This window comes from Antedon mediterranea, chromosome 3 (genome assembly GCF_964355755.1).
Source record: "Antedon mediterranea chromosome 3, ecAntMedi1.1, whole genome shotgun sequence".
NCBI classification, from domain to species: Eukaryota; Metazoa; Echinodermata; class Crinoidea; order Comatulida; family Antedonidae; genus Antedon; species Antedon mediterranea.
In genome coordinates this window covers 22905639-22977727 of record NC_092672.1, presented here as the reverse complement: position 1 = coordinate 22977727, position 72089 = coordinate 22905639, and the positions used below count along the sequence as shown (strand labels likewise).

Below are 72089 nucleotides of genomic sequence, written 5' to 3'. Positions count from 1 at the left end.
TGCATCCTGTTTAAATTCAATTACAGACATAATTACAATCCTACGCCCTGCTCTTCTTGTGATTTTCCAAATATAGGCCTAGTAGTTTCTCGACAAAAGAAATAACACTAACAATTAGGCCTACAGGCCGATACATACAACATTTTAAGAATTTAAAAAGTAAATTTTCCGAAACAAATTAGAGAAGCTCCTTAAATGTAAATTATGTCTACACCATCCAAGCTTAATCAAGTTCGCAAGTAATTAATTTGCATATGTTAACATTGTTCCTAGTGTGCATCTTGTAGTAAAATATGACAACTTGAATCAGGTTCACGTTCAGGTTCTAATTTTAGTTCATTTTAAGACAATATCATACACTAGTTTGTAAAGTGAACCACCTCATTAAAATTATGGTCAAGAGATCGGTAATTTGTAGTTATAAGCTTACAAGAACTGTACAGTTGTTTTGATTTAACCGTGATCTCCATTGTATTTTAAATTACAGTTGAGTTTTATCCCTTTGTTTTGTTTCAAGCTGTACCGTTTATCTATTTATTTATTTATTTATTTGTCTGTATTGTACAGGCCACATACAGCGAACATGGGACATCAAAGAACTGTCCTCCTAGTAGTTCTATTAATATCTGTAATTTGTAAAAGGGGGAAGGCAGAATACTTGTTAAAGTCAACTGATACTGTGGAATCAACACAAATAATGACACGCTTCTTAAGACTTACTAGCCTATACATAGATTCTTTATTCGTTTGTCATTCCGAAGTTTAAAATAAACCATACTAGCATATACTGATCTTGCATTTGTTTCGCTTTTGATTCTCGCACTGAGTGGTGATATAGCATATAACCTCGGCCCACTAAGGATCCATTCGGTTCTTGTACTAAGTGTGTCAGATCAAATCAACGCGGTATTCAATGCGACGATTGCAACTATTGATTCCATCTGAATTTCGCCAACTTTTTAGAGGATGAGTTTTACGCTCTCGTGAAATCAGTTGACATCTGATAGCCTACTACACCCATGTTCCTTGCCTCTGTTCAGTGACTTCTTTTTTAATGATGATAGAGAATCGGTTGACAGTGAATATGCCTCCGACTCTGATAACAAACGTGTGGCATAGAGCGACCATGTAAACCACCATTTGAATTGCTAGAAGCAGTAAGACAGTCAACAAGTTTAGAGACTTGAAAGTAATCCAGTCGTCTAAAAACACGACTCTGACACGTGGTTCAATGATTCTATATCTGACACTGAAATACCTCAAATTGGTTATTTCTTATAAAGGCAAGACCGTTTACTCGGTCCAAAAGTAGTGCTGGTTAAGTCGTCTTTCTTATTAATCAGAAGACATGATCTTGAACCCAACGACGATATATTGATAATGAACTAAGACCAACTTCTTACCAAAAAAAAGCATTTGTTCTGATGGTAATAAAGACGACTTCACTATAAACTTACTTCAACTCTTAATGCTTTTAGACCCACGTACAACCGAATTCATTTAATCGGCGAGTTTAACATCCCCGTGCTAAAGGTTTTCTTGAGGGGACTTTCTCTTAGACTTTACAAGATAAATTTTTAACTCAGGTTAATGATTTACCATCACGTAATGGTCATGGTAACGACAAGGTCAAGTATTTTTTCTTTTACCTGATAGTGTAATCCTGTATAGGCCTAAAGATGTTAATGATATACCATCACGCAATGGTCATGTAAACATACTTGAACTCTTCGTTACGAGTATTATATCGAATATCTTGTATTTCTGAATCTACCCAGTTTTATCACACTGACCATAAGCTCTTGCATATCAGCCAATTTGACAGGCCTAATAGCATTAACGTCAAGTGTATCATTTTAATATAACATTAGAAATACATTTGCCTCATGGTGTAAACTTGTACCATGCCACTGAACACTGATATTGTGGAATGTTTTTGCCTCTGTTAAAAACAACATTCTTAAATATGGAATAACCTACCATCTGAAATTAAATATTCCACAACAATTGCTTCATTCAAAGCTAGATATCGACGGTCTCATTTTTTTTCAAAAACATTTTGCCTCTGTTATAAACAACATTCTTAAAATACTCATTTCAGTAAAATCACCATCAACGATACAACTGATCCAGATTGGATAGATGGAGGTGAGGCATGTGCAAAACAAAGCTTATCTATTAATACATAAGAGAGTCGATGGTATTAAATGCCGAGAGGAAATTTCAAAAATGAAGATCTGCATAGGACTTAGCTTTGTCAGATGAGCCAAATGGATTTAAAAAATAACAAATAAAAAATCGTCCTCATTAACGCAATATACAAACTGATATGGATCCATGCAGCGTCTTTCGCTGATAATTATAAAGCAGTCAATTCATGTGAACCTAAAATTATCAATTTGGAAAAATTAAATATTCCTGGAGGTTTTATAAAATTATTTCTAAACTATAGAGGGCACTATAATATTTTGAAAAAATGTCAAACCATTATAGAGGGCACTATTATAAGACTAAAGGTATTGGCGTTTATAATAGTAAACATGATCTCAGGCTAGCCAAATGTGGAAATTATGGTTGCAACTCATTTTTTTCACTTATTAAACAATTGATTAAAAAATTAACTTCTTGCTGATCGATATTAGTATGTTTGAATGATCTCTTTTTCTATCTTGAGTGTAGTATAAATTATAAATATCTGGGTATAACGTGATCTAGTATAGCACTTCGGAGGGAAACATTATTAATTTATTATTATAGCATAATAGATCCTGCATCCTGTTGTTAGATTGCCTGGACTTCGGAGAGAAACATTATTAATTTAACGTGACTTTGTATGCAACAGTACACATAAACACTATACACTTTTCATCAGCAATAACATTTTAATCTATGTTGATAAAAATCATGGAAAAACAAAATTATAATCTCAGAGCTAGCTTGCAAATGTTAGTGTGGAGTAGTGTATGTTACCCTTTCAGTTATCGATATTTTTCAGTTATTATTATATATACTATAGTTTAAGTTATTATGATTATTTTCACTTACTTATTACCCTAATACTTAATGGTTTTTTATTTCAGTGATGTGTGACTACAACAGAGATCGAGTCGGTTGGTTTAAAATTAGTTGTTCCTGTATTCACGCAATTTATTTTGTATCCGTTTGTTGTATTGTTTGTATTCTTTTTATGTTATTTTTAGGCCAACTATGTAAAGGTTTAGTTTATGTCAACTATGTAAAGGTGTAGTTTATACCAACTATGTAAAGGTGTAGTTTATGTCAACTATGTAAAGGTGTAGTTTATGTCAACTATGTAAAGGTGTAGTTTATACCAACTATGTAAAGGTGTAGTTTATACCAACTATGTAAAGGTGTAGTTTATGTCAACTATGTAAAGGTGTAGTTTATGTCAACTATGTAAAGGTGTAGATACCAACTATGTAAAAGTGTAATTTATGCCAACTATGTAAAGGTGTAGTTTATGCCAACAATGTAAAGGTGTAGTTTATTCCAACAATGTAAAGGTGTAGTTTATGCCAACTATGTAAAGGTGTAGTTTATGCCAACAATGTAAAGGTGTAGTTTATGCCAACAATGTAAAGGTGTAGTTTATGCCAACTATGTAAAGGTGTAGTTTATGCCAACTATTTAAAGGTGTAGTTTATGCCAACAATGTAAAGGTGTAGTTTATTCCAACAATGTAAAGGTGTAGTTTATGCCAACAATGTAAAGGTGTAGTTTATGCCAACAATGTAAAGGTGTAGTTTATGCCAACAATGTAAAGGTGTAGTTTATGCCAACTATGTAAAGGTGTAGTTTATGCCAACTATGTAAAGGTGTAGTTTATGCCAACAATGTAAAGGTGTAGTTTATTCCAACAATGTAAAGGTGTAGTTTATGCCAACAATGTAAAGGTGTAGTTTATGCCAACAATGTAAAGGTGTAGTTTATGCCAACAATGTAAAGGTGTAGTTTATGCCAACAATGTAAAGGTGTAGTTTATGCCAACAATGTAAAGGTGTAGTTTATGCCAACAATGTAAAGGTGTAGTTTATGCCAACAATGTAAAGGTGTAGTTTATGCCAACAATGTAAAGGTGTAGTTTATGCCAACAATGTAAAGGTTTAGTTTATGCCAACAATGTAAAGGTGTAGTTTATGCCAACTATGTAAAGGTGTAGTTTATGCCAACTATGTAAAGGTGTAGTTTATGCCAACAATGTAAAGGTGTAGTTTATGTCAACTACGTAAAGGTGTAGTTTATGCCAACTATGTAAAGGTGTAGTTTATGTCAACTACGTAAAGGTGTAGTTTATGCCAACTATGTAAAGGTGTAGTTTATACCAACTATGTAAAAATAAGACTAAATAGTATAATAAAAATAGTATCACGTTTAATTAAATTACAAATAGCTATTAAAATTAAATATAATAAGAACAAATAATCCTATAACAGTTGCCTTTATTTTAATAATAACAGTATAATAAAATCAATTGGCAATTATATAATATATATTTTTTAGTAATAATAATGATAATATATTCGCTTTAAACTTGAAAATATTAATAATACTGATAATAAATAGATAATAACATTAACTCCATCATATAGGTTAAGTATTGTTCGATCTGTAAGATTACCTTGTTTTTACTAATTTCATTTTACTTGTATAATTCGCTTCTTAGTTAAGACTTAAATGTTATTTTTTGATACTTTTCTTTTTGTTTTTACATTGCCTTGTAAAATTTATCTTATCTTATCTAACAGATTATTTGTTCAATGTTGTTTGAATCGAATTAGATTTATCTATGTTTCATTTTTGGTATTAATTAATTGAATTATTAATTTATAATATGAATTTACTCAGATTAATTTATAAAAGTGTTTTGAATTAATTAACGTTGCAGTTACAAAACTATATAAAAGCAACAACAACAAACTCATTAATAATATTTTGTTTAAAGTTTTGTCATTGTGGTTTGTATCACTTCTATTCTGTCCTTCGTGGTTCAAGTATTTATTAATTATAGTTTCACCATAATTTCATTATTGTTAAACACACGGAAGTCATTGTACTTTTTTTAATCTATATACACATTCTGTATAAACATACATTTCTATTGTGCACCTGGTGGTACGTATCAGTTCATGTAATATTAATTGTTAATGTAACAGTGTGTTGTTTAACATTGTACACATTTATTGAATTACAACATTGAATTACAACAAAGTGCTAAAATATTCTACTTATGGTAATTATCTGGCCTGTTACTTATTTGTATTTTATCTTGTTATTTCCTTTGTTCTGCATTAATATCTTAATATATACACATGTGAATTAACTATTATCTCATTAAGAACTTCCTGAAATAAGATTATTTTCACACCTCCACAGTATTCATGCTGTTTATATTTTCTTAGTCCGGTTAATTTAGTAAAGTTAATTGTTTATCTTTCCTTAAAATACTAGTTTTAATTAGTTAAGTTAGTTGGACCCTACCATTTTTGTACATCTACATTTATTTGGTTAATTAAGTTAATATTTCGTTGAATTCTATTAATTATGAAATCATAGAAAAATGGTAAATAATATCATTATTATTTAATACATTTATATCGCTGTTCATATAGTACATATTTATCGCAGTGTCTTTTATGCGCGAAGTTGTCGGTTCCTTTCGCGGAAAATTGATTTGGTCAGAATTTAGATGTGGACATCAATAAGAAACCTCTTCTCTTATTGACGGATCCGCAGTGAGAATAAAACTATCTGAACGTCACCTCGAATTCATCCGAATCCGGTTACATAGAAGAAAGCATAGAAGAATATGATGGCAATTCAGTGCTTTGCTTTTCTATATATATTTTTTCTCTCTTAATAATAATATTCGTTCGTACAAAGCGCTTATTGCACAATGCTTCTAAGCACTTAAACATTTCGTTTGAATTGATTCGGAAGTACACAAATATACATTACAATTGGTAAACAAGAACAATTAAAACATACGGTAGTTCCATGGATAACCCAAAAAGCCGGTAAATATCATTCCAGCTTATTTCCATTGGGGTACATTATACATACAAACAATAAAATATTAAACCAGTAAAACAATAAAACATAGCATATAAAAGCATACTGTATAAAATTGATTATTCAAATAATATTACAAGTCATTCTTTAAAGTCGACTTACAGTAAGTTAAAATACATCTGTCATTTATTCATTCATGAGACGTTGCTAAATATTCCTTTACTTTAAATTTAAAATCTGTCTTGCTAAAAATGGTTTTTAAAATGTGTGGTAATATGTTCCATTGTTGTGCTGCTGTGTAGAAGAATGTGTCTGATTTAGACAGGTAGAATGTATGAGAGCTTCTTCTTGTGATATTTTGGATGGTGGATTTCTTGGAGAAGTGTGTGTACATGTATGGAATGGCTTGGTTGTTGAATATTTTGTGAACATGGTTTAGTTTTAATTGTTTAACCCGACTTTCAATATTAAGTTGACCAATAGATTTAAGTTCTTCCTTACCAATATGGGACCTGTTATCCCAGTTACAAAAAAATCTGGCAACTTTATTTTGGACAACTTGAAGTTTTCCCTTAAAGTAACTGGTAAGTCCAGAATACCATGCACAACACGCATAATCAAAGTGACAAAGTATGAGGGCGTTGCTTAAAAGTTCACGATTTGATCTATTAAGATAACAACTTTGTCGATACAAATATTTGAGTCGTGCAGACATTTTTGCAAGTACGTTTTCTACCATGGTTTCACCACAAAGATCTTCATCCATATAACATCCTAAGTATTTAACAGAATGCTTCCGTGATAGTTCTTTACCATTACAATATACTTTAAATTCTTCAACATTTTTAACTTCTTTGGACCAAAAAGAATAGTCTCAGTTTTATCAACGTGTATTATTTTTTTTTTCTCCTTCCCAGTTCATATGCTCGTATACGCCGAGTTGTTCTTTTCTGGGTAACCATAGCTGGTCAGTGTCCTGTAAATTTTTCCTAGATTACTTAGGTGAAACTTCGGGAATCTTCCTCCACCACAAGATTGTAACAGAAAAGGGTCTCGATTTATTAAAATAATAATTGTTACTCTTAAGCCTTCTTTTGGATCATCTTACATTTTATAAGAAATATCTCCAATTCAAGTTTATTCGTCATAAAAAATATATAGGCCTACATAGGCTAAAATACAAAAAAGCAATGTACGGATTATGTATAAATAACATAATAGTATAAAACAACCAATTCCATATAATAAGAGGGAAGAACTCATAATTTAATGTTTGAACTTTATTTGATCATAACCAAGTATTCGGAGTTTATTTATACAAATATGTTAAAAGGAAATAATAGATGAAAATGAAAAGAATATAAAAAACAAAACGAAATGTAAACTGGGAATATGTCTTAATTTTGAAAGGTAGCGCAAAACATACAAAGTTGCGAATGTATAACTTGTTATAACGTGTTTTTTTAATGTTTTTATGCAATGCCTGGTATGTTTCAAGCACTTTTAACCGCCCACGTTTCAATCGGTGTTCAGATACTGAATTCCCCACGCTGATTTTGTACACCTTTATATCCTATTTTGTCGAATTGGCCATGATACAATTGTACAATTGTATTTATTCCTGCATATCTGGTAAGATTTTTTTCTCCTTTTATCAATTTAGGCCTAAACCTACGTCTAGAAAAGGATAGGTTTGATGACTTTGTGGGAGGACTGTTTTCGGCTTCCATTACCAAAAAAAATGCGTTTCGTCGGAAGTATGAATTGGGAGAAGAAATCTAATCGAGCAAGCCTGTCTCTACCCGACTTGTAGTCATGACCAAGTTGTATTGTTTGTGTGCGTCAAAAACAATCGAGATAACTAAACAGTACTGTATATGAAATATACCGTATATTTACGATTTTCTTGGCAGCAGAAACCGCATTTATCATTCATTAATCCATGATTTATGGAAATACTTTAAATATCCTATTCGGCTTTTCTCAGAACTGAAACTCGGCGTGCTAAATCAAACGTTATACATACACAAAGGTGTTCTATTTGTGTTTAGTATGCTGCTATTGTTATTGTACACACACTGGAATCGGTGACTGGTTCAATTTTGGATTAGTGAATATTAAATCGAGAGAATGACAACATGATAATATGGATGGGTGAATTGATTGGTACGTTGTTCCTAGAGTCGGTGCATGCTCTCAATACCTCTGGTGAGTCTTATTTCCTCTTAGATTTTACATAGTATTCGGAGTTACTTTATTTATGTGAATGTTTTACTATAATAATAATATACAGTTTAAGAGGATTGATACTAATAATTGCCTATTCGGCGCAGTATCCAAATCTCTTTGAGTAAGTATGATCATGTTATTAGTGGAGGACGCGTTGAAACTGCGACTTAGTGCCTATCTGTATGACTGTGTATATAAAGTGTTGGTTAGTAGTAATGGAAACATAGTATAGTAGGCGTTGTATTTAAATCTCTATATTGAGCATAAATAGTAGGCGTTGTATGACCATATAAATATAGTTAGGCCTAGGTGTCATATACCCTACATATACCCTACCCAAAAAAAAAAATTTTAAAAAAATGTATAAGATGCTTTTGATAACATGTGCTAATGACACAGTCGGCTTACATTTATCGGAAATATATAAAGCGTTATTGGAGTTAATACCTATACAGACTTCTCAGTTATTGAAGGCACGTTTATTTATAAGCCTATTTTTATTCGTTATGTATGTCACCGTACATGATCTGCAATAGTTATAAACAAAGTGCAAACATTCGGTGTAAATAGTTAAAATACAAGTGGATTTATAATGTGGTATTTATTAGAAATGGTGATTCTGTGTATTTTATAATACATATTTGGGACACATGGCGTTTCATACTGTCGTGGTACGTGAGACCATGCCCGGATTAATTCAATAGGGTTGGTGAAATCTGTCCATAATAGGTTATTTTTCTGTCCATAATAGGGGATTTCTGTCCATAATAGGGGACTTTCTGTCCATAATAGGGAGTAGAGGGCGCTGTTGTTTGTCCATAATAGGTAACTTTCATAATTGGCTGTCCAAAATGCGAGGCGAGTTTATTCAAAGATCTTATATACTAAAGATGTGACACTCCCGCGTTTACGCGTAACACTTTAGGAGCGTCAAATTATAGTGCGCCCCCTCGCTTAAACGAGTAACGAACATTTGCGTGACGATCGCAATATTCTTTAGAAAATGGGATTGAGGAGTCGCGCCAAAGTTTGTATGGTTAAGAAACACTGAATGAAAAAAGAAAAGATGTACTGTGCTGCAATTAATTGTAAAAGCAATTCAAAGGCCAACCCAGAACTTAAGTTTTACAATTTTCCCAAAGACAAGAACAGGTAAATTTATGTAATTAAATAAGTAGCCTACATCTTAACATAGGCCTATGCTATGTAGGGACTAACCTTACTTTACTGTGTATTCAATTTATACATATATTAATAAACTAGGCTAGGTAGGCCTATTATTAATAATTATTATTTAAACGTATGAAATGATTATTATTATCATTATTAGGCTCTACTACTAGGCTAGTACATTAGTTATATAACAGTGAAATTACACTAATTTCACTGTTTTCACTAATTTCACTGTTCCCTGGTTATATATTACTTATCCTTTAACATTTAGTACCCTTAACAAACAATTTTTAAAACTTTCAATTCAAGAAACATTTATTGACCAAATATATATCATTACAATTGTTGGCATATAAGTAAAAATTTGGTCGAAAGACTACAAGAAGCCCAATTGGCATGTCGCTGTAGGCCTAGTCCCTCTTTTTACATTATACAAATAATAATAATAATAATAATAATTAATATAAACAAATTGTGATCTTGATTATTTCATGCTTTCCGTCTCATGGTTAATATTTGCTTTCTGTCTCATGGTTATTTTATTTCGTTTAATTTAACTAGCCGTTACATACATTACAGTATATTTAACGCATGAAATAATTCATTAATAGGCTAGGACATTATGATTAGTTATAATAACAGTGAAATTACACTATTTTTATTGTTCCCTGGTTATATTACTTATCCGTTGAGTAGCCCTAACAAACAATTTTAATTGAATCTTATACTTAATATTTATGAAATTCAACCGTTAGTTAGTTTGTGGTTTTAGGTTAGGCTTAAGTATTTGATTTTAGGCCCTAACCAATTTGAAAATCAATTAGCATACACGTAGACGTCCTATAATTACGTAAACGTTAATTATGATAAAGCAAAAACTCACTAGACAATTATTAATTTACAGGTGTGCAAAATGGGCCCAGAACACTTTAAGTGTGTCCCACCATACAACATGAAAATTTGTCTCAGCATTACTAAGATTGAAGTTACTTGCATTATACAATACTTAAACATTATTATAGTATTTAAATGCTTCCTTTTTTTAGTCGCGTGGAAGCGACTCTATAGTTCACTATGTCGGTCGGTCGGTCTGTCTGTCTGTCTGTCTGTCTGTCGGTCTGTCTGTCGGTCTGTCTGTCTGTCTGTCTGTCTGTCTGTCTGTCTGTCTGTCTGTCTGTCTGTCTGTCTGTCTGTCTGTCTGTCTGTCTGTCTGTCTGTCTGTCGGTCCGGTATCACTATGCGTTTTATCGCTTTCTGACCTTATCTTGATATCAGTTTAATCTAGCTAGGTCAATTTTTCACAGTATATTCCTTATGGCCAGGAATCAATGTGGTTATGTTTTCACGGTGCGCTATAAAATATTACGCGGTCTACGCACGATTTAACGAAATCACGTTTGTAATCATATCTTCACAACCATGAATCACAATTAAATAAAATTTGGTACTCATAAATTTCAGGGCATAAATCATCATATGGCAATACAATTACGTGCGTAGCGCATGTAACGCATGCGTACGCGCGCTTAACATTTTCAAAATTTATTTTCGATGAAATAAGAGTACATTTCAGGCAATTTTAAGCGTTTACAAAATTGCCATGAGTGCGCATATTTTTGCGCGCGCACTGCGCGTTAAATGTTATTGCGCACTCTTTTTGCCCGATTTCTGTTTTCTTGACTTACTTTTCAACTCGAAATTACGTTATACGAGCACGTCGAAAGTGACAGGCTACGCACGTGTAAATAAAAAAAAAATAAATGTTTTTAAACATTTCAATATTTTTAAACATGTTCAGTAATTTCGGTCAGTATAGTTCACTATGTCGGTCGGTCGGTCTCTCTCTCTGTCTGTCGGTCTGTCGGTCTGTCTGTCGGTCTGTCGGTCTGTCTGTCGGTCCGGTATCACTATGCATTGTAGCACGCGACTTAATGGCTGTTGGCCTTGTTTATTATAGGCACACAGATGTTTGATATTCTGCTCATATACAGTATGCTGCTGAAATGAAAAAGTACATCACTTCAACATATTATTTTTGATCATAATCATCGATCAATAATTATAGTAATAAACATAATAATTATGGTGTATTTTATTAATCCTTGCTATTTTTTAAATTGTAGTTTAACCATGTTAACCACTAGGTATGTCCATGTAAACAAAAATTAAAAATTTCTACTTTTAACTACTTATTTTTAGGATAAAACATCATTTTTTTTTTTAAATTATCAATCATTTTTTTACCAAAAAATGATGTTTTACCCCAAAAATAAGTAGTTAACAGCAGAAATTTTTTTTTTTTAACATGGATATACCCAGTGGGTCGTACACTACATGATTCAATCACTTTTTATTATGTTGGTTCAGTGGGGTTTGCTATGTTTTTTTGGAGGTTTGCCGGGTTTAGCAATCATTTTTGACCAAAAAATGATGTTTTACCCCAAAAATAAGTAGTTAACAGTAGAAATTTAATTTTTTTTTTACATGGATATACCCAGTGGATTGTACACTACATGATTCAATCACTTTTATGTTGGTTCGGTGGGGTTTGCTATGTTTTTTTGAGGTTTGCAAGGGTTTGCGGGGGTTTAGCAATACCCTGTTTTTTCCGCCAAATTGGACGCCATATTGGATTCTGGCATGATAATGTCATTGTTATCGACTCGATTTATCAACTACTATGAGAAGTAGTTATTAAAGTAAGCCTCAGCAAATTTTAATCATCATAACACAACTCCAAGTTTAAAAAAAACGTGAATTTGTTTTCCCTATCCCCTATATATAGGTATTTGTGTGTGTTAATAGGCATTTGTGTGTGTTATATAGGCCAAAATTTAAAAGTGCCGTAAAAAATTTTCCCCAAGACCCTGGGATGGGGATTTTTTTTCTGACATTCTCTATGGTATACTCTATCAGAAAAAATAGAAAACAATTTTCCTATACTTTTTTCCCGCAAAATTTGTACTGCACCCAGGCTATATTGTGGACAAAAAGTCGCCTATTTTGGACAGCCAATTATGAAAGTCACCTATTATGGACAAACAACAGCGCCCTCTAGTTCCTATTATGGACAGAAAGTAACCTATTATGGACAGAAAAGTAACCTATTATGGATAGATTTCACCAACCCCGCTGATTAATTTAGAAGTTTTCTCCCCGGGTATCAAGCGTGCGAGGCTTGGCTCAAATGAATGCAATATCAAGACCAACAGAAAGACAACAAGTTGTTGATTGCCGCTACCATAGGCTACCATTTATTGTGTACGAATCAACGTTACTCGGAAAATAAAGAGAACGAAGGAAAAAGCCCTGCAAATATAAAAACAAGCGTTACATAGTTTCAATAACAGTCAGTTTATAACTTCACTTTACCACTGTATTACCACTATACTTACACACTGTGTATTCTTCGCATTCAACTAATCTTTCTGCCTTTATGTAACTGAAGATATTAATCATGTTAATTCCGCCATCCTTATACTCTCTAATTAGCTTATTTCTTTTGACTTTATCCTTTCCCTTCCAGATAAAATTAAAAAAACATCCTATTAAGTTCACTTAGATAAGCTGTAGTAGGGTTTGGCAACATTGTAAAAATGTAATTAAGTTTTGATAATATTAGAGATTTTAACACAGTTAATCTTCACAACACAGTAAGATTTCTCTTACGCCACACATTGATAGTAGACCTAATTTTACCCGTTTTCTCTTCAACATTTATTTTAGTCATTTTGCTTATTTCTAAGTCAAATGTAACACCCAAAAAATCAAAACGGCCATTATCACACAGTCAAGCCAGCTTTATTTAGTATGCATGCAATTTCCTATAATAAATTATCAGGCAATGATCCGTCTATCGTGTAATATAATTCTTTTTACTACTTAGAATAGTAACTTCAACAACGGCTTAATACTAATATATACAACACCGTAACGAAAATCACATCTTCCTGTGTTTGCAACAAAAGCTTTTCTGACGCGCAGACAGAAAAACCAGGTAGTTAAACAAAACATCACCTATATGCAAATGCGCCAAACACAATGCTCAAAAAACAACTAGCAGCAAGACACTTATATGCAAATACGCAGAACGCACACGAACAACAACTGATCCATGACAATACAAAAATCGTGGATTGTGGTAGATCATAACAAGACGCAGGGCACGGATACGGTACTACTCATACAGCAGGTATTAAAATACTATATATTTGTTCATATTTATAATAAGCTTACGGTCTTCACGTACACGGATAACGAAATGACACAATATTATCCTAATGGTACTGTCGCCTTTTACGATAATTTACATCTTAATTAGAAGTGTGTTTACATTGGGTTAAAGTAATCTAGCATATTACCATGATTGCATTATGAACAGGATATACATTTTAATATACGTCAGTGAAAATAAAGCTTGGTTCTCCTCTTGGACGTAACGTAAGTACGTAAGCGAAACGAAGGTGATTTGACCAATCACAAGCGATCACTCGCATTAGATTGTTATAGTATTGTTTAGAAAGTTCAAACTAAAAACACCTAATTAAACTTAAAGAGGCGTACGATTATTCTTTATTTATATATGTAACAGGGTAACAGGTATGCTTATACCCAAATACTTGAATGATTTATCTGCTGAATCTGACTTGAATCTGAGAAACCCTGTGGGACCCATTAAAGTAAAAGCTGGAATGATAAGTGACCATGCTATAAATAGATGAGTCACCTCATCCAAGTGGCGGGAAAATGGTCAAGAATATTTAGTGTATAATGTTTCAGTATGGGTCAGTTCATAAATGGACAAGGGATTTTGTTAATTGATTTGCATTTTTAATAGTTTCTTATCTTGTGTAACCGAATTTAAATTGATAATTACATGTGTATGACTCGAGTTAGGCCTACAATACAATCGGTCTGTAAACTACGAAATAACGTTATGGTAAATGTATATACAGTACCATCGGTTAAAAATTGTCATAGTACCCAACTGGGAATGGATGACACTTACTAGTGCCTAGCCCAAAGTGAAGGTTTTCATCTCCTTCCGACTGGTTACTAGGTAAGCATCTATATTTTTATCTCTCTTAATTTGAGAATGGTTTTACTACAGTTAACATAGTTGATTAGTTATTTGATGTTATACTAGACACAACGCAATAGTAGCCTATAGGCATACTGTCGTTAATGATACGATCACTGATGTTATTTTAAATATAGTAACACTGTTTTTGTTATATCTCCTTCCGACTGGTTACTAGCTTCAATAAAAGAATGTAACTTTTCCAAACCAAGAACTGTCTCTGTGAATGATTTTATTGTGTTGTGCCAGTGCTGCAGCTCCGGAAAATACTACGCGATACAGCTACGACGCTAGTAGTACGAACCTGTTACATTTGGTGCCGTGACCAGGATTTGCTGTTCAGCCAGGAGGAAGGGATCACTCTCAAGAAAGACTACGATAAGTGCTGATTAGTCTTTTCTTAAGTTTTAACCAGTTATTTGGAAAGATGTGGATCTTATTCAACCTTATGTCCCTGAAACTGCAGTACCAGAATCCGTTGATGCAATATCCATAGAACAACAAGAAACACCATCTATCAACCCTGCTTCTGTCCATGCATCTGTGGAACCGTCAGAAACTTCTCCTTCAACTGAGCATGATATCAGTCCTGTCGCAGTTGCCATGGATCATACTGATGATGATAACTCCTCAGGAGAAACCTTCAGAACCAACCTTAAGTCCCCGACGTTCAAAACGTGTAATTAAACCGCCAGACCGTAACGGCTTTATTTCTAAGTGGCTCTTGGGAACCCCTACACTAACATCCCATGTGGGTTGTTTAGATGTTTGATTGTTTAAACTGTATTGATTTTGCTTGACACTTAACTTGTTTTTTCAATATAATTATGTCTGAGAGAAGACAATTTTACTTGATTTTAATTTTAATCTCAATAGTTTATTTAATTTCGTTACCTTTACGGTATAATGTATCTTTTTGATCATGTTTTTTTTAACATATTTGTTTGCCATGTGTATGGCTTGTGTTATGTTGGTACGTCACCTTGTGTTTGGTGGGATTGAACCTTCGGGTAGTAATCGCAGGATTTCAAGAAACTTCTGAAGTGTAAACGGGCACTTTTCCAAACCAAGAACTGTCTCTGTGAATGATTTTATTGTGTTTGTGCCAGTGCTGCAGCTCCGGAAAATATATGAAATCCTCCTTCGAGGAAATCGTATTTTATTTCCTCGAATTGCGTAGCGCTTATGGAAATTATAGTCTGGTGAGAAAATATATTGACTACTAAACGAGGATCTCAAATGTTATAAAATATCTTTAAAATAAGGCAATATCCGTTATATTACATAAAAAAGGTTACATTTGCCTTTCAATAAGAATGTTTCCGGTCACTTAGAGTTAATGTTTTGATTTTGACACTAAATTAACCCTCTCATTTTATTTTGTGTACTTCGATGACGTCATACGATTATCATTTAACGATCATTCCGATAATTCATTTCGACCAATCACGTTAATACTATGTATAATTATCATTAGCTTTTTATTGTTCCAAAGACGATGGCAGAACTCTCTTATACATTAAACATTCCATTGTGTACGTTCCAGATTTGGATTATTTTGACCACTGTCTGCGCTTTCAAAGCTACATCATGTAAGTAGACACCATCATTTTGTTTATTTTAACTATTTAACTTAAGAATTATATTCTGAGGAAACGATGGAACTTACTTCTTATAATACATCTATGTTTCAAAATAGAAATATTTGCATGATAGGTTAATAAATCTTCTTTATAATGTTAAACAATTAACAACTTTCTTTTTTCAATTTTTTTCTTTAATAAATATTTTTTAAATAACTATTTCACTGTTGTTCTTTACAATATTACCATTATTTTCTTTGTTGTACAGTAATATTGTTGGGTGCGGACACAACTTATATGCTGTACGTACCTAAACATTTTTTTATTTTATTGCAGCACTTAAACTGACGCCCGTTGATCCATATTCGTTGGCCGGTTCCACCCTGAACTTCACATGTACGTTAGATCAAACAAAAACATCGTACAATGCCTCGGATATTGAATGGAAAGTTGACGAAGTACCTATTAATTCAGGAAAAAATACTGCCGTAATCTCAAATACAGAAGCCATTCTTACCTTAACAAACCTAAACATGACAGGTTATGAACATTGGATCGATTGCTTTATACTTGTAGAAAAACAAAATGGAAGAGTAACGACATATAAATCAACATCGTCATTAACAGTTGGTAGTAAGTTAGTCAATGGCATACATAGTTTTGAAAACATGATTTGATCCCATCAAAGTTAACGATAATTGATCCATGAAGCCAACTTACGGGTAATCATAAACGAGACCGAGGTTTAACTTGAATGTTATGAAGTCCTATAATCTATTTAATTACCGTTAATAAAAAGATATGTCGCGGCGGTGCATGTAGCAATTGGCGTGTATGGCCGCACCGTCCCAGATTAAACATGATATGTTTAAAACATTTGTTTTCGTCTTTTATTGTATGTGGCTGGAGACTGAGATGAGATTTATTATTATAGAAAACCACTCCTTACATGTAAAAAGAATCCACACAACAGATAGTTATATACCTAATTATATATTGTGTCTTTTAGTCGTGCCATCGTCTCCTACATTAAACTGCAGATCGACAAATATTGTTGATTATTTATGTACATGGGGAACGGAATTCACCGGAGTTATAAGTGTCTATACATTTCAATTTCAGTAAGTGATTTGTATTATTAATAAATAACACAAATAATTAGAATCATTGCTTTTCTCAGAAATAATAAATGTCTTATCATACCTAAAGAAATGTTTCATTACTAATACAGAATGCATGATCTTACCTCGGCTCCATCAAAACACTGCCGGATGTAGCCCTCCTCAAGCCTTTGCCATTCGTTTCTGTTCTGTGCTGGCCTAGCAAAAGTTTTTTTACTGTATTAGAAATAATGTCGTCCCTCCATCTGCGTTTTTGTCTTCCCTTCAATATGTTGCCGGTTCTTGGCTGCCATTCTTACTCTTCTCTTGTCACGGTGTCTCGTAATGTGACACCAACCATTTGTCTGTCTGTTCATCGCTCTTTTATTTAAATTCAACAGCTGCAGGTGCATAATCAAATATTATGAAAAAAGACAAAGTAACAAAATAATACTATTATGTTAAATGATTACAGATTATTGATTAAATATTGAGTATTACTGATTACAGATTATTGGTTACAGATTATTGATTAGAAATTACGGATTACAAATTACTGATTACCAATTAATGAATACCAATTATTTATTACTGATTAATGATTACAGATTACCGATTACAGATTATTGATTACTGTTTACAGATTACCGATTACAGATTATTGATTTACGGATTATTGATTACAGATTACTGATTACTGTTTATAGAATTTTGATTACTAACAATTAATATTGAATTATGAATTGTTTTAATCCCCTTAGAAACAGTTCTAATGTGTGGATCAACTGTTCTAATAAGCTAAACGACAGCACGTGCAAAGTTTCAGAAAATGATGGTAATCCAATGAGAGCACATCTAGTACGAGTAGTTGTTGAAAATATGTTTGGTACTGCCAATACAACATCCACATTTGATTCTAAGAATGAAGGTCTGTAGGCCAATATTTAGCACAGGTTTGGAAAATATAGATCATTACCATCTAATTATTTCATAAAATATACAAGCACCACAGAAGATCAAAATAATATCTAATCCCTTTTACGTGACTTATGTGATTTATCAGGCGGGGATACGGGTTTCGTTCAATGAGCTTTTGAAGTATAACATAACGAAAATCATAATTTTTAATCTTAAATAATATCTAAATTGTTTGAAGATTGGCATGACGAATAAACACTAGTAAAGTTAGGTTTGCTTTTGTGTCTCCTAAATGAACTAATGTTCAGTAACCTTAGAATGTCTTAATGATTCTGTTGTTATGTCTTTTGATGTACGGCAGACGTTACTTATCTAAATTAAAGATTCACTGAAGTAACTCTCATGGCTGTATGCACGATCTAATGGTTTCATTTTGTTGTATTTTCAGCCGTACCGTTATCACCATTAATTGATAGAGTTTCAGTGGGGGAATCAAACGTCATAGTATTCTGGAAATTACAAGAAGATTGCTATTATTGTAACTCGCTATGGTTTCAACTTCGTTACCGACGTTTAAATGAAACATGGACAGAAGAGGTATGAAGTTACAATCATTTTCACTATTTGTTTTGTCATATTTTTATCATCAGGAGACAACAAATTGTGGAATAACTATCGTATATCACGAATGTACCAACTCATTAAATTTGAATGTAGTAAAATCGGCAATAAAATAATATATATTTATTTCGTTTGTGTATAATATATATTTCAAATCGTTAAACAACATATTTGTAGAATATTTTCGACTCACTTTCTTCAAAAAGATTACGTTGTTTGGCTTCATTAAACAAATCTTCAAAATAATAAAGCACGCTTTTTAAAAGATTGTTATTCCGTTATGCAGGATTTATTTATTTTAATTTATTTATTAACCTAAAGGCAAATTACTAAAAAATGACAAGACTGTAGGTATCAGTGGCTAGATCTCAAATGGAGATGAAAAATATAATAAGCAAAGATCTAAATCAAATTTTCGGGTAGTACTTGCCTTCCATCAGCAGTGCAAGTGAAAATACTTGCACTGATTTTGTGGTAAGCTACTGTGATGACATGACAATAATAATTCAGTCATCTTCTACAACACATCTGAAACATTTGACGCTCGTGATCATACAGTTTCGTTAGAAAATTGAACGATTCTTAAACGTAACAAAATGCTTCAAAAGAAAATATGGTCATGTAGCTCCCAATGATTGACAAGGTGACTAAAAGCGAATTGTTTTTATTAGATTGAAAAACAGCATAAAAAGCAGATCATTATTGAGGAGATTACGACAGCGGTAGCTGAATATGAATTTCAAGTGCGATCAAGGTTTTCATTAGGCCTACATCACCAGTTCAGTGATTGGAGTCCAATTGTCACACTACCCAGTGAGTTTTAAAGTCATTTGGAATACGTATACCTAGTACCTAGATCGTTTCTACAAGATTGTAAATTGCATTCAATGTTCAAATAACCATTTGTAATGATTAGGGTCATTACATCCAATTTTACAGCTGTCACTATAGTGTATTTAATCCACCTCGAGTTGTATCTAACTGACTTACAATAGTTGGCTAGATAGTATCTGGTGACAGCTGCAAAATAGAGTTGTCTTTATGTGCTCACCAATCAGATCTGCATTAATAATGACCAAATGAAATTAAATATCAAAATCCTCATAATGTATATAAAAAGAACAGTTTACCTTCTCGACCAATATATACCGTACGTGACTAGAATATTTTCTTTTTTATTGTCTAAAAATAATGGAAAATTTGTTTTTGTAGTTTCTATGATCATAGACGTGAACGCCACATCATCAGAAAACGAAAACGTCTTGTCACTCCAATGGGAAACACCAAATGATGAAACTCAGTACTTATACCGCATTACGGGAACCTATACTGGACAATCACTGAATGAAAGTGTTGAGGAAGAATTAACATTGAATAACATTGACATAAATGTGCCGTGCAACAACATCACAGAGAACACCATTGTCTATAATCTAGAGCTAAGGAGTGTTCAGGCAGACACGTTTGAAGTCGAAGTCGAAGGTCCTCCAACCAGGATATTATATGAGTTCAAATGCTTGAAACAAGGTGTGTTGGCCTATGTCTCTTTATTAAACCTAGAGGGTTCGCTTGTGCATGTATTTGGAAAACACCCATATTCGGGGTAAACTTTGTTTTCATCGTAAATTAATACTTAAACAACTAATAGTAAACAATGGTTTCATTATATGGTTAAATCAGAACCAAAAGTATGCACCAACTTTCTGTATCATTGAGTACAGTAAGGAAATCATTTGTCTTCTTCTCAAAAGCTACGGTAATATTCTGAAAATTGCTCAACACTTATTTTACTTTAATGTTGGCAAATTTGCATAATCTATTTTACTTTATGACATAATGTATAACTAGAGATAGACATTATAGCCTCATATTTACCAAAATTTAATTTTTTTAGGTTTGGTGACCGAGAGACAACCTGTAACTTTGAATACAGTTGCAGTGCAATATGAGCCTGGTATGTGAATAAGCCTATTAATAAATATTACACTTTAGAATAGCACACATGTCGAGTTTAGTTGCGACAATGTTAGGCCTACTTATTGTTGTTTCTCTACTACTGAATGCTTAGAAATAGCCTCACTATTGCATATAATATCTTCTTATGGCAAATTTACCAATAGCCATGCGTTAATCTGAAAATAGCGTAATTTTACTACCTGCTTGAATAATATTTTGGGTGCATTTGTGTCATCAAATTAAGGAAGTTGCCTCTATTTGTTTAGATGTGATCGTATATTGTTCATAATCCATATAGAAAAAAAAAAGATTTTTTCTCTTGTTTTTCTTTTACAATGTTCATGTTTTCAGAAAATTTGCAACAATTCATGATATGTTGTACTTTCAGATGAATTTATCATTCCGTTTCTTGTGGTGGGAATTATTATCTTATTTGTTATGCTGTTTTTTGGAGCTTTTAATGTGTATATACGTAAGCGAATTTTCATTGAATGGCCTGAACCAAAATTCTTCAAAGTGGTAATTATCATGTCTTTATTGCTTTCAAGTTAAAGATGTATTGTCCCACTGAAAACATATTTTTTTAAATTTTTTTGTTGAATATGCCATTTTAATGTCACATAATAGTTATCTTCTTTGACAAAAAATTGGACCGAAAAAAAATGTATTTACCTGAAAAATCAGTAATTTAAAGCAACAAATAGTCAAATTGGCTGCCAGCCAATGGTTTTTGGTTTAATTTAACAATTTATGTTTGTCATTTTGTAAGTAAACACATGTTTTTTTTCTATGGAAGTGATTAAATTTAGTAAAACTACAAAATAACCTATCCAAAGTCTGATTTAATTAATCTTCATTTTTCAGGTTTTTGGGGGACAATACATTTTTAAGAGCTAGGCAGCCTAGATAATTTATTATTTATTTGTCTTCTTTAATAAGGATAACCCATGTAGATCATTCATTAAAAAATGATATTAAGGATCCGTTAGTTAAATGACGTAGATGTGTATTTCACGAAATTCAATCCACTTTGCGTGGTAATGAAATGTTGTTTAGAACCACGCATTCACTGTATTTGTCATAACAGACGTTAAATAACATGTTTAATAAAGGAATGTCTTTTACTTAGGAAATTAGCCCCGTTCGTCCGCGATCAGTAGAAAAGGAAGTTTTTGATGACTTGAAGACGAAGAAGTCGGACTTACCTACATCGTACCGCAGTTCAACGAGTTCTGATCAAGGATTTCATGAGTTTATTCCTGATTCCCAGATAGAAGAGAAAAATATTTACATGGTTGTACCGTCTATTGACCAAGTTTCACCAGTTACGAAAAGTGGTTTTATAAACTCATCACCAGTTACCACTGACAAAATGGAAGTTAAAGAGGGAAGCACGGCATACTTTCGCCTGCAACAAACAGGTGAGGATGATGCACTGCAATTGTCTCCATTACTCGTGGAAAGCACAAGAAATGTGCAGGACTCGAATCCTTACACGCCAATGACGTCAGTTTCCTTAGATAAACCACCGAAGTCAGGAAAATGTGGAGAAGAAAACGTTACAGATCCTTACTGGAAATTAGATGAGGTTCTACGTGTAAAAGTAGACAGTGACGCACACGCTGGTTTCACGGAGTTTATTCCAGTCTCTACATGCGATTATTACAGCAGAGAGGAAGACATAGGGGACTTCATTGGAGAAGACGAAATTGATAATTTTCTGAATGGTATGCCACAGACAAATGTAGAACTTTTTGAAGATGGCCATTTAATATTCTAGAATTATAAAATGTTTTAGTGTACGGTACTGACTTTACTTTATTTGTATATAAAATAATTATTTGAATTAGGCCTATATTCTGTCTCGTTAGCCACAGGCTGAATTCTAATTTCATGATGAAACATGAACTAAACAGGCGTCTCCTTCCAAAGAACTAAATCGTTAATGTTATTTTTTCCATTGACTAGAGGTTATATCCTTATGTAACCCTTTGAAGACGTGATCCGTTTCCCATACGGGGTAATTTACTCTCCCAGGACGCGAGGCCCGTATATGTACGGGTTGACTTTTGGGGGTCACTGAAATTGCACCTTTTGAGCATTTGACATTGACCTAGGTAAAAAATGACATTTTTCGGAAGGCAGAAAGTAGTTGCAGAAAATTACAGTTAAAAATGTATTTTGCATTTTTCCTAAACCTATTAAAAATACCTTATTTTAGCCTCAGTGACTTGGGGTAAAAACCTCGCGTCTTCAAAGGGTTAATCTTTATTTATAACCTAAGAAGGGTGTCTATATATAAACTCAGATCTCGGATATATATCTTAGATCTCGGATATATATGAGTTTCTATATTCATCTAGAAAACTCATAGGCCAACATCTGTGTTTTTCTAGATTCTAGAATTAGAAAACTCGGGATCCATATTATTATCCAGAAGGTATATGTCTAATCGAAAGCTCCTAAGTATACAAAGAAAATCATGCATATATCTTTATGAAACGAATTAATGGTAATGATTTCTAACTATACCATAGGTAAACTAAATTAATCTATCCTTCATTCGGAGTGTGGGCCAGGCCTAGTACTGCTGCAGTAGTATTATGATACTTTCAGAATGGATGTTTTTTGTTTGTTTTCTGTACTGTATGTATCTTTATATGGATATTTTAATCAGAAAGAATAAATGAACAATGTATATATATTATAACCTATGACGACATAATATGTAATCATTTACATTCTCATCATTGTCACAAAACAGAAAAGAACTTGGTGAGGGTAAAACTATAGGCCTACTAATGCGGTTCGTGCGGACGCATGTGTACAAACACCAACTAATGTAACAATCTACTACCAATGTAACATTAACCACTAACGTAACAAAAATCAACAACCAACGTGCGTAACAAACTCCATTAACCACCAACGTAACAGTAAAAAAAAAGGTTAAGAAATCGTAGACTTTAAAAACTGTTTCGTCATATTTTTTGTTAAGAAAGTTGACAATTTTCAAGTTCAGTTATGTTTTTTGTTGGATGAAGGTGGGTGAAGTCTAATGATGCGTTACGAGGCCTAGCCTGTGGTTCTCATCAGTCTCTTTCATTTTTCTCATCATTTCATTCATTCTACTACAACCATTTTTTATCCTGTTACTCTCCTGTACTGGTATATGGCGGATATATTACAGTTCATTGGGAATTTATATCCTTTCTTTTTACAAGTCCTATTTCACAACCTTCTCGTCGGTACGGTACCCGCTGTAAGCAGCTACTATTGCGACTAGTGAAACTGATGTGGAAAGGGCTACAGAAGAACAGGAACCCGATAGAAGGTATCTGGCGCATGGCCCACCGGAGTGTGGACACGCCCTGGCCTTATATCAATTCCTGTCTCACCTACTGTATGGGCAAATAGGCCTTCCTATGTAAAATAAGCCCACATTGAGTAAAAATAATAATAAATTAAAGGATAATGTTAATGACACTAAAACATTATGGAAAACCATGAAAGACTTTTTACCCAATAAAAAGAAACAAACTAAAACAACTCTCAATGTAAACGGTAATGAAATAAACAATCCAACTGATATTGCTAATCATTTTAATAAATATTTTTGTTCAATTTCTAATGAACTTGCATCCCATTTTAATGACAACCAAAACGATATTACCGTTGAATCGTTATCACAATTTCAACAACGTTTCAACTTTAAAGATATTAATGGAAATGAAATTGAAGCTTTGTTGGAAAAGTTAGAAATTGGAAAAGCTACTGGAATTGATGGGATTTCCGCTAGGTTACTTAAAATTGCATCTTCACAAATTTCTCAAAGTCTTGCCTTTTTGTTTAACTGGTCATTAAGATCTGGTGTTATTCCAAGTGAATGGAAATGTGCTAAGGTTACTCCGCTTTATAAAGGAGGATGTAAACATGAACTTAACAACTACCGTCCAATATCTGTTATACCTATTGTTATGAAAGTTTTTGAAAGATGCATCCATAATCAAGTTATGAATCATATAAATGAGTTTAATTTATTATGTAAAAATCAATCTGGTTTTAGGTCGTTACATTCAACTTCTACTACACTGATAGATGTATGCAATTATATATATAAAAATATTGATAATGGCTTGGTAACTGGAGCAATTTTTCTTGACCTAAAAAAGGCGTTTGATACGGTAGACCACGATATTTTATTACGTAAATTATGCACCTTTGGAATGATAAACACTGAGCTTGCATGGTTCAGTAATTATTTAAAAAATCGCAAACAATTTGTTAATTTTAATGGAAAAAAATCTGAAATTTTAAATGTCAACTATGGGGTACCACAAGGCTCAATTCTTGGCCCTTTGTTGTTTATTTATACATAAATGACTTACATGATAGTGTTGATGGGATTTGTAAAACAGTCCTCTATGCAGACGACACTGCGCTTTTTTATGCATGTAAATCAAATGAAGAGCTTACAACAGTTTTGACTGAACAGTTGGAAAATGTAAAACAATGGTTAGATAAACATAAATTAACTCTAAACATTGATAAAACCAAATACATGCTTTTTGGTACTCATCCACGTGTTAATAAAACAACAGATGAAACAGTAATTTTTGATAACATTCCGATTGAGAAAGTTGAAACGTTTAAATATTTGGGACTTACATTTGATGAACAACTCTCATGGAAAGTACATATTGATTCTATATGTGCAAAACTATCAAAAATTCTACATCTATTTTATAGATTGAAAAGTTTTACATCTCCTAAAATTATTAAAAGATTATACAATGCTCTATTTTTATCACATATTGACTATTGTTCAACAGTCTGGGGTACTGGTTCAAACGCCCATATTTTAAAATTGCAAAGGGTAGGGTAAACTGGGGTAAGTGGTCCGGTGGGGTAGCCGGACCACTTTGCATTTAAACAGGATTATATCCCTCTATTGTTAAAGCAGAGAACAAAATCAAATTTGCACAAACAAACAAATTTTGTTAGCTTTCGAATGAGGTATTGCATGCTGTGTTCCCGTTAAGAAAAATTGCTTAATTTTACCAAATATTGATTCTCAATTAGATTTTATTTCATCTAAAATCAATCCTTAGTATTTGTGGATTTTTGTGTTTTTAGTTCCTTTTATATTTGTACGATTTTAGCCTTATTTTTGGCCGATTCTAATAGTTTTTTCGTCCACTGTGTGCCAGGCGTGTGTAGGCTTGCTTGCTGTTCTTGTTCTCGACTAGGTGTATTTTAACTACGTTTAAAATTAAGAATACAAAAATGAAAGAAACTATTTGTCAACTAGTGCATACTAAAGCCTATACATAATATATTCAAACAGAGAATTGAAATAAAATTGGGACACAAGATAATTGAAAAAAATAATAAAAACCGTAAAGCCTACCTTCCCACGTTTAGATGCTGAGCCAACTACCCTGTACGTTACCGCTGGTTCTTCCAGTACTACCTCTGGGTTGGGTTGAGGGTATGGGTTTTCTAAATCATCCTCTTTGAAATCATCTGGTTCCACAAAGTGACCCAATTCCGCAGCATATATATCGTCTTCTGGTTGTACGGGGTTCCTCTCCAACATGCACTCATTACAAGACCAATCCAGGTAACCGTCTTCCATGCCTTGTCGATATTGCTCTCGCGTTATCCCGGTCCCACATATCCGATGTTGCCACCTCCCGCACTCCTCACACAACACACCTTCTTGACGTTCAGCAACTGGATCTTGGCACTCTATACACTCGTTCATGATTGATAATATTGATGATAACAGTTGAAAACTAAATCGAAAGTGACAGTTCTTGGAATATTCTGTTACTTATAAGGACTTTGCAGCAAAAATGATTTTTTAGCAAAACAAAGGTTGCTTTTTAAAAAAAAGCAAAGCGCTTGGCCGACAACACTGCTCATCTTTGTTTTAGATTTGTTATTGTATAATTTTTACATCCTTTGAAACCGAATGAAATAAAAGTATGTATTGTTTTAGTACGCAAAGCGTTCCGTCGACATCGGTATTGCTTTGTGGACTGCCTTTTGTTGTTTTTTATTCATGACGTTTTTTGTTTGTTTTTATCTCTGTTCTTTATGTTGGCGTCACAATAAATCAAATCCAAGCTATAATGTGCACATTTTACAACTGAATAAAACAAACGCAGTTTGAAACAAAAATCATTATGTAAATTTAATATAAATACTGTAATGACATTACATGTAATTTCTAGCTACAGTACTTGTACTTTAATCATACATTACAAGTTACACAGAGACACACGTTCAAGACCTGTGGATTTTATTTTACACGATACGTTATCGGTGGTACTTTAACATTTCAACATTTCAATTATAGAAAATTTACAAAATAATTGCTTTACCTGATTAGGGAACCCTAACCCTATATTGTATTTTATATATAATATAACATTAAATACGAAAAATACAAAAAAATAAACTAGTAATAAATAAAAGAAAACAAAGCGAAAATTTCTATTTAAACCATATTATTTGATCTAAACTGGTCTTATAAAATATATATATTTAACGTTCATCATATCTTGAAAGTAAATAGTTCTTGCTAAATTTAGATGTATATATATACGTAACATATTATTACTTATTAGGTGCTTTCAACGATATTACGATACTCTTTCTTTACCAATTAGCCAAGGAAACCTTAACTGAACATAAATATATTTTTTCACCGTATGAAATTTTATTATGTAATATTTATTGCTTTCCGAGAACAATACAATTTATAAAATATATAATTGAAAATAAATATATATATATATATATATATATATATATTAATTATCTATTATCTTATTTACTTTATATCTTTATTAACTTTAATGTAAATATAATGAAACAATCACAATTTTTAATCCCGTTATTTTAATTTTGGTTACACAGTATCACTTTAAAAAAAATCTCTGTACTATAGTACAGGGATTTTTTAAAATTTATGTGACAAACATTAGTATTATGACACAAGTTTAATAATAATATTTAATTTTAGCAATTAGACAGACCTACTTTACATACAGTACTTTCACTTATAAATGTGTCCAACATCACTATTAATTAAACTTGTTACGTCGTAAATTATCATAATTATTATAAAACAACGAGCACCGGCGAAAGTTAGCATTTGGCGTTCCATAGAAAATAACGTTTTTCTGGCGGCGGCTCAACTTGTCGGCGGCTCAACTTGGCCTAATCCCTTTTTACAAGGCCTAGGGGTAAGTTATATTTTCATAATTTTATTTTAAAATTAGGGTTAAGTTTCAAAATCACAGTTATTGACATTGTAAATGTTGTGTCTTCATATTAAGAGACAGATTTTATTTTGATAATTTAAATGTAAATAAACGTGATATTAAAAAAAAAATAGTTTCCACACATTTTAATATAAATATAACAAGATATAAATGTAATCCCTTAAGATTTAATGTTAATATTTTTTCAAATTTTATGTCATATTTTGGTGGTAATTTATACATTTTCCGACGCCATCTTGGATTAGGATTATTTTAGTGGAGTAATTTTTAATTTTGTTTTTATTTTAGTTAAAAACATATCAATTTAAACAGCCATGTATCTATTTGTATTCTAGATACGTATTTTTAACATAAAATTGTTTTGAAAATGATTTCAGTTATTTTTTCAGTTATTTAATTGTATTTTAAATAAAACGTCCCAGTTACCCCACGTTAGTGGGGTAGGTGGACCAGTATTCAATTCTTATATGTGTATACATTTTCTATGTTTTTTCTTGAACACCAAGTGTTTTATCACTACAACAGTAGTTTACCTGGACACATTTTAATGGAATATAATTTGTTTTGGTTCTTAAAGTAATGTTTGGTAATTGAAAGTCAGTTTTTATTATCATAATATTACTTTTCATATTAATATTTCTTAATAATTAGTATTTTTCAATTTTATCTATAGTAATGGCAAGGAAAAAAAAAAGTTGGACTCCAATGCTTGGAAAATGGAACAAGCAATCTATGCAGGAAGCGTATGAAGCAGTGAAGGCTGGCAGTTTGTCTTTGAGGGCTGCAGCAAAGCAGTATGGCGTTCCGAAAACAACATTGCAAAGACGTTTATCGGGTAAAGTGGATGTCACTTCTTCTGCATCAAGAGCAACTGTATTAACTGCAAGTGAAGAAACAGAACTAAAAAATTACATTCTACATATGGAAAGTGTTGGCTTTGGATTGACTTTAGATGATGTGTGCCGGTTAGCTTATCAGATGATGGAATTAACAGGACGACCCTCTCCGTTCAATAAATTAAAACAAAAGGCTGGATATGATTGGTTCTGTGGGTATCGTGAGCGCCATCCAGACCTTTCTTTGAGAAAACCAGAAGGTTTGTCTGCCGCAAGAGCATATATGCTTAATCCAACAGTAATGCGCAGGCATTTTGACAAGCTGAATGAATTAATGGATACCTTGGATTTGAAGAACAAGCCATCACAGATCTATAACGCCGATGAAACTGGACTTAGTTTGGTGCACAATCTATCAAAGATTGTCAGTAAAAAAGGAAAGAGAACTGTTCAGTGTAAGACAAGTTGAGACAGAGGGGAGAATGTAACAGTGCTAGCATGTGCAAATGCTGCGGGGCGTTATTTGCCACCCTTTATCATTTTTAAAGGCCAGCGACTGAGCGATTCGTTTATGCAGAATGCTCCTGCCGATTCTCTCTTTGGTGTCAGCAAATCATCATTCATCGATACTGAGTTGTTTGACATGTGGTTTAGGAAGTGTTTTGTTCCCAATGTTGGTGCTGTTCGCCCTGTGCTTCTAGTACTAGATGGTCATGCATCACATATTAGTCTTCAACTAATCAAGTATGCAAGAGAAAATGACATACATTTGTATTGCCTCCCACCGCACACAACAAATCATTTGCAACCTCTGGATAAATCTGTTTTCCGATCATTGAAATCCGAATACAACAAAGCCTGTGAAAAATTCCTGAAGAAAAATCCAGGCAAAGTAATAACACGGTTCAACTTTTGCGGGATTTTGAAAGACGCGTATGTTGCTTCGTGCAATATGACGAATGCTATAAGCGGGTTTTCTGCAACGGGTATACATCCTTTCAATCCAAATGCTGTTCGCAAAGAATTTCTACAAGCTTCAACTGTCGAAACTGTATTCGTGGATAAGCTTGAAAATTCAAATGAAGTCAATCAACAGGATCAGCCCTTGCAAGAATTGGTTGAACAAATTGCTAATAGTAATACCCCATCTACTTCTACTGATGGTAACGCCAACCACAAATCCGCAGACAACCCTGGGCCAAGTGTATTTAGTGGTTTACTAGTTAAGCCCCAAGTTGAGAAAACTACTACTACTACCACCTCAAAGAAATCCAAGCGGATTACATCTGCTCGTTGCCTCACCTCCGACGAAATGATAAAAGAACTTGAGGAAAAAATTAGAGCGAAAGATGCGTTTGAAGCAGAAAAGTTACGGAAGAAAAATGAGAGAGAAGAAAAAAGAAAACAAAAAGAACAAGAAAAAACAGACAAAAGATTGAAAAGACAAGAGGACATGGAAAAGAAAAAGAAAGAAAAAGGCGGAAAATGCAAAAGAAAAACCGACCGCCCTGTGTCTCTTTCTGAAGATAATGATCCATCCGAATACTGTGGCCACTGCAATGGCTTTTATTGGGACGATAATGAAGAAGATGATGATTGGTGGCAATGTCTTGGAGGTTGTGGTTTATGGTTTCATGAATCATGTACTGGGTTGTATGGAAAAAATAAAGAACTTGCTGCGTATGTTTGTAATGTATGTCGAAATTAGGAAAAATTGTGGAATCGGCCAAAATAATGTCGATCAAATGAATAATTTGAGTTCATCAATTGTGGGTTTGAGCACATATTAAAGTTAAACAAGTGAAGTACTGATTAAAAGGTTCTTAAGTGACCACCAGACCTCTAAAATGTTGTATATAGTGTGTTTTATTATGGTTTACATTGAAAGTTAAAGCCGGTCCACTTACCCCAACTCGATGGGGCAAGTGGACCGATGACACACACATAGTTACCTAACACCCCTCCCATAATGCATTACTCTATGAAAAATTTTTTTTGCTAATAATGTGCTAGGGTACCTGTTCTTGCATTGTGAGTAACTTTAAACATTTCCAGCTTAAATTATGGAAATTCTGAATGAATAAATGCTTAAGTGTCCCACTTACCCCAGTTTACCCTACAAAATAGAGCTGCACGATTAATACTAGGTGCTGATATTCGAACTCCTGTTAGACAAATGCATTATGATTTAGGTTGGCTAACAATTAAGACAAGAATTGAATATCATACAATTTGTACAATATTTAGATGTTTACAAGAATCTGTACCTTCATACTTATGTGATGTTTTGCAATATATTAGTAGTGTACACAATATTCAAACCAGAAACTATGAAAATAATCTGTTGTATTTGCCCAGATGTAACCTCGAAATATACAAACGTAGTTTTGTTTATTATGGAAGTTTACTCTGGAATGGCCTACCTTATGAATTAAGAAAACAAAACAATTATAACCGTTTTAAATCACTTCTTAAGATTCATTTATTGTTGCCGGTGGTCTAGGATGGTTCCAGTGAAATATATTTAAATATGGTATAAAAGTTATAATAATAATGAGAACATGCATTGAAGTTTAGTTTTAGTTTAAGTTTTAGTTTAAGTTTAGTTTAAGTTTAAGTTTAGTTTAAGTTGTTTTCAAATTTTGTTTAAATGTGCCGTAGGGCCCCTCGGAAGAGCAGTTTATTTTATTACTGAGAGGGCTACCCTACTGAAAGAATACGAAATAAAAAATAAAAAAAATAAAATAGTAAAGCTGAAACCAGAAAAGATCCATCGGTCAAAACAACCAGCAAGAATCCACTAACACTGGTAACAAGGACAAACAGCATAGATTTCAGTCTGAGTTCCAAAAGAAATTACTAAGGCAATACACATTATATACATCAATTCTATCTTTTGGGAAACAAATATCATCCTACCAGAGGATAAATAATAGTGTTTGTTAATTTTAACTAAATTTCTTTTTTTTTAGTCGCGTGCAAAGCCACTCTACAGCTCACTATGTCGGTCGGTTGGTCGGTAAACACTAACTTGAGCACGCGACTGCAGCCATGTATATGGCCTTGTATATATCATACTGACAACGTTAGTGTATCGATTGTGTTGATCTTAGACGTATGGTGTGTTGATTTACAGCTGAAAATTAAATTTCAATCATAAAACTTCAGCCTATTATGAATTATCTGTCTTAGTCCGGCGGGCAATAAATGTTATATCCGTAAGAAACCCATTATTTTCGTATGGAAACCTTATTGTGATGAAGCCGTTCCATTTCCATTTGTATCATGTCTGTCTGTCCAGTGACTCTAAACTTCAATGGCTGGACACTTTTTATAGAGAATAGACAAACAAACACGGACGGAAACTGAAGTTAAAAATAAGATGTTTAACTTACACGAATTTTCTACTGTTGTTACGTTAGTAGTTACCCTTTGTTAAGTTAATGGTTAAGTTTGTTACGTGGTTAATGAAGTTGGTTACGTTAGTGGTTAAAACTGTTACCTTAATGGGTGATTGTTATTATGGGGCATGTTTATAGTCCGATGGGAGTGCAAGTCTTTTAAAATCTCTCAACGTTGCCAGGAAAGAAATGTGATGGTAATTATTTACAATCACACGTTTTTAACCATTAGTTTTTGTTTTTTTGTTTTTTGTTGTTTTTTTTTTTGCAGCGAAAACAGAGTAAGAGCCCACATTTAACAATGCATGAACTCCACTATAACGATACGGTAATAATGTATAAAAAAAAATATAAATAATTATGACGACAATTTTTTTTTACAATTACACAACCGTCTGTTAATTCAAACAAACTTCTATAGCATTATTTAGGCTCTCTTATTTGTGAAAAACGGAAGGAGATGACAAGGTCAAATGTACAAAAGAAGTTGATATGGTTGAATAATCAGATCACGCTCATGAATGATATTCAATTGACTCTTTGCACGAACTTTGTTGACATTAGCATTGCAGCCGCTCCAGTCACTTGATAATAACAGAGAGTTGCAACTCCGCCCTGATAATACTGTACAATTAAATTGTTCTACTAAAGCTAAAGATGGCTTTAACAGTGTACTATAATCCATTATCTCAACCTAGTCGTGCCGTAGTTTTGTTTTGCAAATATAACAAGATACCCTACCATGAGAAAGTCATCGACTTGGCAAAAGGTATGCTTTTTTATTTTAGTCACTATTAAAATATGCTGTTGTTTTAACGGTATCCGGACAACTACCTAGACAATTACCACCCGGACAATTACCCCCATAGGACAACTACCAACCGGACAATTACCCATAGGACAACTACCCCCTAAGGACAACTACCACCCGGACAATTACCCCCTAGCACAACTATCCCCTAGCACAACTACCCCCCCCCCCCCCATCCCATGTATGCTGCCTTGGCAAGTGAAACATATTTTTTAGAAACAGCACTCTAATAGATCACATTCCAAGTTATCGTAGCATTTCTCAGCTCAAAAAAAAAGGAAATAAAAAATGAGTTGACCACCTTAACAATCCTGAATCAGAGTGATGACGGAGAGGGAAAAAAATAACAACCCCTTCACTTTGCGTCCAAGACCAAGACCAAGATCTCCTCACCTCTATTATGTGAATAAACATGTGTAGGCCTACATGAAATATTTATATGGAGTTTCTAAAAATACCCAGACAAATTTGCTTAATCATGCTTGAGTCAGTGATTTTCATTTATTCATAGGAACAAGGTTTACAATGAAAACACTATAGTATGCCTGGTTTGATAATCAGGTCTACAAATATTATAGGTCTGATTACCGATGTTACAGGTCCCTTTGCTGTGGTTTTTAATAATAGTCAACATTTCAGAGCCACTAAATATTTGTTATCTCAAGGATAATCAAAATTGTGGAAAGAATCAGCAAACAGAATATTGTAATTTTAAACATTCATTTCATTGTATAATTATTCATACATTTACTACAGTACAGTAGGTTGTCCAGAATATAATTCTTCGTGATTTAAGGTCCGGTTATACTACGAAAGATAACGAACGACGATAATATAAGGTCCGGTTATACTACGAAAGATAACGAACGACGATAATAAAAGGTCCGGTTATACTACGAACGATAACGAACGACGGTAATATAAGGTCCGGTTATACTACGAACGATCATGACGTCATTTAATTGGACGAAAATAGAAAAATAGGAAAATGTATATTTACCTTTGTAATCGTCCTAGTATAATGAGCCTTTATTGACTGAATGTAGTCCACTGTCTTAAAGTTGTTTAATTATTTTCAAAAATTGTATTAGACATTTTGTATACTGTAGAAAATAATAACGTATAATGTTGTTTGACAGGTGAGCATAGAATGCCGGAATACACTGCAATCCAGCCAGCTCAGTCAGTACCAGCAATTAAAGATGGTGATTTCACACTTGGAGAAAGGTATGCCTTACTCCCCTTGTCCAACCATGTAGGCTACATTGTAAAGAATAAAGCAAGTGCGAAGAAGTATTTTTTTTTTCAATTTCATGAATCATTTTCTCCAATATCCCCTAATTGCAGGTGATACAACACAGAAATTACAAGTTGACAACATATTGGTCACTAACGAACACTTTCCCACATCTATATAGGCCTAAACATTTTAAACTTGGTAACGACAGTCTATAAATAATAAGGCCCTTTTGAATTCTGGTTTGTTTCTTTGTAGTACTGCAATAGTGAGATATCTGGCGGCAAAATACAACGTAGCAGATCATTGGTATCCTAAAAATATTGAGACTCGGGCTCAGATTGATGCCTACTTAGCCTGGCAGCATACAGGTATTAGGAAAGCCGGAATTAACGTGATGGTGAATGAGGTAAATAACAATGTAATGTCTCATTTCAATGTTATGCTGCTAAGAATGTGTGGTATGAAGACGCAAAACTAACATTACGGTCATCTATCAAAAAAGATATCCGACTTTTGTAGATCTAAAGAAGATATCTGAGTTTTTAGAAGAAGAAGTCTCTAGAAAAGTTAGATATCCGATATCATAATTTAAAAGTAAAGTTTAAAACATACATAACTCATGCAACTATAAAAACGCCCTATAAAAAAAGGACGGCTAGAATAATGAGATATACGGGAGCAACTTAAAACCTACACAACTAGTCAAAATAAGACCACTGTTATATTTGTATACAGATATTTGTTCCAAAACGTACCGGGAAACCAAAAGATCAGGAGGCAGTCGACAAGTTTGTCAAAGAAGCTGAAGAGTCCATCGGCAAGATAAATAGGTTATTTCTCAAAGGAAAGAGGTTCTTGTGTGGAGACGAGATATCTGTTGCTGACTTGTTTGCTATTTGTGAGGTAATCACTAGATTTAAAAGAAGTTTAGGTTGTGGTTAATATTTTGGTTTGGCATGCGCAGAATCAGATAATGTGCATGTTACCTCAATACAAAAATAAGTGATTCGAAATTTTGATCATTTTCCTCCATAGTTGTACCAGGGAGTTGTAAAATAACTTATTTTACAACTCCCTGGTTGTACATAATGTACTATACATTCCACTGTCTGAATCAAGTATCGTTCATTAGGCTATTCATTAACCATCAACGGACAACCTTCCGACTGAGCTATAGTTGATTTTATACGATAATTCCCATTGTCCAAATCATCCTATCCAGTGGTGGCGCCAGCGGGGGGGCTACGGGGGCTCTAGCCCCCTCGTCGGGGAGCCTAGCCCCCCCCCCCCCCGTCGGGGAACATGGGTACTTTTTGTCGGGGAATATAATATACAGTAAAAAACGTTCGCGTTCACTTCATACAGCTTCAGCACCTAGAAAACCACGACGTTCCATTGACCGTGAGAGTACGTCAGAGGGCTATTATGCACTTTTATGCATTCATTATTGCCAGCGATCTAACTTACTACTAAACATTAGCTAGGTACGCACTTGTCTGGCGGTATCCCTTTGTACGAATCGTTCAACGTTGGGTCGAGACGCGTGATATCAAGTTCCATCCAGGGACCAAAATGTGTAATTGTAGTTATTTTCCAGGCGAAATTTACCGACGGTTACCGAAGGGAACACGGGTACTTTTTGTCGGGGAATATAATATACAGTAAAAAGCGTTCGCGTTCACTTCGTAGCTAGCTTCAGCGCCTAGAAAACCGCGACGTTTCATTGACCGTGAGAGTACGTCAGAGTGATATTATGCACTTTATATGCATTCATTATTGCCAGCGATCTAACTTACTACTAAACAATAGTTAGGTACGCACTTGTCTGGCGGTATCCCTTTGTACGAATCGTTCAACGTTGGGTCGAGACGCGTGATATCATGTTCCATCAGGGGACCAAAATGTGTGTACTGTAGTTATTTTCCAGGCGAAGTTTACCGACGGTTACGTCGTGTACTGTGTCGACGTACGCTACACTACAGCAAAAACGAATTAAGTTAATTGTTCGTATGTTCACCAATTTTTTAATTTACAAGTAACCTTCTGTACCGTGGGGCACCTAAAATGAATTTTTCATCCATTACTAAACAAAAAAAAACGTGCCATTTTCGCTTAGCCAACATCTTATTATAGCTAAGTTATTACATTTTCAATGTCCTGTATGTCATGAATTTCTCACCACTCGGAAGTTCAGATGGTACGCACGCATACACTTGGGAAGAATAAACTTATTTCCCCGACTGAAAAAGGTCTACTTGCGTTTTTTAAGCCTCTAGGCTTGATGTTTCCAAAGTATAAAATGCAATTTTTTGAAGACCTGCAGCTCTAGTTTTAAACATTTTCTTAGCTCAGCCCCAACAATAAAGCTGGTCATATTTCGAAGTACAAGAAGTGCATTTTCCGGGACCTAACATCTCTATTTTTCAAACATTTCTTAGCTCAGTCACAACCATGATAGGGACTTATATATTTTGTTTCATGTTTTGAAGTATAATAAGTCCAATTTCCGGGACCTCCAACTCTAATTTTCTAAATTTTCTTTGAACTTTTATTTTTTAAATTGAAAAATATGGATTGACACAGTCATCGCGCATCGTTTTTTTGCACGCAGTATTTTATTTATGCATTATAAAAAATGGAAAAAATGGCTACCCTAAATCTGATTAAAATGACCTCAAATGACGCTAGAACGCGTTGCTTCCTGGGGCTTCGCCCCCTGGACCCCCACCGGGGGCCCCCAGCCTAGTGAGGCTCGCTTCGCTCGCATAGCCCCCTCGTCGGGGAATTTAGCCCCCGCGTCGGGAAGATCCTGGCGCCACCCCTGATCCTATCGCTCTTTATATTCATTAACCATCAACGAACAACCTTCCAACGGAGCTATAGTTAATTTTATACGATAAAGACATTCCCGTTGTCCAAATCATGCTATCGCTCTTAATTCATCAACGTTCAACAGACAAACTTTTAAAGGAGCAATGTTTGATTTATGCGATACATTCCCATTGTCCAAATAATCCTATTGCTCTTTATTCATCAACGATTAACGGACAACCTTCTGAGGAGCATTGTTTGATTTTATAAGATGCATATCGTTGTTTATTCATCAACCCGAAACATATATCGATAAAAAAAACGAAATTTCAAATATTTGGAGTTTATGTTACATGATTAGTGCATGCATTAGTAAGAACAAATTTCATTCGTTCCAATTAAAATATTTCATTATAATAGTAGTATTTTTTAAATTCTTTCAGGTTGTTCAACCGTTGGCCTGTCCATCTGGTAAAGGTTTACTGAAGAACCAGCCGGAAATTGCTGACTGGATGAAACGTGTAGAAGACAAATTGAATCCAGATTACGATGAATTGAATAAACCACTGAAAGCAGTTTGCCAACAATGAACTAAATAGGCCTCAGTAAGAGATGGCCGTTTATGTTCTTTCTATCATTTTCAACAATGAACTAAATAGGCCTATGCAAGAGATGGCCGTTTATGTTCTTTCTATCATTTTCAACAATGAACTAAATAGGCCTCTGTAAGAGATGGCCGTTTATGTTCTTTCTATCATTTTCAACAATGAACTAAATAGGCCTATGCAAGAGATGGCCGTTTATGTTCTTTCTATCATTTTCAACAATGAACTAAATAGGCCTATTCAAGAGATGGCCGTTTATGTTCTTTCTATCATTTTCAACAATGAACTAAATCGGCTTCTGCAAGAGATGGCCGTTTATGTTCTTTCTATCATTTTCCAACAACTAAAGCAGTTTCTTTTATTGTTGTTTATTAAACATTTCCAACAATATGTTACAATTAGTTCTTCTTTCGTTTTATTAAAATATTTTTCCAACTATTTTACAATCAGTTCTTTATTTTCGTTTGTTTATTAAAACATTTTCCATCAACAATATATTAATTACTTTTTACAATTATTAAACAATAATTAAGCTTATTTTCAAGGAGTTTTTTGCACAAGTGTCACTAGTTTGGAACCAGCTTCCACTCCATACCCGTCAATATAAATCTCTTGAGTAAATCAAGTAACTTCTAAAATCTCACCTTTTTCAATAATTCTTGTTAGTCTTTTTGTGCTGTAAAACATCAGTAAATAGCACTTTATAAAAGTTTATTATTCTTTGTATTATATAATATATATTTATAATAATATAATAATGTATATACAGTACTATAATAGTTCTCTTTAATGGAGACTATGTTTTCCCATAAACTCTATCTCCTCCTAAACCTCACAGTCGACACACTTTTTCAAACAAAAAACGTTTCAAACCAATGTCTCTGCTACATCTTTATGCCTTAACATGGGCTCAAACATTCTTGACATCTTTACATGTCACATATCACATAGTTAGGCCGCAGAGAGGTCATAAAGACACATGTCCATTGGAAGAATCTTTTAAATATATTATTTGAGTTGTAAAATTGTTGACCTATGCATTATAAAGTACAACAAACATCGACAGTTGTATTTTCTGGTTGAGTGAATCTATCTCCGAATCCAACAGTCTTAATAAGTTGAGGTTTATTATCACACATTGGACACAATTTATTCCTTATTTTGGAAGATCGCATCCAAATAATTAGATTGTATCGTTCACCATCTGATATTGGAAGAGCACCGTGCATGTGTTGTCCTCGATGAATTAAACCATACGTTGGCTTGTGGCAATATTCAGTACGCTGTGGTTCTTCTATTCCTTGTTGCTGTTAAAAACAACACAAAATTAACAAACCTGTTATGTTGCTATATAAAAGACAATCATGTCACTTGTAGATTCAACAGAGGTATACAAAAGCCAAAATGGAAGCCTAGTGTGCAATATTTTATATGACTAATGTTAGACTGGCTTTAGACTGCCACCAGGAAATGACATTAAGAACACCTAGTGTGCAATATTTTATATGACTAATGTTAGACTGGCTTTAGACTGCCACCAGGAAATGACATTAAGAACGTCTAGTGTGCAATATTTTATATGACTAATGTTAGATTGGCTTAAGACTGCCACCAGGAAATGACATTAAGAACGCCTAGTGTGCAATATTTTATATGACTAATGTTGGACTGGCTTAAGACTGCCACCAGGAAATGACATTAAGAACGCCTAGTGTGCAATATTTTATATGACTAATTAGATTGGCTTAAGACTGCCACCAGGAAATGACATTAAGAACACCTAGTGTGCAATATTTTATATGACTAATGTTAGACTGGCTTTAGACTGCCACCAGGAAATGACATTAAGAACGTCTAGTGTGCAATATTTTATATGACTAATGTTAGATTGGCTTAAGACTGCCACCAGGAAATGACATTAAGAACGCCTAGTGTGCAATATTTTATATGACTAATGTTGGACTGGCTTAAGACTGCCACCAGGAAATGACATTAAGAACGCCTAGTGTGCAATATTTTATATGACTAATGTTGGACTGGCTTTAGACTGCCACCAGGAAATGACATTAAGAACACCTAGTGTGCAATATTTTATATTACTAATGTTAGACTGGCTTAAGACTGCCACCAGGAAATGACATTAAGAACACCTAGTGTGCAATATTTTATATGACTAATGTTGGACTGGCTTTAGACTGCCACCAGGAAATGACATTAAAAACACCTAGTGTGCAATATTTTATATTACTAATGTTAGACTGGCTTTAGACTGCCACCAGCAACTGACATTAAGAACGCCTAGTGTGCAATATTTTATATGACTAATGTTGGACTGGCTTCTGACTGCCACCAGGAAATGACATTAAGAACGCCTAGTGTGCAATATTTTATATGACTAATGTTGGACTGGCTTTAGACTGCCACTAGGAAATGACATTAAGAACGCCTAGTGTGCAATATTTTATATGACTAATGTTGGACTGGCTTTAGACTGCCACCAGGAAATGACATTAAGAACACCTAGTGTGCAATATTTTATATGACTAATGTTGGACTGGCTTTAGACTGCCACCAGGAAATGACATTAAGCGCCTAGTGTGCAATATTTTATATGACTAATGTTAGACTGGCTTCAGACTGCCACCAGGAAATGACATTAAAAACGCCTAGTGTGCAATATTTTATATGACTAATGTTAGACTGGCTTTAGACTGCCACCAGGAAATGACATTAAGAACGTCTAGTGTGCAATATTTTATATTACTAATGTTGGACTGGCTTTAGACTGCCACCAGCAACTGACATTAAGAACGTCTAGTGTGCAATATTTTATATGACTAATGTTAGACTGGCTTTAGACTGCCACTAGGAAATGACATTAAGAACGCCTAGTGTGCAATATTTTATATTACTAATGTTAGACTGGCTTTAGACTGCCACCAGCAACTGACATTAAGAACGCCTAGTGTGCAATATTTTATATGACTAATGTTAGACTGGCTTTAGACTGCCACCAGGAAATGACATTAAGAACACCTAGTGTGCAATATTTTATATGACTAATGTTAGACTGGCTTTAGACTGTCACCAGGAAATGACATTAAGAACACCTTGTGTGCAATATTTTATATGACTAATGTTAGACTGGCTTAAGACTGCCACCAGGAAATGACATTAAGAACGCCTAGTGTGCAATATTTTATATGACTAATGTTAGACTGGCTTTAGACTGCCACCAGGAAATGACATTAAGAACGCCTAGTGTGCAATATTTTATATGACTAATGTTAGACTGGCTTTAGACTGCCACCAGGAAATGACATTAAGAACACCTTGTGTGCAATATTTTATATGACTAATGTTAGACTGGCTTAAGACTGCCACCAGGAAATGACATTAAGAACGCTTAGTGTGCAATATTTTATATGACTAATGTTAGACTGGCTTTAGACTGCCACCAGGAAATGACATTAAGAACGCCTAGTGTGCAATATTTTATATGACTAATGTTAGACTGGCTTTAGACTGCCACCAGGAAATGACATTAAGAACACCTAGTGTGCAATATTTTATATGACTAATGTTAGACTGGCTTTAGACTGCCACCAGGAAATGACATTAAGAACGCCTAGTGTGCAATATTTTATATGACTAATGTTAGACTGGCTTTAGACTACCACCAGGAAATGACATTAAGAACACCTTGTGTGCAATATTTTATATGACTAATGTTAGACTGGCTTAAGACTGCCACCAGGAAATGACATTAAGAACGCCTAGTGTGCAATATTTTATATGACTAATGTTAGACTGGCTTTAGACTGCCACCAGGAAATGACATTAAGAACGCCTAGTGTGCAATATTTTATATGACTAATGTTGGACTGGCTTAAGACTGCCACCAGGAAATGACATTAAGAACGCCTAGTGTGCAATATTTTATATGACTAATGTTAGACTGGCTTTAGACTGCCACCAGGAAATGACATTAAGAACACCTAGTGTGCAATATTTTATATGACTAATGTTAGACTGGCTTTAGACTGCCACCAGGAAATGACATTAAGAACGCCTAGTGTGCAATATTTTATATGACTAATGTTAGACTGGCTTTAGACTGCCACCAGGAAATGACATTAAGAACGCCTAGTGTGCAATATTTTATATGACTAATGTTAGACTGGCTTTAGACTGCCACCAGGAAATGACATTAAGAACACCTAGTGTGCAATATTTTATATGACTAATGTTAGACTGGCTTTAGACTGCCACCAGGAAATGACATTAAGAATGCCTAGTGTGGAATATTTTATATGACTAATGTTAGACTGGCTTTAGACTGCCACCAGGAAATGACATTAAGAACGCCTAGTGTGAAATATTTTATATGAGTAATGTTAGACTGGCTTCTGACTGCCACCAGGAAATGACATTAAGAACGCCTAGTGTGCAATATTTTATATGACTAATGTTAGACTGGCTTCTGACTGCCACCAGGAAATGACATTAAGAACACCTTGTCTTGATTCTTTATCATGTGTATGAACAGAATAGTTCAGGTACTGAAAACAAGCATCTGAGAGTGGTTGGGAGAATATATACAATATGATTGTCACCAATATAGATACATTTTTACTTTAAAAAATTGTATTCTGGTCATAATAACAAAATCATATTTGTCATAAAGTATTACTTAACATAGAATGTAAACCATTTAATTATGGTGTTCAGTGCCAAAATTATACAAATCGTTGCTTTGTTTTTTATAACCGGACATTTTCAGGCATTGTTTTTACTTACATGACGCATGCCTCAAAAATACAATGAGCCTTCAGTGAAATCACTTGTAAGTGATATATTAAGAGTGACCTCTGCATTATCATAATGATAGTTAAGATCCAAATCTTCTCCAATCTTGTACTTTACAACAAAAGCTTTGTGAGAGTCTAACAAGTCTCCACCACAGTCTGGATACAAGAGCCTAGCAAGTGGAGTTATGTAATTCTGACGTAAGGTGTGATGAAGTAGTCATCAAATCGCAATTCATTCATTAATACCTACAACAAAATACATTTATTTTTATTTATTTTCAATCTTTCTACATAACAAAGAAATCAAAAAAATTCTTTAAAAACAAAATCGATATCAAGAAGTCATAAAATACAGTAAAAATCACAATGCTTGGTCAATTGTAGATCATGGAAGTCATGTCATGTTTATGAGGGGCATTTATACCAAATGATGTTCTATGGGGTAGGGGAGTTAATATTTGAGGTGGGGTTTTTGATTAGTTTATGCAAAGCAGGGCATTTACGGTAGCCACACTTACACCATAATTGTTCATTGTATTTGGTCTTCCTTTTGGTAAATCTGTGTTTTCAAATGTTCTATTTCTTCTTTAAATGAATTACAAAACTCTTCAGTAAATATTGGAAAAGAGTAAATACGCTCTCCTACATAAAAAAAAACAGTTAAATGTGAAACATAAAACGTAATTACAGTAAATATGCAAGTTTTTGAATGCCATTTTAATGAGTTATAGAACATCCATTGTTCACAAAATAACAATGCAAAAACATGTAATTTTGCCATTTTTTGTGTGCTTAACTTTTCCTTTAATGTGTTTGAAATATGCCTTTTCGTCAAATAGTTTTAATCATATAGGAAAGCTTGCTCTACTAGTGTATAGCTTTGATTTTTATCTTTTACGATTACTGTTCCATGGCAGAATGAGCTTCACAATGTACAGTTATTTAAGTTAGAATCCTTTACTAATTTTTTATAGAATTTGATTACAATAGGTCAACTATCAACAAACCTTTTTTCAGTACTCATGAGTTTTATCAAACTTTGCATTGATGCATTTTTGTGCTTGCTATGTTCAACCAACTTCAGAAATGTTAGGCTCAGAAATGAAATCTACAACAATTTCAATGAGAAAATAATACCATAAAGAAGAAAAATTTTCCAACTATTTCAAATTTTTTAGTTAAATATCTTGACTAAATATATAACTAAAGGGGGAAGTTGTCCTTGTCAGTTGTAGTCAGGCAAATAGTCAAGCTAAACATTTGTTGTAATAGTTGTTCTTTACAAAATCAGACATGCATTTATAGTTGTGTTTCGTCAGCAAGGTGTAGTTAACAGGTAAAATATTCTTTTAATTTTTTTACTACTTAATTCCATACCTGTAGTTTGTATATCTCTTGATGGAGTGGTGTGTAATGTTTTAAAATTCTCTCTTTTCTCTTTAAATAATCTCGGCCAAGTGATTTTCTACGTTCTACTTCTGTTTTAACCTGAAATGAATTGTTAGTGAGATAACATGTGTGTAATGGTATGAAATAAAATAAAGAAAATATAGTTTTGCATTTGAATGTCCCACTATGAGGAAAAATGTCTGCATGAGCCAAATTCTGTTTTATTCTTAGAAGAGTTTATTGACAATTCACATTTACTGATATATGTTTATAATAATTATAATAATTATCAAAACTTGTCTTCATTCATAACTTGTCTATGTTTCTTGTTTGTTACCATTATTCTGCTACACATATACAATTATTCTGCTACACATGTACAATTATTCTGCTACACATGTACAATTATTATGCTACACATGTACAATTATTATGCTACACAGGCACTATATTCTGCTACACAGGTAATGTATTCTGCTACGCTGGTCCGTATTCTGCTACACAGGTACTGTGTTCTGCTACACATGTACCGTATTCTGCTACACATGTATACTATTCTGCAACACAGGTACCATATTCTGCTACACATGTACCATATTCTGGTACACAGGTACCGCATTCTGCTACACATGAACTGTATTTTGCTACTTGTACCATTATCAGCCAGATAACTTAACATAATTACATAAATCATAGAGATATTATAATATCTCTATGCATAAATTAAAACATCAATTACTTACGACTCTCAGAACGTCTGTGAATCCTTCTTCATTGTCACACCCTTTGTTTTTAAGAATCTACAAAATAATACACAAACAATTCACATTTTATTATTAATATTATATGTACTATACAGTAGCTCCAATTTGAAGCTTGTTTCTCTCTATTTCCCATTCACATTTAAATTACATACCATATATGTACTCACTCAGTGCTTAAACGGAGCACTTATGATGGAAACTACAGTACTACCGTACTGTACCATCATAATGCATAATTTGTTAATTTTGACCTGTGCATGTAAATCATAAAAATACTGCATACCCTAGACTAAGGCCTATATCATAAATTCATATATGTAAAGTTTTCAGTATGGCTACAGCGGCAAAAATCTAATTTCCAAAATAAAGGCCTAGGCCTAGGTCTAGGGTAGGGTTAGTTTAGACAGGCCTACTAGTTCTACTTAACTAGGACCAGACCAGGCTCTGCTGTCTAGGCTAGCCTAAGATTAAGAAAGTGTCTGGTTAGAAAGAAGATTTGGCAGCAACAGGTTTTACCGGTTTCCAAATATCAGCAAATATTTTATCATCTACAGTATATACGTCACATGCAGTTTAAACTTAGGTAAAAATATGTTATGGGTGTAGTAACAGCTACAAACATATCATTGATTGATCGCAAAAATCATAACAAAAAACATGTGTTAGCTGTTGTTTATTTTAAAAGGTCACCGAGTCATAACAGAGAGGGCGGTACACAGCAGTTTTTTTTATTTATCATAATGACAACTATTTTGATGGAAAAAAGCAATAATTACATTCCAGTAGGCAAAAAAGTAAGTTACTAAATTAATGCAATTACTAGGCGGCGCCTAGCTAGGCTAAGCTAGTACAGACAGGCAATGTAGGATTATGCAGGTCAGGTGCAATAAATCTAGGTAGGCTAGCCTAGCCTTCTTGCCCCTACTAGCTAGCTAGACTAGCTAGGCCTAGCCTAACTAGCCCAGAGAGTACCTACTACTAGGTAGGTAGGCTTGGGTAGGGTATTATTAGGCCTAACCTAAGTCTAGGCCTACCTAGGCCGGTTATCACAGTAAAATTTTTTTATTTGCTGCCCGATCGTCTTGGTTGGGCCCAGAAAACGTGGTCCCGATCGTCTTCAGCGTTTGGCCCGACCCCGATCGTCTCATGCGTTGCATTTTGGTTCCGATAAAATTGGGTATTCGGTATGGAGCGTTGCTGATACGCTTTTGTGGTTGTAATTGGTTCTGGTCAATATTTGTTTGGTATAAGGGATGAATGTTTATTTAGGCCAAAGCAAATAATGTATATAAATGTTTGTTTTTAATTTATTTTACAGGTGGTTGCAAAAAGTTGTGAATATGTGCTCTTGAAAATCATTGTAAAAACGTTATTTCTGGAAAAAATATCAGAAATTAATAGTTAAAATAGTTTATAATTAGTAATAGAGTATTTATTACCATAAAGACGTTCTTTCTATGCCTACAATACAAGTGAATATACTAGAGTACATGTTTTAGGGTAGGCCTATTATAAACTGATGTGTTGATTGAGGAATGAATCTACAGTACCATAGCGTATTGACAAGATATAATATGGATAGAAGAATGAGTGTTATCCATTTAAGTGTAGCATGAAAGCAAACATTTTAAATTATTATAACATATTTAATTGTTATAATAATGTTAATTAATACTTCAGGTTACTATAACTAACAGTGAGGGAAAAAATACCCGGAATGTGGAATAAGGAATAAGTAACCAACTTCACAACGCTTTAGGCCTAAGCTTTTTGAGCTATCCTGCAAAATCTTTTATAATTGTATTATTTGTAATGTCAGTAATTTATGTTGTCACTTTCTTTTGTATGTATTTTTTATGATGATTTTCCTAATAAATTCAAATCAAATCAGACCGACTACACTTTTCTACAAGCCTAGCCTGGGCCTAGTACTTAGTACTGTAGGCAGGCCTGTCTACGCTATAATAGTAGTATAGGGCCAAATAACCATTTCAATTCTCCGGGTCCTAGCTACGTAGGCTAGGTCACAGGTGGTTATATGTTTATAAAAATTTGTTTGTACAAATTTATCATTTTGCTATTTTTTTTCAGATTATTACTAAATCTAGGCCTAGATGCATTCCTCCTCAAGTTAAAAAGAAACCAGCATGTCGTTTTAAAAAGGTAAAGGAAAATGCTGTTGATATTCTCTGTGTCATGCATAACATTCTGACACTTGTCATGCATAGTAGGCCTACTTTAGTAGACCTGAAGTGAACATTCTGACACTTGTCATGCATAGTAGGCCTACTTTAGTAGACCTGAAGTGAACATTCTGACACTTGTCATGCATAGTAGGCCTACTTTAGTAGACCTGAAGTGAACATTCTGACACTTGTCATGCATAGTAGGCCTACTTTAGTAGACCTGAAGTGAACATTCTGACACTTGTCATGCATAGTAGGCCTACTTTAGTAGACCTGAAGTGAACATTCTGACACTTGTCATGCATAGTAGGCCTACTTTAGTAGACCTGAAGTGAACATTCTGACACTTGTCATGCATAGTAGGCCTACTTTTAGTAGACCTGAAGTGAACATTCTGACACTTGTCATGCATAGTAGGCCTACTTTAGTAGACCTGAAGTGAACATTCTGACACTTGTCATGCATAGTAGGCCTACTTAGACCTGAAGTGAACATTCTGACACTTGTCATGCATAGTAGGCCTACTTTAGTAGACCTGAAGTGAACATTCTGACACTTGTCATGCATAGTAGGCCTACTTTAGTAGACCTGAAGTGAACATTCTGATACTTGTCATGCATAGTAGGCCTACTTTAGTAGACCTGAAGTGAACATTCTGACACTTGTCATGCATAGTAGGCCTACTTTAGTAGACCTGAAGTGAACATTCTGACACTTGTCATGCATAGTAGGCCTACTTTAGTAGACCTGAAGTGAACATTCTGACACTTGTCATGCATAGTAGGCCTACTTTAGTAGACCTGAAGTGAACATTCTGACACTTGTCATGCATAGTAGGCCTACTTTAGTAGACCTGAAGTGAACATTCTGATACTTGTCATGCATAGTAGGCCTACTTTAGTAGACCTGAAGTGAACATTCTGACACTTGTCATGCATAGTAGGCCTACTTTAGTAGACCTGAAGTGAACATTCTGACACTTGTCATGCATAGTAGGCCTACTTTAGTAGACCTGAAGTGAACATTCTGACACTTGTCATGCATAGTAGTCCTACTTTAGTAGACCTGAAGTGAACATTCTGATACTTGGCACAGTTATTCATTAGGGTATTAAAGACATGGAATGAAATGGTTGCCCCACACATTGGCTGGTTAATTTACTAATTCCATCTGTGTAAGCCCTTCTTTAAATCAGTAGATTGTTTAAAAATAATGCGTACATGTGCAACGTTTCAACTTGTTTTTAATAAGTCTTCATCTGGCAACTGACTAGATGTTAGTAGTTGCTAGGAGTACTGTAGCTTTGCTAGTTGTAGATTAGCGCCCCCTAAAAAGGCAAAGAACTTCGGAAAATCACAGACTATTACAAATTACAAATAGTCATTGCCTGACTTGTTAAAAACAAGTTGAAACGTCACACATGTACGTATTCATGAATGGTTTTAATTATATACAGAATAATTACTATTAGATCCTTCAAAATTAAACACATCCTCTTTTCAATACATATTAATTAGTCCTCAAAGCTCCAAATGAATAATTTATTATGAAAGCTGTTAGACTTTACAAAAATTACTCTTTAGCAATAATTTGTATACATGTGTATTTTAAACATTTGTTTTAAATGTTTGTTTACATTTGTGAGTCTGCCACAACCAAAAGAATCAGATTGTGGATAATAAAAGTTGATTGAATTGAATAATGAACTGTTTACTGTACTTTCAGGGGTTAATGGTGTGGATACATGATGAAAAAGAAGTTTGGGTTCGAGCATGTGTCAATTCATGTTTTAGTGATGGCAAGATTACAGTCACTAAATCTAATGGCCAGGTAAGAGGTTTGGGTTCCAGTGTGTGTTAATTCATGTTTTAGTAATGGCAAGATTACAGTCACTAAATCTAATGGCCAGGTAAGAGGTTTGGGTTCCAGCGTGTGTTAATTCATGTTTTAGTGATGGCAAGATTATAGTCACTAAATCTAATGGCCAGGTAAGAGGTTTGGGTTCTAGCATGTGTTAATTCATGTTTTAGTGATGGCAAGATTACAGTCACTAAATCTAATGGCCAGGTAAGAGGTTTGGGTTCCAGTGTGTGTTGATTCATGTTTTAGTGATGGCAAGATTATAATCACTAAATCTAATGACCAGGTAAGAGGTTTGGGTTCCAGCATGTGTTAATTCATGTTTTAGTGATGGCAAGATTACAGTCACTAAATATAATGGCCAGGTAAGAGGTTTGGGTTCCAGTGTGTGTTGATTCATGTTTTAGTGATGGCAAGATTATAGTGACTAAATCTAATGGCCAGGTAAGAGGTTTGGGTTCCAGCGTGTGTTAATTCATGTTTAGTGATGGCAAGATTATAGTCACTAAATCTAATGACCAGGTAAGAGGTTTGGGTTCCAGCGTGTGTTAATTCATGTTTTAGTGATGGCAAGATTATAGTCACAAATCGAATGGCCAGGTAAGAGGTTTGGGTTCCAGCATGTGTTAATTCATGTTTTAGTGATGGCAAGATTATAGTCACTAAATCTAATGGCCAGGTAAGAGGTTTGGGTTCCAGCATGTGTTGATTCATGTTTTAGTGATGGCAAGATTATAGTGACTAAATCTAATGGCCAGGTAAGAGGTTTGGGTTCCAGCGTGTGTTAATTCATGTTTAGTGATGGCAAGATTATAGTCACTAAATCTAATGGCCAGGTAAGAGGTTTGGGTTCCAGCGTGTGTTAATTCATGTTTTAGTGATGGCAAGATTATAGTCACTAAATCGAATGGCCAGGTAAGAGGTTTGGGTTCCAGCATGTGTTAATTCATGTTTTAGTGATGGCAAGATTATAGTCACTAAATCTAATGGCCAGGTAAGAGGTTTGGGTTCCAGCATGTGTTGATTCATGTTTTAGTGATGGCAAGATTATAGTGACTAAATCTAATGGCCAGGTAAGAGGTTTGGGTTCCAGCGTGTGTTGATTCATGTTTTAGTGATGGCAAGATTATAGACACAAAATATAATTGTGAGGTAAGGAGGGGAGGGAAGCATACCATCTATGTCAACAACCCAACCTTGCTACTAAGTATTCTATATAATGTATTTTAAATATTGCTTGTAACTTCATTGTCTAGGAGGTTGTGATACGTGGTCATGCTGGCTATCCAGTGCTGTGTACTCAAACAGATTGGATCAATACAGATGATCTTGTTTTGCTTAATCCTCTCTCAGAACCTGCTGGTAAGTGAATTAATAGTAGACACATGTTTCAATGGTTGTTAGTACTATACAGGTCTTCCTTCTATTAAAGACCCCTTTAATTAAAAGCTCAATCTAATTTAAAGCCAGATGATCACCTATTTTTTACCATTAGCTGCTGCCTCCCTCTAATTAGAGATCAGAGACCACAATTTGGATGAATCCAACTGAACAATTTCCTTCAAATTTCCCTGCAATTAAAGACCATTTTAAAATAAAATTTTATAATTACAGTATAAACTAATACATTTTTAGAGTAGAACAGCGGACAATTTGAAGAAAATTAGACAAAATACTGGCAACACACGTTGGTTACTTAACCTAATGTTTTCTGTTCATAGTGCTGAGCTGTTTACATGAGCGGTACTTAGCTGGTAGATACCACACTCAAACTGGCAACACACTTGTTACTTAACCTAATGTTTTCTGTTCATAGTGCTGAACTGTTTACGTGAGCGGTACTTAGCTGGTAGATACCACACTCACACTGGCAACACACTTGTTACTTAACCTAATGTTTTCTGTTCATAGTGCTGAACTGTTTACGTGAGTGCTACTTAGCTGGTAGATACCACACTCAGACTGGCAACACACTTGTTACTTTTAAGACCTAATGTTTTCTGTTCATAGTGCTGAACTGTTTACGTGAGCGGTACTTAGCTGGTAGATACCACACTCAGACTGGCAACACACTTGTTACTTAACCTAATATTTTCTGTTCATAGTGCTGAACTGTTTACGTGAACGGTACTTAGCTGGTAGATACCACACTCAGACTGGCAACACACTTGTTACTTTGAATCCTTTCAAAGAAACTGGACATTTTGATGTTCATATGATTCATCGTTACCATAGTGATCAAAAGGTAAACAATGATTTGCTAGTATACTATTGATTTTTAGGAAAATTGATATGTTGATGACATCACTATTAAAATCTTGACTTCACTTTATCTTCAATATTGGGCAAAAATATTATTATTTCCTCTGTTGAGAACTTAGAGATATTACTCTAGTAGCTAGATCAACTTTCGTATGCACTTTGAGGTCCAGAGAATTTGACTTCAGAAATTGGTTTAGGGTGGTCAAACAATCATTTTTGGGTTGGTTACACATTTTGAAAATGTGGCGAAAGGTCAAAAGGTCAGGGTCATAGGTTATAAAATCAAACACCATTATGTCCTTAAATCTCGACAACCACTGGTCACAGCGAGGTAATTTTGGTCTTAAATTAATCAGAAGGTATACATTTATATTCAGTCTAATGAAACATTTTAGTCGAAAATGACCGGAAATGCCATTTCTGACCTTTGACCCATAAACCAGGGCATGTCTGTATCTCCGTAACTATTGGCCGTAGTGACTTGAATTTGGGCTCAAATTGTTCGAAATATACATTTAGTTATTTGTTACACATTTTGAACAATGTTACAAAAGGTCAAGGCCAGGGGTTATATGAATAAACACAAATAGGTATTTGTATCTCGGCAACCACTGGTCACAGCGAGTAAATTTTGGTCTCAAAATGTTCAGAAGGTATACATTCATATTCAGTAAAAAATGACCGGAAATGACATTTCTGACCTTTGACATACATACCAGGGCATCTTCTTATCTCTGTAAGTACAGGTCGTAGAAACTTAAATTTAGTATCAAATTGTTAGAAATACACATATTTAATTCATTCTAACAGAAAATTTGGATAAAAGATGATCAGAAATACTATTAATTACTAATCTTTTAAATGAAAAACATATCTACCTAACTTATCATTAGACAGTAATGTTATGCAATAATTGATGCTTAATGATTTCATTATACTGTAGGAATTAAAACAAATCCTTTACTGTTTGTAATAATTGTACTTTTGCTTATAATAATGCTAGAAAGTATTGTTGACCCCCTAACGTTCAAACATTTTGAGAATGCTAGAAGTTATTTACTGTAGTTACCCGAATAAAATCCTCTAGCATTTATTTATTCAGGGAAGGTGTTTATTTTGTTGGGTGTAATAATGGTAACATGTATAATCAAATAAATACACCCCAGATATATATATAAAAAAAATATATATATATAATAAGAATAATAACGGGATTAAACCTCATTCTATCCTGGAGGAAGTACAATCATGTAATAAAAGGTATCGGAGACCACAATAATAAACCAAGTCATTGTCATTATTACGTAACACTGTTGCATAATAGTTTTGAATGTCAACGACAACACTTATACATACATGTCTGTTCCCAGTGTAGATAATAAAACAATATATATTTCTGGAGATTTATTATCAATACCACTAGAAACTTTGACATGTTTATAGGTACTGAATGCATTGACAATAAAAGCATCAGAAGTTTATCATGATAAAATCATACTACAACACTGTACTACAGTACACAAGGGTGTTTTCAGGAAAGCTGGACATATTGTACAATAGTAATGAAACTATGTATTGGCATTTAAAACTATGCAAAAGATTGTTGTCAAATTGTAGTTACAAACAAATAGATGATAGAATGAAGATCCATTATGAGTGCAATCGTGTCAGGATAATGATGTGTCATTGTTTTATATCATTATACTGGCACCTGGAGGAGAAGATCCATTTAATGGAATCTATCACCTTTATTTTAAAAGACAGAAACATTTCGTTAAAAAGCATAAAGAGGAAAACGAATCATGTAAAGTACCTTTTATCAGTTGAGAAACGAAATACAATTATTAAAATTAGAGTATTCCTTCAAATAAACGCCACCATTCCCTCCAATAGAACACCATGTGGAATAAACATGCCACATGCATTTACAGAATAATTGTATCACGTCAACACATTTCATTAACTACAATAATCTACAATTTACCAAGCATTTTGACATAATTTTATCACTTTTTGATATTAATTGTGCAGTATTTTTTTACATCTAGGTGGTATTTATTTGATTATACATGTTACCATATTATACCCCAAATAAAGATGCCTCCTTTCCCCCTAAAAACCCTTTTGAACAATAAATGCCTGGAGCGTTTAATCGGATACATATGGCAAGTTACTTCTAGCATTCTGAAAAGAACTGTTGAGCTTAACGTTTCTATCAAAATGTCCTCGGGGACAGCAATAACTTGAAATTAAAACAATTTAAAGTATCAGTTATTGCATAACATTATTGTCTAAGGATAAGTTGTGTAGATATGTTTTTTGTTTGAAACATTAGTAATAGTATTTCTGTTCATCTTTTAACCACATTTTCTATTACAATGAATGTAAATATGTATATTTCGAACAATTTGATACCAAATTTAAGTTTCTACGACCTGTACTTACAGAGATATGAAGATGCCCTGGTATGTGGGTCAAAGGTCAGAAATGGCATTTCTGATCATTTTTGACTAAAATGCCCCATTAGATGGAATATAAATGCATGCCTTCTGAACATTTTGAGACCAAAATTGTCTTGCTGCGACCAGTGGTTGCCGAGATACAAGTACCTTTTTTTATTTGTTCAAATAACCCTTGACCTTGACCCTTTGACCTTTTGTAACATTTTTCAAAATGTGTAACAAATAACTAAATGTATATTTCGAACAATTTGAGCCCAAATTCAAGTCACTACGGCCAATAGTTACGGAGATACAGACATGCCCTGGTTTATGGGTCAAAGGTCAGAAATGGCATTTCCGGTCATTTTCGACTAAAATGTTTCATTAGACTGAATATAAATGTATACCTTCTGATTAATTTAAGACCAAAATTACCTCGCTGTGACCAGTGGTTGTCGAGATTTAAGAACATAATGGTGTTTGATTTTATAACCTTTGACCCTGACCTTTTGACCTTTCGCCACATTTTCATAATGTGTAACCAAGCCAAAAATGATTGTTTGACCACCCTAAACCAATTTCTGAAGTCAAATTCTCTGGACCTCAAAGTGCATACGAAAGTTGATCTAGCTACTAGAGTATATATGCAGAGCTCCTCTGAAAAGATAATTGTTTTGCTGAATATGCTATTTTATGTCACATAATACTGTAGTTATTCACTTTGACCAAAAATTGGACAAAAAACATTATTTACCTGAAAAATTGTAATTTTTTAGCATTTGGTTAAGTTTAACCATTAATTTTGTCTTTTTTTAAAGTAAAAACACTATATTTGTTTGTTTTTATTTCTTTAAAATGAATAACTTTTTTAAAACTGCAAAATGGCTTGATTTTATTAATCCTCATTTTCATGTTTTTTGGGGAATATATATCTTTATTTTTTTTTTTTTCAGGCACACCCACCACATGTATTTGTAATTGCAGAAACAGCTTTGTGTAATCTTACTAGAAGACTAGACAAGATTAATCAGTCAATAATTGTCAGCGGTGAAAGTGGTTCTGGAAAGGTAATTCAACAATTTCAGTTTTACGTTTGTTTTCACCAATGTAATCAGAGTCAATTTTTAGTCGCGTGGAAGCGACTCTATAGTTCACTAAGTCGGTCGGTCGGTCTGTCTGTCTGTCTGTCTGTCGGTCTGTCTGTCGGTCTGTCTGTCGGTCTGTCTGTCGGTCTGTCTGTCGGTCCGGTATCACTATGCGTTTTGTCGCTTTATGACCTTATCTTGATATCAGTTTAATCTAGCTAAGTCAATTTTTCACAGAATATTCCTTATGGCCAGGAATCGATGTGGTTATGTTTTCACGGTGCGCAATAAAAAATTACGCGGTCTACGCACGATTTAACGAAATCACGTTTGTAATCATATCTTAACAACCATGAATCACAATTAAATAAAATTTGGTACTCATAAATTTCAGGGCATAAATCATCATATGGCATTACAATTACGTGCGTAGCGCATGTAACGCATGCGTACGCGCGCTTAAAATTTTCAAAATTTATTTTCGATGAAATAAGAGTACGTTTCAGGCAATTTTAAGCGTTTACAAAATTGCCATGAGTGCGCAGATTTTTGCGCGCGCACTGCGCGTTAAATGTTATTGCGCACACTTTTTGCCCGATTTCTGTTTTCTTGACTTAATTTTCAACTCGAAATTACGTTATACGAGCACGTCAAATGTGACAGGCTACGCACGTGTAAATTAAAAAAATATAAATGTTTTTAAACTGTCGGTCTGTCTGTCTGTCAGTCTGTTTGTCTGTCGGTCCGGTATCACTATGCATTGTAGCACGCGACTTAATGGCTGTTGGCCTTGTTTACCTTTAAAACCATTTCTTGTTTATTTTGAAATAATGGAGAGGCCCAAACTTAAATAAAAATAGAGAGGCTAAAAGCATGGACAAGTATATAGAGAGTGCTATAATTTGTTTTTACTGTTTCAAAGGACACTGTTACAAAATCAGCATTTATTGAATGTCACATAAATGCTTGCCAGACGTGCAAAGAGGGAATCCATTTTCACAAATGCAGTTTAGTCAATATTTTTTGTGAGCATACAAAAACGTTTGTTATTCTCTGTTATTTATTATTGTTTTATTACAGACATGGAATGCAAGATGTTTACTGAAATATCTGACAATGGTGGCAGTATGTAACCCTGGGTAATAAAAATAAACACATTTAATTTAATATCATTAAACACTCTCATGTATGTAAAATTACAGTTTTTATTTCATCATAATTATAGATTTGTCTCTGTTTTGTTACTTATTTGTGATAACTTGTTGTCTTTTTTGTTCATAGTGGTTTTACACCATCACCAGCAGATTGCATTGAACGTAGAATATTAGACTCAAATCCTATTCTTGAAGCATTTGGTAATTATTATGTTTATCTTTAATAAAGTACAGTAAGATACACATGTCATTCTCAAATGTAAAAACATCTATGTACTGTTATGGTCCTAATAAAGATCGCTAGAAGTTGGACCTTTATTTTTGTTAAATATACAAAATCAGCATTTTTAAATCATATCAATATATCAAATTTTCTATATTCATCATCATTATCATCAACAGATAAAGAAGAAAATAGAATAAGAACAGTCGATAAAGAGATGAGAACCAAATAAAAATGAGCATAATGATAGGGTACCATTAAAATTACAAGAAAACGAGGGAAGAGTTAAATTAAATTGTAATTTAACTCTTCCCTAAGAAAACTGAAATATAAAAGTCAATAAATATCATACTGATTTAAAAATAAATAAATAAAGCTACACCTAACCTAAAATTGATTAACGCTTTATGTAAAATGAAATTTTAAATGCTAATTTAAAGCAGTTTGTGTACTGATTTTACATTTTGTAATTCTAGCATAATCTTTAACCTTCAGTCATGGTGCCAAAATCCTTTAAACTCCTATTATAATATATAGGCTAAAACTGTTGATGAGCAGTGGCCAACTTACAGTATGTTCTAAATATGAATTTGGTGAGATTTTATGCTCAAATTGTTTGGCAGATTTGGTATCATTAAGACTAGTAGAATTAATTGAAATTGATGGCCTGCACCAGTATTCATATATACACAGTAATATTAATCTTTTGCCACCCAGTACCCTACACCTCCCTACAACTCCATCTCTGTTAGACAACTATTATTTCATGTTCTTAGGCAATGCTAGCACAACCAGGAATCACAATAGTAGCCGCTTTGGAAAGTACATTCAGCTACAATTCAGTCGGTAAGTTTCATACATTATTTTTATTTGTCAATGTTCAACCAACATACTGTATACAGGCCATGCATTTTGAGTTTCTACATATGCCATTTTGTGTGTCATAGCAGGGAAGAATGAAATTACACACAAGAGGAATTCTTATTTTAACTTTCCAATTTTGTTTTCAGTGGAAATCATGTTGTTGGTGCTTCTATTCAGACATATCTTCTTGAGAAAACTAGAGTTGTTTATCAATGTGATGGTGCCAGGAATTTTCACATCTTTTACCAAGTTAGTATTAGTTATGTTTCATTTCTGTGTACCTTTAAACCGGATAACCAACTGTTTAACTTAACTGCTGGAAACTGTGATACATTTGCATATTTCTGTTGCCATGTTTCTAAAGTGAGTAGGCTAATAGCAAACATATACCCTTTGGTTTTAATCAGGTTGTTAAAATTCTACTGATATTCACAGGGGCCTGTTTTTTTGTTTGTTCTGCGCATTTGTGCTTTGTCCTGGTATTTAACTGACCGTACACCTGTTTGAAAGTATCGAAGCGTGACTTTTTTTTTCTCACAAACTTGAGATTGTACTAATGATAGCACCGTCAACTATACAATGACAATACTTTTCCCGTGATTTCACAAGGTTCGTTAGTAAATATGAAAACATGTAATAAGTCTGGAGATCAATGTAGGCAGATGTGAAAAGGATCTTTCTGGTACTGATATTAAACATCTTGAAACAAAATTGTCATTTTGTAATATAGCGCAAGAAAGCACTCACTCTACTAATGTTATCAAAGCATGAAATATATTATTAGTTTATATTATTCTCATTATTAGTCTTTTTAATAATATCATTAACATTTCTTCTTTCAAATTATCATAGATGCTGTTTGGCGCAAATGAAAGGGAAATGAGGAACTGGTTACTACCAAATGTATTGAGTTCAGACAACTTAAACTATGTGAAACTAAACCGTTCAGAAGATGCAGGTAATCAAAAGGATAAACAAGATTTTATAGTTACAAAGCAAGCAATGTGTAATGTTGGACTTAGCAGGTCACAGCAACAAGAATTATTTAAAGTAAGAAACTTTTACTTAATTAGTTAGTAAGAAATTTCTAATGTTGGACTTAGCAGGTCACAGCAACAAGAATTATTCAAAGTAAGAAACTTTTACTTCATTAGTTAGTAAGCGATGTCTAATGTTGGACTTAGCAGGTCAAAGCAACAAGAATTATTTAAAGTAAGAAACTTTTACTTCATTAGTTAGTAAGCGATGTCTAATGTTGGACTTAGCAGGTCACAGCAACAAGAATTATTTAAAGTAAGAAACTTTTACTTAATTAGTTAGTAAGCAATGTCTAATGTTGGACTTAGCAGGTCACAGCAACAAGAATTATTTAAAGTAAGAAACTTTTACTTAATTAGAACTGGTTACTTAACAAACATTGTTTTACAAGGGAAGAGTGAATTAACTGGTAAAACATGGTTAAACTTAGTGGTGATATTATTAGTAACTGAACCAAAGCAATGTGTTTAGATGCCTTGGTTGAACTAATCCAGCACATGTGGACAGTAAACATCAGTGAACTAACTGAACCAAAGCAATGTGTTTAGATGCCTTGGTTGAACTAATCCAGCACATGTGGACAGTAAACATCAGTGAACTAACTGAACCAAAGCAATGTGTTTAGATGCCTTGGTTGAACTAATCCAGCACATGTGGACAGTAAACATCAGTGAACTAACTGAACCAAAGCAATGTGTTTAGATGCCTTGGTTGAACTAATCCAGCACATGAGGACAGTAAACATTATTGAACTAACTGAACCGTGTTTAGATGCCTTGGTTGAACTAATCCAGCACATGTGGACAGTAAACATCAGTGAACTAACTGAACCGTGTTTAGATGCCTTGGTTGAACTAATCCAGCACATGTGGACAGTAAACATCAGTGAACTTTTACCTAGTTTTTACAATTATGATAGTATATTGATTCAAAACAACTTTTACAAATTTATGGTAATGAAAATCAAATGGTAGTATATAAATAAGTGATAATAGACTTTGATGTTTTTTATACATAAATCTAATAGTAATGTTATAATTCTATTTTTTGAATTTTTGAATTGAATTTGAAAATGTGTTTATTTGTAGGTTCTAAGTGGTATACTTCATCTTGGAAATATAGAGTTTATTAGTGATGATGTCACTGGACCATGTGAAATTGATTCTGAAAAACAAGGTAAATGATATAAAGGTTATGCTGTTTAATTATTTTCTGTATTATACCAATAAAAAGATTGCATACAGTATTTATAGTTTAGCTTAAAGTAGTTGCAACCTTTAAGATTGCATACAGTATTTATAGTTTAGCTTAAAGTAGTTGCGACCTTTAAGATTGCATACAGTATTTATAGTTTAGCTTAAAGTAGTTGCAACCTTTAAGATTGCATACAGTTTTTATAGTTTAGCTTAAAGTAGTTGCGACCTTTAAGATTGCATACAGTATTTATAGTTTAGCTTAAAGTAGTTGCGACCTTTAAGATTGCATACAGTATTTATAGTTTAGCTTAAAGTAGTTGCAACCTTTAAGATTGCATACAGTATTTATAGTTTAGCTTAAAGTAGTTGCGATCTTTAAGTTTGCATACAGTATTTATAGTTTAGCTTAAAGTAGTTGCGACGTTTAAGATTGCATAAAGTATTTATAGTTCAGCTTAAAGTAGTTGCAACCTTTAAGATTGCATACAGTATTTATAGTTCAGCTTAAAGTAGTTGCAACCTTTAAGATTGCATACAGTATTTATAGTTTAGCTTAAAGTAGTTGCGACGTTTAAGATTGCATACAGTATTTATAGTTCAGCTTAAAGTAGTTGCAACCTTTAAGATTGCATACAGTATTTATAGTTTAGCTTAAAGTAGTTGCGACGTTTAAGATTGCATACAGTATTTATAGTTCAGCTTAAAGTAGTTGCAACCTTTAAGATTGCATACAGTATTTATAGTTCAGCTTAAAGTAGTTGCAACCTTTAAGATTGCATACAGTATTTATAGTTTAGCTTAAAGTAGTTGTGACGTTTAAGATTGCATACAGTATTTATAGTTCAGCTTAAAGTAGTTGCGACCTTTAAGATTGCATACAGTATTTATAGTTCAGCTTAAAGTAGTTGCAACCTTTAAGATTGCATACAGTATTTATAGTTTAGCTTAAAGTAGTTGCGACCATTAAGATTGCATACAGTATTTATAGTTTAGCTTAAAGTAGTTGCAACCTTTAAGATTGCATACAGTATTTATAGTTTAGCTTAAAGTAGTTGCGACCTTTAAGATTGCATACAGTATTTATAGTTTAGCTTAAAGTAGTTGCAACCTTTAAGTTTTAATAGATTATGTTTATAATAAATTGACGTTTACTTATGATTCAAAATATTCTATCAACAGTATATATATCTTTTTAGTATTTTTTAATTTGTTTTTATTTCTACCATAATATAATATATGAGACATAACTAAAAACGGACATAAGGAATACCTTAATGTTATGGTAGGTTGGTCACAAAATATCTTAAATAATATCGTTAATAATTACATAATTTTAAAATCTTAAATAATCTTATTAATATTCTTCTCCATCTTCAAAAAATGTTGATAAAATATTTCAGCCTAAGAGAGATTTTCTAATTTACTAATTATTCAATATATCATATTGTTGTACTATTGATGTTGCTTCATCAGGAGTTGACACATCTGTTAATGCTGCTGCACAGTTACTTGGTCTTGATGTTGATGCCTTAACTAGATGTCTTGCATTCCGACAAATCACTGCATCTCACAAGCGTAGAAAGATTGTCTTTATGAAACCTTGCTTAAAAGATGAATGTCATACAAGGAGAGATTGTCTTGCAAAGTTACTCTATGCCAGGTATTTTACAAACATTAAAGCTATATTTGTTTGTAGTTAAAGAAACCTACTTACTCTTTTGAAAATGATCTTGTTGTGCAGTATTTGCCTTTTTACTGACCTGTTATACATTCAAAACAAACCCACAGAAGATGTTGTACATATCCAATAACTTTTATTTGCTTCCCCATATGCATGCTGGTCTGCACTGAGGTGGATTACCCACAACAAATCGTACATACACCTTTAAACATTCACAAAAATAAAATAACCATACTTTACATGCAAACTCTGAAACATAGTCAATTTAATTTCATTTTTATTCTGCCTAATCTCTCTTGCTGTCATGGCCTGACTTCTTTCTGCCTAATTTCTTTCTTTGTCATGTAGTTAGTATGTAACAGGAGAAAATGTTTACATGCAAACTTTTTCAACCCCACTTTGGTTTTACCAAAAAAAACTAGCTTTGAAGACTGACTAAATTATGTTTTAATGTTTCAGAGTTTTTGATTGGCTCGTTGGATTCATCAATGGCTGTACCATGGCCAGGAGTTGCCAGTCTTACATTGGTCTACTGGATGTCTACGGATTTGAAAGTTTTTCATTTAACAGTTTGGAGCAATTATGCATAAATTATGCAAATGAGAAACTTCAGCAACATTTTGTGCACAACTTCCTCAAAGTAGAACAGGTATTCCAACAAACTTATTTTCTATATATAGAGTATGCCAATATACAGTTGGTGCAACAGTGTTTCATTAGCACCATATAAGAGTGATAATAACAACAGTTCTTTTATTCATTAAAAAAAATGGAGAAAAATAATATGGCACTTCTTTTAGTTGATATCAAACAAATCTGGTAAAAACTTAATAATATCAAAATACTAGTATAATTATAATACAATATAAAATGATAATTAAGATAACAATAATAATTAAAGTTTATGAGAATTATCTTTCACTTTTTTTATCTAATAGTGATAATGATGAACCTTTATAAACATAATCATACTGCTGATTAAATAGTCATCTTTATATTATTTTAGGATGACTGTCAATCTGAGGGAATTCCATGGCAATTTGAAGACTTTACTGACAATAAAACATGTCTTGATGTTATTGAAGGCAACATCAGTATATTTGCTCTCATGAATCAAGTAAGTGTTCCTATTCCACTCACAATAAAACATGTCTTGATGTTATTGAAGGCAACATCAGTATATTTGTTCTCATGAATCAAGTAAGTGTTGCTATTCCCCTCACAATAAAACATGTTTTGATGTTGAATATTGGGGTGTTGTAGTTTGTCTTTCGATTAAAATACAAACAATAAGTTTCTAAGTCATAGTTTTTCGCAAGACGAAAAATAATGGTTGAAAAAGACAACCTGTATTCTGTAGTTTGTACTTATTATTGAAAGATAAACTGCTGTACCATGAAACCATGCTGCATGTATGACAACAAAAAGATGAGTTGTCCCAGTGCTGTATTAAGAATTCGCCTTTCTCAATCGTAGTACAGTATGTCGTAAAATAATAACTCCTTCCTATTTTGAATTTTACATTTTGAAAAAAAGTGGTTTTTACCCGACAGGCATAGTTTGTCTTGAAAACCATAGTTTGTCTTGATTGCCCAAATCAATAAATAAACTGTAGTTTGTAAGAAGATAAATAATGGACTTTTGAGCCTAGTTTACACTAGAAAACCTGCTGCTGATGTACTTTTGCACCTCAAGCTTAACCCCAATATTCACCTGCTGCACATCAGTGATGGTGAGTGACCTTATGCCCAGTGAGTTAGGTGCAAAAGTACAGTAACACCACAACCAGTTGCAAACTACAAGTTGTTGTGCTTAGACTGTCCATCTAAGATCTAAGATCACAATCATGTTATTATGTCATTTACTTTCTAATTGCAAGTTTATCTTGTTTATAGCAATGCAAGTTAAACAGACATTCAGATCCAAGTTCATTTTGTGAGTTTCTTCTTGACACCATCAGCAGTGCAAGCTTATCTCGTGCACATATATCAGTGACATCACCAGCTTTTGTTGTGCATCACTATGCAGAGAAAGTTACGTACCAAGTGGATGGTCTAATTGAAAAGAATAAGGTAATATACTTACAACTGAATGCCAGTTTTACAGTATATTCACAAAAAAATGGGGTTAGAAGTTCATAAATAGTTTCTCAAAGCATTACAATTATGGAATAGTGCATCTGCTTCGTTTAAACTCATTTCTCATAATCTTATAACTGAAAATAAATACCACAGTAAAATGTATGAATGGCTGTTTGTAGCTATAGGTAATGCTCTATCTATTATTATGCTCTGTTATCGCAGTTCAAAAGGTGATTCTCTATGGAGAGGGAACCAACAAAATAGCGGCTTTCAATCGACCAATCAGATATGCCCTACGCAGTACGCACTGCTATATGCCTGTGTTGAGCCTATCTGCGTGAGAACAATACACAATGCAGCGTGTTAAGCGTATAACCGTGAACGCATTCTATATGATCCTCAAATACAAAAATGCTAGATTACCTAGAATTTATTCATTCCATTGCGATTTATAAATCTTCACTGTTCTTTGACAAGAATATGTGAATGTATTATATTAGATTATTATTTGTTATGTTAAATAATGTTTTTGAACACATTTACGGCTGCCATCTTTTTTCAGTCTGGAGTACGTGCTCAGCTTACAGTATTACATTTCTCTGTTTTTATATCAAAATAAGAATTGGTTCACTAACACAATTCAATTTAGAAAACGACAAGAGTGTTTCAACCTATTTAACCACTATGCTCTCCAATATTACAATTTCATCAAGTTAACGAACAATCAATTTACCAACTTGCCCTCCTGCCCTATTACCATGGCTTTTTTTCCGAGTATCCCTATAATATTTACTTTGAATGGAAACCTTATTGCTATTTACATTATATTTGCTCATTAGATTTGATGTGCAGTGTACACAGGTGAATGTTCATTTACTAATTAATCTATTGTGTATCATTTGATGTTTTTAGGATGGTATTCCAGCAGAACTTGTAGATTTGCTTAAAATTAGCAGCAAGAAGTTTGTGCAACAATTAGTTGATGCTAATGTTACCAGTTTACAGGTGATTGATCTTATCATTTGTTTTTAAACACCATAGTAACACTATACTAACACCATACTAACAATGTAGTAACACCATAGTAACATCAAACTAACACTGTAGTAACACCATACTAACAATGTAGTAACACCATACTAACAATGTAGTAACACCTTACTAACAATGTAGTAACACCATACTAACACTGTAGTAACACCATACTAACACTGTAGTAACACCATACTAACAATGTAGTAACACCATACTAACAATGTAGTAACACCATACTAACAATGTAGTAACACCATACTAACAATGTAGTAACACCATACTAACAATGTAGTAACACCATACTAACAATGTAGTAACACCATACTAACAATGTAGTAACACCATACTAACAATGTAGTAACACCATACTAACAATGTAGTAACACCATACTAACAATGTAGTAACACCATACTAACAATGTAGTAACACCATACTAACAATGTAGTAACACCATACTAACAATGTAGTAACACCATACTAACAATGTAGTAACACCATACTAACAATGTAGTAACACCATACTAACAATGTAGTAACACCATACTAACAATGTAGTAACACCATACTAACACTGTAGTAACACCATACTAACACTGTAGTAACACCATACTAACACTGTAGTAACACCATACTAACACTGTAGTAACACCATACTAACAATGTAGTAACACCATACTAACAATGTAGTAACACCATACTAACACTGTAGTAACACCATACTAACACCATACTAACACTGTAGTAACACTGTACTAACACTACACCATTGCTTTTAAAGTTCTGTCTTCATCAATGTTCAGGCCCGTAGCCAGGGGGGGTTTTTATGGTTCGGGCGAACCCCCCCCCCTTTACAGCGAACCCCCTTAACCGACTGCGAACCCCCATCCCCGACATGCCCAATACCTCACCCTCATCTCCAAAAATCCTCCAAATACGTGCCCCACAGTACAAAAAGTTGTTTGTAAATTGAAAAATTCGTAAACTTGTTCGTGAACCTTCTTCTCTGTATGAGCGTCAACTAGCGATACGTGTCTGTAAATTTCTAAAAGCTGCAAATGAATTGCCGATTTTAACCTGAAAAATAAATGTTTGGTCCCTGCATGTAACATGATATTGACGCGTCTCATAGCGAACTGGGGCACGAACGATTCGTACAAAGGACACCGCCAGACAACTGCGTACCTATAATTGTTTAGATCACTGGCAGTCAGGCAGCATGCATAAAGTAGCCTTCCGACGTACATCAGTATTTATGTGTGACTATGAAGTATAATGTATCATAGAGGATTATAGTGAATATTAATATTTTACACTATAATATCTATGGTATCAAGTACTGTAGTTCACATTATGGCATCCGAGTATTTTTTTCTAGACCACCAGCCGATACGTACTAAAATGTATCAATATCACCTATTTAAATATTTATATTCCTCAACAAATTGCTGTAAATAAATATTATAGATAGAGCTAGCAAATAGCATTTGCCTTCAACCAGTGTGTTTTTTTCGGGGCTGCTCCTAGATGTACGTTCGCATTGAACTTGAACGCAAAACAAAATACGGAGTAAATGATCAAACAATCGGCGGTTCCGCACAGAGCACGCGCATCTAACATACGGCAACAAATAGTTATCGTCCTTTAAATTATCGACGTGTTTGAGAAGGAGGAAAAAAGTACGATCTTTTTTCTCATTGGTAGCATGCTGCACGAGAGTGTCTTTTCCGCCCGTCTAGGGGTGTCATTTAACAAAATTCGCTTCGCATCAGGCCCCACCCCCAGGGGAGGGGGGGGGGGGGTTGACCCAAATATTTAGTGTCCGAACCCCCCTTGACAGATCCTGGCTACGGCCCTGATGTTACATCATGAAACTTTTAAACAAAGAATAAATGTGTGATATTTATAATGCCTTTGCATCAGTTATGTTAATAGTTCTGTTTAACCTAAAATAGGTTAATTTTATGAATTTTTTTCAGAGTCCAAGTAAAACAAAAGGAAAAAAGACTACTACAGTGGTATCAAAATTTAAGGTACAGAATCCTGAAAGTTGAAACTCATTCAAAACTTAATTTAGACTCTTGATGAATTTAGTATGGAAAAATAGCTTCAAGACTGAGCTCTTGCTTTAGAATTTAGATAGGTTTTTTTGCTTTGTTGTTGTTTTTGCTTTTTCTTGAAAGGAGAAACAGGGAAACAAGGACTTTTATGGGTTTTCCTCGGCATCCCTGTTTTTGTATATTGTTGATGTTTCATATTTTGTTTCCTGTATATTATATTAATTGTATTTTATCTGTAAATTGTTTTTTATGACGCTGAAATAAATCAAATAAACATCTGCAAGATCACTCAAATTATTGCTTCCCAATTGTTTTTAAACTTCTGTTGAAAATGTAACTTATAATAATAAATATATGCAAGATATTTTATTTTTTGATTATCAGACATATTTCCTCAATCCATTTTGTATTTACTTATACTTATTTTGGTTGATACCATTTAGTTTTTACATGTAATCTTCGGGGTAACAATCTAACAATTGTATCTTATATCTTAGAATTCATTGGACAGTCTTATGGCTACTTTACATGAAACAACACCTCACTACATCCGCTGTATCAAACCAAGTCTTGAGTGTCAACCAGACAGCTTTGATAACGTTCATGTTATAAATCAACTACGTGCTTGCGGTGTTCTTGAAACAATTGAGATCAGTGCAACAGGCTTCCCTACCAGGTCAGCTTACACCTGTTTGTTTTCGATATTGAATAATTAAGCAAAAACTAAAATGGTTTTGTTGTATTGTTTTATAGGTTGCACTAAACATGTTACAACCTTCTTATTTGTTGTAATTTGTATTTTACTGTATTTTTTACTATTAAAATCCCAATTAAACAGCTTGCTCTAGGACTTACAATATATATATATATATATATATAGGTATTGCACTGATGAAGGGCTAGTGTTGCCCGAAAGCTCTGCTAACTTTTCTGGCGGCTGTTTACTTTATCGTTTTGATTTAGCTTTTCGCTTTTTATTTTCGTATCTCCATTGAGATCCAGCCACTGATACCCACAGCATTGTCATTTTGTTCAGTAATTTGCCTTTGGATTTATATATATATGTATATATATACTGAAAGATGAGGGCGTATCAATTTGATCTCTGATGCGTGTGCGTACAACTGAGGGACTAGTGCTATACCGCCGTACCACGACGATCCAATCGAGTTTGAACAATACCATGAAAGCCCCAGTGGTCTAATGGTTAGGACATCAAGCAGAAGGTTCCGGGTTTGAATCTTGATGGAGGCGACTTTTTCTCATTCTCACAGATTTCCTCATCTTCATCGTTTCAAATTAATAAATTGAATTTCAGTATATCACCGGGCGATATAGAATTTATTCTGTGCCTGTGATGTTTATAATATATACTATATATATCCCTGTACATACTGTACATGTTGAACCCCTACTAACATACTTGCCTGTGTGTTGTTTATAATATATACTATATATATCCCTGTGCATACTGTACATGTTGAACACCTACTAACATACTTGCCTGTGTGTTGTTTATAATATATACTATATATATCCCTGTGCATACTGTACATGTTGAACACCTACTAACATACTTGCCAGTGTGTTGTTTATAATATATACTATATATATCCCTGTGCATACTGTACATGTTGAACACCTACTAACATACTTGCCTGTGTGTTGTTTATAATATATACTATATATATCCCTGTGCATACTGTACATGTTGAACACCTACTAACATACTTGCCTGTGTGTTGTTTATAATATATACTATATATATCCCTGTGCATACTGTACATGTTGAACACCTACTAACATACTTGCCAGTGTGATGTTTATAATATATACTATATATATCCCTGTGCATACTGTACATGTTGAACACCTACTAACATACTTGCCAGTGTGTTGTTTATAATATATACTATATATATCCCTGTGCATACTGTACATGTTGAACACCTACTATACTTGCCAGTGTGTTGTTTATAATATATACTATATATATCCCTGTGCATACTGTACATGTTGAACACCTACTAACATACTTGCCTGTGTGTTGTTTATAATATATACTATATATATCCCTGTGCATACTGTACATGTTGAACACCTACTAACATACTTGCCAGTGTGTTGTTTATAATATATACTATATATATCCCTGTGCATACTGTACATGTTGAACACCTACTAACATACTTGCCTGTGTGTTGTTTATAATATATACTATATATATCCCTGTACATACTGTACATGTTGAACACCTACTAACATACTTGCCAGTGTGTTGTTTATAATATATACTATATATATCCCTGTGCATACTGTACATGTTGAACACCTACTAACATACTTGCCAGTGTGATGTTTATAATATATACTATATATATCCCTGTACATACTGTACATGTTGAACACCTACTAACATACTTGCCAGTGTGTTGTTTATAATATATACTATATATCCCTGTACATACTTTACATGTTGAACACCTACTAACATACTTGCCAGTGTGATGTTTATAATATATACTATATATATCCCTGTACATACTTTACATGTTGAACACCTACTAACATACTTGCCAGTGTGTTGTTTATAATATATACTATATATATCCCTGTACATACTGTACATGTTGAACACCTACTAACATACTTGCCAGTGTGTTGTTTATAATATATACTATATATATCGCTGTGCATACTGTACATGTTAAACACCTACTAACATACTTGCCAGTGTGATGTTTATAATATATACTATATATATCCCTGTGTATACTGTACATGTTGAACACCTACTAACATACTTGCCAGTGTGTTGTTTATAATATATACTATATATATCCCTGTGTATACTGTACATGTTAAACACCTACTAACATACTTGCCAGTGTGTTGTTTGTTATACTTGATTCTGAACAATAATGACAATTTTCTTATAGAATGTTTTACAGTGATTTTCTTAAGAGGTATGAATTATTAATAAGGTCAAACTCAGAAGATATCAAAGATTTGGATATTAAAAGTAAATGTGCTGTTATTACGAATCTGGTTTTAGCTGAAGCAGACAAAGAAAATAAAATGAAAAGCTTTTTGTTTGGAAAAACAAAGATATTCCTAAGAGAGGGACAGGTACTTAAAAGTAGTTTAGTAATAATTTAATTATTTTATATTTGCAGTAGAATAAATTACATTTTAATTAATTTAAGTGAATATTTTATGGCAAAGGAATCATTAGCAATTATTTGACTTTATACGGTCATTTTTCGCCAAGGTAAGGTGAACTAGGCAGTCTTATTACTTAGGCAAGGTAAGGTGAACTAGGCAGTCTTATTACTTAGGCAAGGTAAGGTGAACTAGGCAGTCTTGTTACTTAGGCAAGGTAAGGTGAACTAGGCAGTCTTATTACTTAGGCAAGGTAAGGTGAACTAGGCAGTCTTATTACTTAGGCAAGGTAAGGTGAACTAGGCAGTCTTATTACTTAGGCAAGGTAAGGTGAACTAGGCAGTCTTATTACTTAGGCAAGGTAATGTGAACTAGGCAGTCTTATTACTTAGGCAAGGTAAGGTGAACTAGGCAGTCTTATTACTTAGGCTAGCCGACCCAGCCAAGTCTACTTAAACTTTGCTACATATTTTAATATAACAGATGTAATATTTAGTTCCTTAGAAAAATATCATTCCCTCGGGGTTTTCACCTCTAAGTAGGCAATATCTGTATAATATAAACCTTTGTAGTAGAGCTGAATGAGTGTCGTAAAATAAACCTTTATTTTTAAAAGTAGTGCTAAAGGAATATTTTTGTAGCATAAGATAGGAAATTCACCATAATTGACTAAATATTTATGTAAAATTGAGGCATTTTTCTTTTTAAAAAAAGTATATAAATATAAAAAAGAAAAGAACAATTAATTTGACACAATTTAAAAAATACCATTTTATTAAAAATTATTACCCAGTTAAATGTGTGTAATTATGAAAAAGTTGTAGCACAAAATTATAATACTTTTAGCTTTTTGTTTTTAGCTTGTCAGTGTAAAAAAATAAGTAAGAATCTGCATCATTGTATATTTATTATATTCCGTTATTTTTCATTTAGTTGGATAAACTTGAAGTTGCAAGATTGAAGGAATTCAATTTAAGTGCTGGTGTAATCCAGATATGGTGGAGGAAGATCCTGGCAACCAAAAGTAAACAAGAGGCAGCTGTTGTCATCATTCAAGCAGGTATTGATTGTAATTGTGTTTTGACAAATATCTTGCAGGCATCATGCTGTTACCAAACCAAGCCACTAATTGTCACTAATTAGAATTGATATGTTGTAGGTTTTAGAGGCTGGAAGGTGAGAGAAGATGTAAAGAGACGACATGAGGCAGCACGTGTCATACAGTATGCTATGATTGGATATTCAATTCGTTTACACCAACGCAAGTTAGATGAACAATTAAATGAATTGAATTCAGACGAGGTAGGCCTTTACTTAAAACTCGCAATTTTCAATCTTCGCTGCACCAACAAACTTTACAATGTGAAGTATGTTCCTTCATCACTAACACATCCTCATTTACAGGTACTTACTTTAATGTTAAATTAACACATCATCATATGTACTGTGCTATAAAACTAATAATGTTGAATAGAGTATATTTCATTTACTGAGAGACTGCCTGTGCTTGGTTCCGCCTCATTAAATGGTCAATCAGTTAATTTTCATGAAATATTCTCCGTATTCAAATCATAAACATTCAGTTTATGATTTTTAATCTAATTTTTTTTTTCTTGATACAATTTAATACAATTTAACATTTATTTTTACCAGTTTGCTGATTCTGATGTGCAAGAATGCAATGATGAACAATCGCAACAAAACAATAGCATATTAACAGAAGGTATACTGTCAGTAGTATCACTGGATAATGAACCTCATGACAGTAACCTGTCAGTGATTAGTTCAAGCAATGTTAGCAAAGAAGTTGAAGATCAAGATAAGAGAGATAAGTTTACCGATAAGAGCATCAATGAAATTGAAGAACCAGAAAATGTAAAACACAATTCTAGAATACAATTTCATGAAAATGTTAACCTGAACTGTAATAGTGGTAGAAGTGAAGGAAATACAATAGGCATAGTAAACATTGAACAAAAGAAAGATGAGGATGAAATATCTCAAAAGAAGAGCTCAGATGAACAATGTGCTACACATACACCAATAGTTAGTGAGCACCAGAATGGTAGACATGTTGAAGGTCAGCCTGTAAATCAAGGAACTACTACCATCATTAACAAGTTTGTGCAAGTTACAACAACTCCTGCCATTGATATAGCTTTTGGTATTGTGTTACTTGGTTTGCTGTATCATGGTCCAGTTAGGCTATAATACAGTTCATGTCAGGATTAAGTATGTTAATCCAGGAACTACCACCAGTATCAAGGTTGTGTCAAATGCCGCAAATTGTCTACTGTATATGTTGAAAGAATAATGAATATTGACTAAATTCCATTTTTACATGCGTGTGCTGTCGTAGCAATTTGTATTCACAATACAAACAATAATACAATTGTTGTACAATAAAAACTTAACATCCATTACACTGTAAGAATTCAGGGTCTTTGTGGAGCTCTTTCAGCTTTGATTTGGTTTTCACGCATGAGTAAGTTTCATGTCAATGAATATAAAATCCAAATTTTAAATTTTATTATAAACAAATCATGTAAAACTAACAATATAATTTCAGTAAATAAAAATAATTCTCAGAAATATGATTTAAGTTTGTGATTTTTATGTCATTTAGGATCATTTGGGATTCAAACTTTGTGTGTGTGTTCCCGACACCATTCCATTGGAAATAAGTCATAATACTGTATGTGCGTTGTAACCGTCTGTAAGGTAGCTTATATGGTCGTGGTCACCCTTACTGCACGACGTGTGACATGATTTAAAGTTGCATTCGGTTTCTTTCAGTCCCGAAACAATAGAAATTTTTTGTGTCGGTCAGTTGAGGTCAGTTACTCGAATTCTTGTCATTTGATTGGAGAATTGTTGGTCAAATCTAAAATGACGTCTACGAGAGTGCATTTTTGAGGATGTAAGCACATCTTCTAAGTCTTAAGAGCGGTTGACTACAAATATCAACCTAATGTGGCCAAATGCCAAAAAAATGAATTTTCTTCATACTTTGGTAATTATTCACACTTTAGATAAATATAACAAAACTGAAATATTTTTGAAAAAAAATTAATGGTTGCCATGGTAAAAGGTGTGATTTTGGCATGTGA

At 33.6% G+C, this 72089-nt stretch overlaps 5 protein-coding genes and 1 long non-coding RNA gene across 6 annotated transcripts; 5 read left to right on the top strand and 1 right to left on the bottom strand.

The window, feature by feature from the left end:
- The first annotated feature begins 8162 nt into the window (after positions 1–8162).
- On the top strand, positions 8163–18265 carry LOC140043718 (uncharacterized). The gene is made up of 5 exons (XM_072088212.1): positions 8163–8292; positions 15990–16104; positions 16432–16728; positions 17105–17216; positions 17957–18265. The coding sequence occupies exons 2-5, from the start codon at positions 16011–16013 to the stop codon at positions 18129–18131; spliced, it is 678 nt and encodes a 225-aa protein (XP_071944313.1). The 5' UTR covers positions 8163–8292; positions 15990–16010; the 3' UTR covers positions 18132–18265.
- A 148-nt stretch (positions 18266–18413) lies between these two features.
- LOC140044163 (uncharacterized) lies at positions 18414–22559 on the top strand. The gene is made up of 7 exons (XM_072088641.1): positions 18414–18420; positions 18562–18710; positions 19406–19547; positions 19947–20261; positions 20629–20688; positions 21079–21209; positions 21820–22559. The coding sequence occupies exons 1-7, from the start codon at positions 18414–18416 to the stop codon at positions 22468–22470; spliced, it is 1455 nt and encodes a 484-aa protein (XP_071944742.1). The 3' UTR covers positions 22471–22559.
- Positions 22560–28660: 6101 nt separating this feature from the next.
- On the top strand, positions 28661–29147 carry LOC140044162 (uncharacterized). The gene is made up of 2 exons (XM_072088640.1): positions 28661–29081; positions 29131–29147. The coding sequence occupies exons 1-2, from the start codon at positions 28661–28663 to the stop codon at positions 29145–29147; spliced, it is 438 nt and encodes a 145-aa protein (XP_071944741.1).
- Positions 29148–32698: 3551 nt separating this feature from the next.
- Positions 32699–38107, top strand: LOC140045062 (glutathione S-transferase theta-1-like). The gene is made up of 5 exons (XM_072089793.1): positions 32699–32991; positions 34173–34260; positions 34529–34679; positions 35009–35176; positions 37528–38107. The coding sequence occupies exons 1-5, from the start codon at positions 32880–32882 to the stop codon at positions 37672–37674; spliced, it is 666 nt and encodes a 221-aa protein (XP_071945894.1). The 5' UTR covers positions 32699–32879; the 3' UTR covers positions 37675–38107.
- A 4973-nt stretch (positions 38108–43080) lies between these two features.
- LOC140045070 (uncharacterized) lies at positions 43081–45292 on the bottom strand. The gene is made up of 5 exons (XR_011844539.1): positions 45170–45292; positions 44633–44689; positions 43878–43988; positions 43508–43608; positions 43081–43142 (listed from the first exon to the last, which is right to left on the bottom strand). It is a non-coding gene; the product is annotated as an uncharacterized lncRNA (long non-coding RNA).
- Positions 45293–45393: 101 nt separating this feature from the next.
- Positions 45394–71530, top strand: LOC140044161 (unconventional myosin-XIX-like). The gene is made up of 24 exons (XM_072088639.1): positions 45394–45447; positions 45972–46013; positions 46745–46816; positions 49956–50061; positions 50611–50675; positions 54356–54469; positions 55568–55626; positions 55769–55842; positions 56641–56710; positions 56875–56977; positions 57581–57778; positions 58855–58942; positions 60436–60622; positions 61103–61292; positions 61650–61760; positions 62539–62715; positions 63637–63748; positions 64539–64564; positions 65737–65790; positions 66315–66493; positions 68757–68946; positions 69913–70039; positions 70139–70281; positions 70633–71530. Exons 1-24 carry the CDS (start codon positions 45394–45396, stop codon positions 71188–71190), a joined length of 3099 nt encoding a protein of 1032 aa, XP_071944740.1. The 3' UTR covers positions 71191–71530.
- The last annotated feature ends 559 nt before the right edge of the window (positions 71531–72089 follow it).

Coding starts and splice junctions, on each gene's coding strand:
- LOC140045062 (XM_072089793.1), top strand. CDS start 32,880: ATGGCTTTAACAGTGTACTATAATCCATTATCTCAACCTAGTCGTGCC. Junction 34,261..34,528: donor GATTTCACACTTGGAGAAAG/GTATGCCTTACT, acceptor GTTTCTTTGTAG/TACTGCAATAGTGAGATATC. Junction 35,177..37,527: donor ACTTGTTTGCTATTTGTGAG/GTAATCACTAGA, acceptor AAATTCTTTCAG/GTTGTTCAACCGTTGGCCTG.
- LOC140044163 (XM_072088641.1), top strand. Junction 18,711..19,405: donor ATGAAACATGGACAGAAGAG/GTATGAAGTTAC, acceptor TGTTTTTATTAG/ATTGAAAAACAGCATAAAAA. Junction 20,262..20,628: donor GTTCAAATGCTTGAAACAAG/GTGTGTTGGCCT, acceptor TAATTTTTTTAG/GTTTGGTGACCGAGAGACAA.
- LOC140044162 (XM_072088640.1), top strand. CDS start 28,661: ATGGCAAGGAAAAAAAAAAGTTGGACTCCAATGCTTGGAAAATGGAAC.
- LOC140043718 (XM_072088212.1), top strand. CDS start 16,011: ATGGCAGAACTCTCTTATACATTAAACATTCCATTGTGTACGTTCCAG. Junction 16,729..17,104: donor ATCGTCATTAACAGTTGGTA/GTAAGTTAGTCA, acceptor TGTGTCTTTTAG/TCGTGCCATCGTCTCCTACA. Junction 17,217..17,956: donor GTCTATACATTTCAATTTCA/GTAAGTGATTTG, acceptor TAATCCCCTTAG/AAACAGTTCTAATGTGTGGA.
- LOC140044161 (XM_072088639.1), top strand. CDS start 45,394: ATGACAACTATTTTGATGGAAAAAAGCAATAATTACATTCCAGTAGGC. Junction 45,448..45,971: donor ACATTCCAGTAGGCAAAAAA/GTAAGTTACTAA, acceptor TTTATTTTACAG/GTGGTTGCAAAAAGTTGTGA. Junction 63,749..64,538: donor GGTGATTGATCTTATCATTT/GTTTTTAAACAC, acceptor TTGCTTTTAAAG/TTCTGTCTTCATCAATGTTC.